Below are 72,089 nucleotides of genomic sequence, written 5' to 3'. Positions count from 1 at the left end.
CTAATGTCATAATAATCAATATCTAATTCTCCTAAATGACTTTCTCATGTTAAACTGATTATTTAATATGGGGAAGTGCCAAGGGAGAAAAAGCTAGAATATTGGTTAAGCTAGCAGACCGGCCACATTAGGGATCCAAAAGGGGGCCCATATATAAAATAGCCATGTGCAACAATGGGATTAAAAGACCCTAAGGTTCAGCCCATTAAGACTTCCAAAATGCTAAGGTTCCAAAATTCAAAGTTTGTGTCCAAAGGTCAAACATTGGGGGAATTGGATGCTTTGTGTGTGTCCCAAATGTCTTTGGCAATCCCTACATAGGAGGGGGCGAGCCTTGCAAGTAGGGGATGAGAGAGAAAATCTCTCTCTCACACACACACACACACAGAAGCTCCCTTTACATAAAGGGAATGAGGCACACATGTCATCTCCCTAGCCCAGATGCCCACAAGGTGTACCCAATTCCTATTGGATGGCCTTGAAGGTGGACCAATGAGAATTAGGCTAGAGTAAATCTAGTTTAATTAATTTAAAAACACTTAATAAAATAACCAATAAGAATTAATCTCTCTAGAAGACTATTGGACAGTCTCCCAAGGGGACCAATGAGCATTCAACAACCCAATGGCTTGCCTGATTCTTATTGGCCAAGAGGCAAAGGGGTCAAATGAGAGTTTCGTTCAATTAAATAATTACCTAAAGCTCTCACAAAAGGGGAAAGGGGGACACATGTCAGAAGGATATCACTTATGTTGCTTAATTACCATTGGCTAAGCCTGGGGAGGTCCAATAGGATGCTAGCAAGAGCAAATAGCAAGAGGGGTCCACCAAGAGAGAGAGGGGGCTGATTTTTTAAAGGTATTATCACCTACACACTCACACTAGCTCATGTGTGAAGTAAAGAAGACTCTGTCTCCTTCTCAAGATTTAATGGAAAGCTTATCACCTACTCTAAGCTTGTGAGAAGGGAGGCCTACACCAACAACTCTTGGCTTTGTGATGCAAATCCAACCAAGAGAGCCAAGCTTCAATGCATGGTCATCTCCTCTGCCATGCTAATTACTAAGCTAAGCTCACTATGCTAATATGAGTGATTATGTGAGGAGATGTACATCTTTCTCGTAAGAATACTCCTTCTTCCTCTCTATCTACTCTCATACCCCGCTAGCTCTGACCATCTTCAAAGGTGTGTGAGGTCTTGGGTCTGAGACCGTGAGGGAATTGATGTTTTGTTTGATAAGTGTTTTGTGTAGTGCATGAAGTTTCCATCTTCATTGCACTATCTAGTATTGAAGGAACACAAGAAATTGTACTGTAAAATGTCTCTCTTGATGGGAGAAACCATAATACAAAGCCTTTTGGAGGGGGGACCGGCTCCATGCAAATCCGGTCCTCAACTATTGTCAATTGCTTAATTTCTCTCTCTTTTGAAGTATTTTTCATTCTATCTAACTAGGTGTTATGCTTTTTGTTGCTCTCTCCACCCAAGTACTCTTGTTAATGGAATCTATTCTAATGAAATGCTCACTATGTTCATGCTATTTTCCGCTACACACAAGTTACTAGGCCATTAAATGTTACACACACACACACACACACACACACACACACACACACACACACACACACACACACACACACACGAGGGAGATAGAGATTATGTTTTTTGCTTTCGCCTACATGGGCTGCCGAACACAGGAAAAACGAGGGGGAGAGAGAGGGAGGCTTGGAGAGAGAGAGAGAGAGGGAGTGAGTGAGAGATGGGGAGAGAGAGGTTGAGAGAGGGTGTGAGAGTGTGTGTGTGTGTTTGTGTTGAGAGAGAGAGAGAGAGAGGTTGATAATGGAGGAGAGGGGAAGGGTGGTGCCAAGGGGGGGGCGGCCCCTCTGTTGATGACCGAGCATGGGGGAGTTGGCGGCGCATGCAAGGAAGAAAAACAAACATTTTTTTTATTATTGTTAAGCTCCCCCCTGAGTGGGGTTGATTCCCGCATCTAGGCTCTAAAAGCTGTCCGTCATTAGCCCTCCCTTCTAGCTCTGCTTCTAATTCTCTAGCAGCAGAGTTGGAGGGCTCTCCCTCCTCTGGAATATCTAGCATGAACTTCGGATAAAACCTTAAGAAGTACCTTTTGAGCCTCCATCCATTGACTCTAGTCTTGTGAATTTGATCATCTACTTCCATCAATTTTTAGCTACCATTGGCGTATTGCTTTTTGATGGATGAATGGCCCTTCCCATCTGGGCTAAAACTTCTTATCAATCTAAGTGTCGAATATGTTGTCGTATCTCAATACTAACATGCCTTTCTTCAGACCATTTTCCTTAAGCCCTTGATTGAATGTGAGTCGGCGCCATTCTGCTTGTGTTGCATAGTAGTTGATTGCATCTTCCCTGTCTAACTGAAGCCTTTCTAGATCCAAGGTGTGGTTGCGAAGATGGGCAATTGGACGCTATAACTGACTAGTCATGACTCGCAAGTTGGCTATCTGTACATCAATGGGTAGAATGGCCTCCTTTCCATATACCAGATGGAAAGGGGTGAAACCTAGTGATGTTTAGAATGTTGTGCGGTACGCTCAAAGAGCGGCCATGAGACGCTTATCCCAGTCACTTGTGTGGTTATTTACGTGCTTTGTGATGATCTTACAGATCATTTCGTTTACCTTTTCCACTAGACCATTGCACTGTGGATAGTATGGAGTGGAGTGTCGGCGTCTGATGCCTAGCTTTTTCATCAGTTCTCCCACCAAGTCACCTCTGAAACCTGGCCCTCTATCATATATAATCTCCAGAGGTGTACCAAAGTGTCAACAGATGTGCTCGAATATGAACTTTGCCACTTCTTGGGTCATTAGGAGAAAGTTGGACTCACTTTTGGGCCCTGTAAGAAGTGCCACGTTGGCTTAGAGAGAGAAAATGAAAATGTTAACTTGTGCATTTTATGTGATACTTTTCTGCGCAACAAAAAGCCAAAATGACATTCTTTGGTAGGTAGCCTCCGTCTTTATCATTCTTATCCTTCGTTCTCTTGTCAGGAATCCAACTAACCGTATGACTAATGATTTGAAATGCCAACTTACAAGCGTTCCCTCCAGAAACATAAGCCACACGAACTCTATCAACTCTAAACTTGAGAATATGGCTTTCCCTCCCAAAACTTGAGATATTTCTCCGTCCTCTTCTCTATCAACTCTAGGAATGGAGAACGCATCTTTTCCTGATGAAAACACTAATTTGAACTTACAATCCTCGGCCCCTTCATCTTTAACACTTACCCAAAGAAAGAACACACATCATCTGGAAATGAACATACACCGAACATTTGGAAATGAGAGGATTGAATGTTGAAAGGCAAAGAAACTTCCTGGCAATGGAGAACATGCAGCTGAAGAAACTTAATGAAGCATGCTGTCAAAAGATTTCATCAAACAAAGAGACAATCCAAGGCCTTGAGAAGAAGATTACAAGTTTGCGAGAGAAAGACACCATGCTTGGTAGTCAGAAAAGAAAACGAGATCTGTGCAACCTTGAGAACATGAAGGTTGGTAGTGGTGGCCTGAAAAATTGAATACCATCTTTAAGGTAACTCAAAGTTTGTTTCTTCAATGTGCTTCATTAAGAAGTGGATACACTTACTTTCCTATACATGATCATAACGCATTGTTCTTTTTTGGCAGGTCTTTACTGCATCCAAACTCGAACGGTGCAGGCTTCAATGCCGGAGTGCATTACAGCCGTCTAGTTCCAAAAGAAGTAGTTGAAGAGATGATAACTCAGAAAAAATTTCGTAAGTTGAAAGGGAGGCTACTTACCTCCTTCATGAACGAGAATCAACTGGAACCAATGGAAGTGCAAGCAATACTTGATGAGAGTAGCATCTCGGAGATGGGATACAGGGCACTCTTCAAAGCATTAGCTAAAAAATCTCAAAATAAACTACAAAGAGGATCATTACTGCCAAAGCCATCACATGTAAAGGCTGCTCGCCGGCTCGTAAACAATGAGGTGTTTGAGAAACTTGGGTCACCATTCCATATTGAAGCAATGTTCTTAGGCAAGGGCGGCAAAGAGGTACAGTTTAACGAGCACAACAACCTCTTCGTTGATCTTGAAGCATTGCAAAGGTATGCAGTTCACTTCTTTGACATCAGTCGAGACGAGTGCGGTGGGGTTCTCAAGTTTGTTTTGAAGCTCGACAAGTGCGAGGTCCTGAAGAACAAGAAGTTGGAGAGAGTCACCATTACCCTCATGAACAGAGCTCTCGATCGATCAATAACGAAAGAGGATCCACGATATTCAGCGTGCAATCAGAAAACAACATTCTATCTCTAGGATCATTTCAGGTATACTTCGATCAATCTCTGATAACAAAAATATTGATTATTTGGTTGTTGATTTTGTGTTTTCATTTATCACTACAAGTTGATAAGGAAAATTTTGAATCCTCAATTGGGTTTTTAGTCAAACCCAAATTCCTTCTATCATCAGTGAACAAAGAAACGGAGCCGTTCTTTCAGTGGAAGGATTTGGCGACTACACAGTGGAATGGCACATGGCAGGTGACTTAAAGACTCTTAAGTGTATGTACAACATAACACATGGAGCAGCTATGGAAAATCCATGCTTATATTGCATGGCTGATGCACAATCACTTGAGAGTGTGCAATGGATTAGAGCTCCCAACAGACATCTTCAAGATAAAACTTTTAAACCAGTACTTGATATTCCTCTGAGTAGAGTTCACGTCTGTGCACTTCATGCACTCTGTCAAAAAATTGAAAAGGTGGTTCATTTGTACAAATGTTTTGCATGGACATTAAAGCCAGAGAGTGAGTCTAAAAGAGTGATCAAAGCATTAGAGGGAGTGCTCTCATACATTGGTTTGCATGGAGGCAATGTCAAAATCGAAGAGGACCCTAAGATGTATCAAAGTCGGTACAAGGTACCAAGGAAAGCATCGATAGGCGGAGTGAAGGCAAGAAGGTTTCTTGGGTTTAGCCTCAAAGATTCAGATAGAGAAGAAAGGAGAATCCTGTTCAACAAATGGAAACAGTTACATAAAGTGGTTAAAGACAATGTTGGTGGTAGGGAAATCCAGAATCACAAAGCAAACGTGTGGAAATCACTAGATAAAATTTTCCACTACCTTGAGCAATATTCTTGGGAGCAAAGTAAGCTCACATCATTTCAAGATGCCTTGCTGGATTGGAAAAAGGCTTACCTTACAGGGTGGGGTGGGCAACATATCACACATTACATGGAAGGTTGGCATTCTACGTATACAAAAAAAAAAATAAAATTGTACTCAACTGACCATTTTGTTTTATTTCAATGTAGCACATACTGTTCAACCATGGTCCATATTTTGCCAAGACATACGGCTCACTATCAATATGGTCCACACAAGGCATGGAAAAAACCCACTACATGGAAAGAACAGGTTATTTTAAGCACACTCGGCATGGGGGAGGAAAAGAAAAGGCCAATAGCCTATTAGAGTTACACCAATGGACTTATAGACGACTAATTCATAGAGCAAGGCAGAAGGAACTTCTTAAGAGTTCAGAAATTACACGGTCTTTACAACACATCCACAAAGAGAAGAAACAGATGGCTTGGGGAGCTTCAAATGCGGCCGAGCGCCATGTGAGGTGGCGCCGGTCACGAGTCAGGAGTGGGAGAAGATGGAATTGAGGCCGTCGTTTTTATCCTCTTCGATGCACCTCCTTCCTCCTCACTTTGTACCTCTTCGATGTGCAATCTCTGTAGACGAGCTCGTTCCTTTGTTGATGGCAGCATCCCTACGGGCATCATGTGGCTTCTTTCCCTCAGAAACAGCCGCTTATTGTATGGATCTAAGATTTCCGGGTCTTCAACCCCTGCAACCAGAGCCTGAGCTGTGTAGGACATGAAATATGGGGCTCTGAGTGCCTGGCACCCATACCCAATGCCAAATACACGTAGAGAAAACTGTTTTTCAATCAGAATTACTCTTTCTGCGTTTAGTGGGAGGGAGTGCCCACCACACAATCTTGTAATAGCTTTCATTGCAAACAGAGGGAACTTTGCATTGTCATCGGAATATTCCTTGTGGTATATTATGATCTACATAATAATTGCAATCAATTTATTAGTCGTAAGTGAGATGAGTACAATTGTCAAGTACTTGAATTGTTTCTACAAACCTTTTTGTGGTTGAAACGCCCGATGTAGTTAGACAACGCTGCATCCTTGCCTTGGACTCCAATGACAAGCCCTTGGCGTGAGCCTCCCGCTCTTCTAAGGAAACTATCGTCATACACTAGCACCTGGAAGCAAAAAAAAATGTTCATGATATTTTATCACTCGGCCATCTCTAATACTATATAAATGCTCGACAAAAGTTACCATCTGATTCTCGTCCATTTCCAGCATCGACCTTCCCCATAAGTGAATAGACTGACTATTCATTACATGATCTTCTGGTTCCACGTGTCTACCCATGTTTTCCAAGCCGAGTTGTTTTGTTGTCAATTCAAACTGCTCATCTGTTGGTAAATCAGCCTCTCCAGACTTTGCCTCATTGAACGTATCTTTAACCAGTTGCGACCCTGAAGTGAACTGTGAGTCACGGACAGCTGTGTCAGCAATAAGATAACTATCCACTGCATCATCGTCCACAAACCCCATGTTTGCCTCACAAAAATTTGCAATTGCCGCTAGGCAGTAGTCCTCTTGTATATTGAGCTCATGCATGATATCTGTGAGCAGAATATAGTGGGTGTCGCCCGCCATAGCAAAGCTGGGAGCACAATTGAGAGGCAAAGTCACTTTCATACTTGGACTTTCTTGCCTGCACCCTATTGCTGCATCCGCAAGAGAAACAAGAGTTAATCCCGCATCAAAGGTTTCTTTTAGTACCTCTTCCCGCTCTTCTTCTGGATTGAATTGCACCTCAACATCCTCTACGTCTTCCTCCGGCGCTAATGGACAACTACCGAAAGTTGTTGACTGCGAAGTCTCTGAGTCTCCATCCGTCTGCAAGTATAAGTAACGGACAAACCCATGGTAGAATTCGAATAAGTGACATTTTTTTAAGTGCTTCATACACCTGTCTTGTACAAGCAGTGCATTGGAGGGACACTTTTCAAGACAGCGATTCAGTCTCCTTGAAGCACTCTTGTCAGGGTCAAGGTCGGCAGGGTGCACATATCTCATGCCATCAACTGTCATGGAATTGTCACAAGTGACTGCCTCATACTGTTGCAAATGGTTTTGTAGGTACTCAAAGGAGCCATCTATAATCCTCTGTATAGAAAACTCTGCATTGAACATTCCTGATAGTTCTGGTGCACGGTGATGAGCTCGGGCGTTATATAAGAATGTGAATAGTTTTTCTTCACATGTATCCTCGCTGACATCTGTCTCCAGGACTATGATCCCCATGACTGAAAGAAAAAGCAAGCCAAAACTATTTGGTGTCATAACAAAGCGAATGTTGGGCCTCAAGTACCCCTCAATGTCCTATTTTGCCTGGTTCGACCCCGTGCGCTCATGTCATAAGAGGTGACATTAGTTGAGTCAGAACCAAGCGAGTAGGGTCCCCAAGAATTTCCGAAGGACCCTCTTCGCTTGGTTCTGTCCCGTGTTCTAAAGTCATAAGAGTTGACGTTAGTTGAGTCAGAACCAAGCGAGTAGGGCTCCCAAGAATTTCCGAAGAACTCTATTCGCTTGGTTATGTCCCGTGCGCTAATGTCATATCGACAGGTTATGTCCCGTGCGTTAATGTCATAAGTGGTGACGTTAGTTGAGTCAGAACCAAGCGAGTAGGGCTCCCAAGAATTTTCGAAGAACTCTATTCGCTTGGTTATGTCCCGTGCGCTAATGTCATATCAACGGGTTATGTCCCGTGCGTTAATGTCATAAGCGGTGACGTTAGTTGAGTCAGAACCAAGCGAGTAGGGCTCCCAAGAATTTCCAAAGAACTCTATTCGCTTGGTTATGTCCCGTGTGTTAATGTCATATCGACGGGTTATGTCCCGTGCGTTAATGTCATAAATGGTGACATTAGTTGAGTCAGTACCAAGCGAGTAGGGCCCCCAAGAATCTCCGATGGGTCCTATTCGCTTGGTTCTGTCCTGTTGCATCCGGAACAGGTGGATAAGAATAGAGCATATTATGTTTTTTTTAAAACCATAAGCGCGAGTGAATAAATTAGAAGAGCAAAAAATAATTTACAAGAGGGGCAGCTACACACGACTGCTACATGACAGTGATAGATTTATAGTTCACATAAGGAGTAATTATTCCAACCATGAATGCGATACAGTCACCACATAAGGAGTAATTATTCCAACCATGCATGCGTTTTTACCCTAACGCAGTGGCTTCGGTGCGCACACAATTAACAACACACAAGAATGGGATAGGCAGGGAGAAAGAACCTGTCTCTGCAATATCCAATGGCGCCGAGTTGGATGGTGATGTCGCAAGCCACCGACAGCAAGAACCAGTAGGGAGGCGATGGCGATGGCGACACGGCAGCAAAGGACTCGACCCAGTGGAGGTCACTCAACGGAGGATCACGAGAGCTGGGCAAGGGGAAGAGCGCAAAAAATGCAAAGGCGATGGAGAATGCAAGGGCGATCGGCGTCTGAATCTAAACGCAAGATCACGAGAGCTGGCCAAGGGGAAAGGCGCAGAAAAAGCAAAGGCGATGGCGAATACAAGGGCGATCGGCGTCTGACTCTAAACGCAGGATTACGAGAGCTGGCCAAGGGGAAGGGCGCAGAAAAGGCAGAGGCATGAGAGCTGGCCAGGCAGAAGTGCGAGATGGAGATGGAGATGGCGACTGCAAGGGCGATTGGCTTCTGTCTTTGACCCTTAACGGTCACTCAAAAAGGCACGTGGGCTGCGCTCTCAAGGACAACCAGTATTAAATGGTCTCAGATTCCCATGCAGTACGATTTACCAACCGCAATCTCGCGCATAAGTGAAGTTGTCACCCTCCCCAAGGTAAGAATTCTAAGTTGAGGCATTACCCCCGCCAAACATCTCAAGTTTCAACTATTCTGCCTCTTTTCGCGTCCTCTACTGCGCATCATTCTAATTAACTCTACCCCCATCGACGCTACGCGGTAAGCAAACTCCATCACCTCTTACTCTCGCGCATCATCCTTCTCTTACTCTTGTTCTGAAGTGCTTCAGCGACGCGGAACTCTACACACAGTGAAGAGGTATGCTACTTACTACCCTTCTACGCACTTGTATTTTGTGTAGTTGGTTAGTACCAAGCGAATAAGGTAAGGTCACTTAGTCCGAAGAGCCCTATTTGCTTGGTACTGACCAAAAGAAAATTTAAGTGATGTTTGCTAGTATAGAGATCAATACTAAGAAACTAAGGGGAAGGTAACCCCTGCTTGTTGCGGATTTAGGGTTTTCCTTGCCAAATACGCCTTCTGATTTCGGTCCCGTGCGCTTTAATTTGTTGTAGTTGGTCAGTACCAAGCGAATAAGGTAAGGTCACTTAGTCCGAATTAGTGCCCTATTCGCTTGGTCATGACCAAAAGAAAAGTTAAGTGATGTCTGCAAGTACAGAGGTCAATACTAAGCAAATAAGGGGAAGGTAACCCCTGCTTGTTGCAGATTTAGGGTTTTCCTTGCCAAATACGCCTTTTGATTTAAGTACCATGCCCTTTAATTTGTTGTGGTCAGTACCAAGCGAAAAAGGTAAGGTCACCTGGTCCGAAGTGCCCTATTCACTTGGTACTGACCAAAAGAAAAGTTAAGTGATGTCTGCTAGTACAGAGGTCAATACTAAGCAAATAAGGGAAGGTAACCCCTGCTTGTTTCGGATTTAGGGCTTTCTTTTGCAAAATACGCCTTTTGATTTTATAAGAAAGAAACAAAATTACAACTGAACACCGGGTTTGAGTTAGAAAACACTTCAGACTTTACAAAGAGTGGCCTATTAATTTCCGAGGGGTTCAGGGTTTAGGGGTTTAGGGTTCACAGCCAGCTTATCTCTTCGCAAAGCATGTTTGCAAAGTTAATGGCCTCCTCATATTTAGTGGCTAGCGCAAGTACTTCATCCTTCATTTCCTGAAGCCAATTAATGATTGCCTCCATAGAGCAATTCTCGGCGAGCAATCGCTACATGTCTTCAGGCCTTCTTGCTTCCAGAGAGTTTTTAAGGATTGAGACCCTCTGCCTGACGATCAGCATTTGCTGCAGTTTTAGGCTAGCATCCTGCACATAGCATTTAGCAAGTAAGCTCTTCAAACTAGGAGCAGAAAGCAAAGAATTACCAGCAACTTACCTCGAGAATAGACTCCCGTGTTGATAGCAGCCACTCCCGAGCTGTGTCGATCGAGAACACTAAAGGTAACATCGGGGGAGGGCCAAGAGGGGACCTCATGAGGAGGGCCCGGATGCGGTGTTGCTAGCGCTGCGGGAGTAAACCTTGGAAAGGCATCGCCACTATCCTAAGCTTCTTTTAGTTGTTCTGCGAAACCCTAAGGGAGGTTCTGAAACAACTGCTTCTAAACTAGACTTTCAGACAAGCCTAAAAAGCAGAGCCTGGGCATGAGGTTTCATGAGAGGTGGACGTGGGAGAGAGAATCAATGGTATCATCCCCCCGATATTAGGGGAGGTGATCAGAGGGAGCGACATGACAGTTAGAACCGCATGGATTTAAGATCTCCTTCACATTGATATTTTGTATAAGAGGATGCAAACCTGCTCGCTTGCTTGTAAACTTTTCTGAGGTCACCACCCAGCGAATAAGGTATTTTTTTGCAGGGGCTGCAAACCTGTTCGCCTGGTAGTGATCTCATAAAATGTAAGTGATATCTGCTATTACTATTTTTGAAGTCACTACCGAGTGAATAAGGCAAGGAAAACTCTTTTCTATGCACCTATTCGCTTGGTAGTGACCTCAGAACATATAAGTCATGTCTACCATTACTATTTTCTGAGGTCACTACCGAGTGAATAAGGCAAGGCAACTCTTTCCTATCCATCTTTTATCTTGGTACTGACCTTTCCTTAAATCTGAAGTCCCTTGTGCTGACAAATTAATTGTCTTTTGGTGTTATTGTATTTGTAGAGATGCCTCGTGTTAAGGCCTGCGCTAGGAGGGCAACAGGTGAATCTTTGAATGCTCAAGCAAGAAGACGCCAATATGAGGCGCACAGAGGTGTACTGCAAGAGCTGCGCAGGATAGAACGACACGTTCAACCTGCTATTCCACGTCTCCCTTTCCAGCGAGTAGTGCGGGAGATTTGCGAGCAGTGGAGAGTCGGCATGCGATGGGCCAGTAGTGCACTCCTTTGCCTTCAAGAAATTGCTGAGGACTACCTCGTGGAATTCTTTAGCGATGGATATATCCTGGCTGCCCATGCACACCGGGTCACTATCATGCCGCGAGATTTTGATACTCTCGTAGGCTTCATTTCCGCTACGATGAGCTGCTTCAGCAAGTACCAATCCGGGATAATAGAACCATGGATATTCTCAACATCCCCCCTCTCCATCCTCGTGCACGACAGACAGAGCCATCTAGGGTTGAAAAAAATAGCAAAAGGACCCGATCACGGGTCGAGAGAAACGAAACAGATGGGCAGGCTGAGATAGCCGCAGAGGGCCAAGAGCAAGCCAGAGTGGACCCCGAGGCAGTCATGGAAGAAACAGAGACAGTTATCGAGGATCCAACAAGACACCAAAATGAGCAAGTCATGGAGGATCCGCAACCCACCGTGGATGATGAGGGACAAGAGCAGGTCAGGGTGGATCCTGAGGCATCTATGGAGCAACCAATATTGAAGGAAAATGATCCGGAGCCTGAGGCAGCCAGGGAGCCAGCTCAAGAAAGGGAAGCGCAAGGCTCTGCATCAGAAGGGCCATCCAACGTATCGGATGAGTCAATTATTTTAGAGCAAATCAACGAGGAGAATGAAGAGGAGTTGAGAATTTTGTTGAGCTCAGCGCCTCTGCATGCGCACATACAGCTGCCTGCAAGGTCAGAGGAGGCCTGCATTACCAACCTCGATAGAGTAGACCTCATGTGTATGCACAATTTCATCGACTCGCTCGCAACAAATGAGGTCGTCAATGTTGCTTTGTGGTAATTCTCATTCTCTTTAATTATTATGCTCATTAAATGGGTCTCTACCGAGACATGGGTCAATACCAAGCGAGACAGTGGGTAATGAAATTGAATTTTGGTACTACTTGCTCGGTATCGACCCATGTCTTTGTGGCCGGTGCCAAGTTTTTCTTTATAATGATTCACTACCTTAAAGACATGAGTCAATACCAAGCGGGTCATTTGTTTATGGAATTGGAATCCGCCGCTGACTCGCTCGGTATTGAACCATGTCTTTACCACTAGAATGGTAACAGGACACTTTTATGTCCTTGGACACTTTTGTGTCCTGTTAAGTGACCATTTTGCTTGAATTATTTGAAGAGTATGAAAATGAATTTCTAGGTGCTATATATCCACAAAGTTGCCTTATGAGCTGAAAAAAACTTAGCATTTCTTTATGAGTATCGATCTCACCATTAACCTTACTCTTGCACAACATTTTTGAACTTAAACTGTGTGAAAAAACGGGTCCTGTTTTGGCTTTTTTTCAATTTTTGGCAACTATTCCACTCTTAACTTCATGTTTGTGAGGTTTAGATGGCTAGAGGTTAGGCCTTCATAGTTCTCAATATGTTTTGATGCTTGTAGGGAGAGCTAAGTATTAAAATTGAAAGTTATGACCAATTTACAAGAATTGCATAATCCTGTTTTTTGGCCAAAATTAGCACTTTTATGATTTTTTTGGTGGCTTTCTTGATATCCAAATTCAATTTTGATTGTGTAAGTGTAATGTATAACATAAAGCTAATCTTCCTTGAGTTTTGGGGGACCTAATATGCTATATAGCATAGTATATGATGATGGTTGAGTTTTTTGATTGCTGAAGAATACGATACATTTTAGAGTAGCAAGTATAACTTTCTCAATATTGCTAGTTTCTTAGGCCAATTGTGTATATTTTGTAGGTAGTGACCATATCTAATCATAGACTACAAAAATGACTAGATATTGAGTAGTTTCTATGGGTTTCTACAGGTCATAATGCTAAACCCAGTTTTTTCATGTTTGCTGTATTTAGCACTTTATCATTGCCCCCAAGGTTCCAATTGTAAGAGATCCATTATTCTTTTGACATGCTTCATGGCTCCTTTTGAATCCAAAGGCCCGAAGGGAACTAAGAAAACATGTATATAGTATCTGTATTGAGCGTGACTATAGAAACTTTGATGATAGGTCCGCAGAATGGCAAAAATGCAACTTTTTTGTACCTATTTTTTTTGCCCAAAAAAAATTAGTGACGTTAAAGCAACCATATGTTTTGGTCACCAACCCATTGAATTTAACAAGGCATTTTATCTCATATCCTACAAAAATATCCACTCTTATATATATGCAATCAACCGTAAGAAATTGCTGTTTTGGGCAAAATGCACTGGTCCATCAACTTTGGAGGTTTGTAGTGACCAAGGGATGAGAAAAATTACAAGTTTCTCATTTTTTCCATATATAGTAGTTATTGAACTATAAGCTCATGAAAGGATTTTTCAAAATAAGTAGATCTACTATGGTTTTGGAATTTTTTCCCAAAACCCTGAAAGGACACTTTTATGTCCTGTTAGGTTACCATTCTAGTGTTAAGGTTGTCGTCAAGTTCTTCATTTCATCCAAGACAATGGTCAATACCAAGCAAATCAGTGGCGTATGGAATTCGATAGCTGCCCCACTAGCTCGGTATTGACTCACTTGGTGTTCAAGTCTAATTTTTGCCTTTTGTTCATGTTAGCCACGCTGTCTCGCTTCTGCCCCCTGAGGTTCAAGAGAAAGTATACATAATAGATCCGCTGATATCGCCTTATCTGCAGAACAACTCAGTTTCCTTTTTGAGTCTGATGAACTGGTTTAGCAGAGTCAACTTTGATCTAGTGCGCTTTCTGGTCACTGCGTACAATCAATCGTGAGTATTTTCTTGCCTTGTAAAAAACATCTTGCATTGCGAATCTCTCCTCATCTTTGATGGTGTCTTTGTAGTGATCATTGGAGTCTGATGTTATTTGACATGGAAGCTAAGATTGTTTACTACGCAAACTCTGGGAAAAGCAGGGCGTTTCACGGTCGTGTAAAAACGTAAGGTCCATTTGGGTACATTTGGAAAGCAGTGTAGTGTCTCTTTGGAATGTGTTGCTGACTCAAGTGGTTATGTATGTAGTGCGGCGAAAAAACTTGTATGTTGTGTAGAGCATCTTTTGTTAGAACATGATCTAGGAAATGTAGTCAAGCACGAATGGGTAACCGTGCCCACGCAGAGTGATGACTATAGTTGTGGCTGGCGAACCTGTTTAAATGCCGTGTTGCTCATCAGTCAAATTATGGATATACCGAACGTAAGTAATCTGCTGTTTTATTGTTTGCTGCAACGTATGCATGAAGCAACAGATGTCTGTATCACGCTTCTACAGGAACTTCGATTACATAACTACACCAACAACGATGTGCGACATTTTTCTGTAATGGCCATCCAGCATATTATAATCTCGGTAAACAGACGCACAAGAGAGGAAGCGGCGAGAGCTGACGAGTTCGAAGAGGCTCGCATTAACGAAATGACCCAACGCCACAATCAGACTCAAGAAGAAGTTAGAAATATATAAGAAGCAATACACCAATATTATGCGGATGCCGCAGAAGTAGAGGAATGGGCTACATGTCAACGGCAAGAGCAAGAACAGTGGGAAGCTTCACAAGTGGAAGAAGCATGGGAAGCCATGGAAGAGGCCCATGATTTCGAGCGACGCGAAAGGATGCCCGAGACCAGCGTCCCCAGAGGCAAAGGTAGCAGCAACCGGAGTAGAGGGCAAGGGACGAGTGGCACAAACCGGGGGAGAGGATAGTAGCTGGGAAAGGGAGCAAATTACTCTTGACAGATACAACACAATATGTAAAGTTTTGAAACATTGAAAATGTACATTTTTGAAACATTGTTTGACCGCCAAAAAATATCTCTGCATTAGTCATTTTGAAGAGTACATCATGGTTTGCATGGCATCAAAGCTCTTTGCGTGCACAAGGTATGTGACCTAGCTTCCGGTGGAGGCAATTAAGTGAAGTGTATTTGTTATGGACTCCTTGCACAATGTTGTTTTCTCCTTGCGCCTTGGAATCTGAAAACAAGAAAAAGTTAGATTCAGTCATAGTGTATTAAAGACAATCAAAATTTATCGATTTAGTAAGCACCTTTCTATTGTTGAGACTGAATGCATACAATTCCGGCAAAAGTGGAAGTTCTTCACATGTAAGATCTATCCTAAGCTGTGCCAGAGTTGTGCTTGACATTGTCTCCATCACAGTAAGTAGGCTGTCTCGAAAGTAGAGCTCCATTTATAAAGGTTTGTTCTCGAGGTTGTTCTCTGTATCTTGGTCGAGTGGAATAAGCTGCCCACTAAGAAGATGATATCTAATATAGTAAAACAATACTAAGAAATTTTGAGAGCTTATAATGAACTTGCAAATTATGGACTTCTTTTGCAAAATATAGATTTTGTTCTGTGATTGTTTCCTATCCCAGTTATCATCTAAAAAGTCCAAACAGCTCTCAGACTTGCAAATGAGCATTGTTGCGGTAGTTCTAATTTGCTCATTGAAGAAAAAATCTGCAAACACTTCAAGAGGCATAAATAGTGCGAGCCGAACTATTTTTATGGCAATTGAATACTTGAGGGACTTTTGTATATCGTGAAACAACTTATTCCTGAAGCTTTCACTAGTTTGCGAAGTAGGCAGGGACCAATCCTTGCTGTCAAAGGATGGAAGTGACAAAGGAGCTACACGACCCCAACCAATGGAAGTTCTCGGTTCCACATATGACATATCATAAAAGAAAATTCCATTATCTGCAAGTTCCTTGTGTTGTCTTCCTCGGTACATTTTCTCACCAATAAATGCATGGAAAGCATAAAAAATCCCAACTATACTCTCAACTGGCTGCCAATCTGTCCTATTCGATGGATAAATATCTGAAACATACCAAAGATGATATCCACCACTTAATATTTGAATATAATCTTGCACTAAGCGAGATGCTAAAATAACTTACAGTTGGGTCGATGCCTTGGAAAACTTGGAGGAGATGTTTGCAACCTTAAGTCTGCATGCTGGAAAGCATGTTGTATGAGGACCTCTTTCACCCGCTTGCTTTGTGCACACACTTTAAACTCTTTAACTTGACCCTTGAAAGCCTCCATGAAATCATTGCGTTGCCTCCTCTTCCTCCTCCTAGTTTGCAGTAGAACCCAACTTCCGATAGTTATACGAGATGGAATCCATGCTTGATCATCTGTAGTATAACTGTTAAAAATGCTAACAGAGTCAATGGTAGTGCTAGGCCTTCGAGAAGTAGACATGGTTTGTAGTAGAATGAATACACAGATAGGTTAGCTCAAATATAAAAAAGGGAAGAAGTTTTGAGAGGGAAGTAGAGCTACTCAAAGTCATATTTGGGCGGGAACAAAGTACTAGATAGAGTCTTCAATGAAAGTTCTGAAATTCCTCGGTACATAGTTAGTACGACTTACGGAATTTATGCCTTGAAAGCATGAAATTGTGAAATTTGATGAACCAAAATAAAATTTCCTCCCTTTTTTTAAAAAGAGCTTGACTCCAAAATGTCGATTTTCAACGTAATGTTAGCCTCTTCCTCATTGGTCGAGCGCCACTCTCTCTCTAGAACTGAAAGGCCCAAAAGTGAGTCCAAATTTCTCCTAATGTGTAATGCGTGTGGTGGCTGCTGCTTCCACCCATCGGCTCATGTAGTCTACACCAACAAGAATGTACAGTTTACCTGATTGGGCCCTTGGTAAAGGACCAATTGTATCTGTTACCCACTTCTCAAATGGGCCATATGAGATGATAGGAGTCTGTGACTCATAGGTTAGTGTTCGATCACTGGATACTTGACAAGCTCTGCATGTTTTACACCAATGATGCCCATCCCTGTTTAGACTAGGCCAAGAGAATCCTGCCTGTAGAATTTTCCTACTAGTAACATCTAGAGCAAAGTGGCTGCCGCCAACACCATCATGGAAACTTGAGATCACCTCCGTGATTTCACTTGAGATTGGCACTCGCTTGAGAATCTAGGCTTTGCCCTTGCAGTACAACGTGCTGTTTATAAGGTGGTATCTTGTTGCCTTCCAGACAAGCCATTATTTTTGGCCCTTGGTATACCCTTTAGGACATTCTTGTGTATCTAAGAATCTAATGATATAAGGCATACCATCGCTAATGTGAAAGAGGTGTAGCTTCAGTTTAATTGCTCCGACGGGAACATCTTGTATTCTTTCCTTAGCTAGAGCATCTGCTTCTTGATTTTTTGCCCTAGGGACATGAAATAGCTACACCGCTTCAAACTTTCTTAAAAGATCCTTAACTTGGCCTAATTGGCCAAGAAAAACCTGATTTTTACAAATCCAAGTGCCATTTATCTGCTTAATCAAGAGCATGGCATCACCAAACACATTTAGGTGTTGACCCCTTGCAAAACACATTGTTCTAAACCAAAAATTACGGCGGCGTACTCTGCTTCGTTGTTGGAGTGGGAGTGTAGCAACTTCCCAATAGAGAAGACCTTTTCCTTTCGCTCATTGAAAATGATGATGCCAGTGACAGCTTAGTCCACTGTCCTTTTGTAAGCTCCATCGAAGAAAAGAGAATGATCTCCTTCTAGCTTAGAAATTTCCACCATTGGTGTCACTCCTTTGCCTTCTGTGTTGACCTTTAGCTTCCTCTCATAGTGACGATGAGTAAGAATACATACTAGACTAGCTATGGTGGAGTTCTCCACTTGCATAGTGTAATCAAACTCTTGTAATCTAACGAGCCACTTAGAGATTCTAGATGAGACATCCATGTGTTGCATTACATATGGAAAGACTTCTTCCATTGTTAGAATTACAAAGGGCCTAGGCAATAAATAGGAGCGGAACTTCGTAGTGGCAAACATCAATGCAAGCACCATATGCTCTACCACTGTGAATCCTTTTCCTGATGGGGTCATGACACGAGTAGAGAATTAGATAGGACACATGAAAGAGGTTTGGGGGTCCTTTTGCATTAGTACGACTCCAAGTGTTCACTTTCTACACTGGGGTTCATATAAAATGGCTCGTCCCATCTAGGGGGTGCAATGGTGGGAAGTGTAGCCAGGATCTGTTTCACTTCGCTAAATAGTTGCTCATTTTCTTCACTCCATAAGCAGACATCTCCCTGGATGACTTGTTGTAAAGGGAGAACCACTTGAGATTGCAAGTGAATGAACTTGCTCAAGTACCTTACCTTCTGAAGGAAAGAGACCAATTACTTAGCTATGGTGGGTGATGACAAAGATACTAAAGCTTGAACCTTTCTTGGGTCAGCCTCAATTCATTTGGCTAAAATTACATGGCCGAGAAGAGTGACCTTGTTTTCACCAATCTGACACTTATCTACGTTAAGCTGGCCACCCAAGGTTTGCATCTTGGCCATGCCACCATAGACCTTGCTCAAATGGAGGGAGTGAGAGCTGTAGATGAAAAAATCATCTATAAAAACCCATATTGACTTACCAAAGTATGACTAGAAGACAAAAGTTACATAGCGTTGGAATGTGGCTGGAGCGTTGGTGAGGCCAAAAGGTAGAACTCTGTAAGAAAAATATCCCCATAGTGTTATGAAGGTTGTCTTCTTTTGCAATGCTAATCTGGCAGTAGCCTGAGTAGCCATCACATAATGTGTAGCACTCATGACTTGCTACCTCGTTGAGAATCTCGTCTTGGAATGGGAGGGGAAAATGATCCCTCTTTGTTGCTGCATTGAGAGGTTTGTAGTCTACACAAACCCTCCACTTACCGTTCTTTTTTGGCGTGACCACCATTGGAGAGATCCACTCCGAGTCTTTGACGACGTAAATGAGACCTACTTGTAGCAAATTCCTTACCTCTTTGACCAGTACCTCTTGCTGAACTACCCCAAGCCTTCTAAGATTTTGCACTACAGGCTTACTTCCTTCCTTGAGTCTTATGCAGTTTTGCACCACTGTGATGCCTCTGATCTTTTCATAACCATCAATGAAAAGTGTGGTGAAGTTACCTAGCATAGAGATGTATTCTTCTCTCTCTTAACTAGCTAAATCATTGGAGAGCATCGATACGCACTAGGTCAATCACTATCTAAGGATCATATCCCCGGCAATGGCGCCAATGTTTGCGGGTTGCTGCGATGGAAGTCTGCAGCATAGCTTTTTGGTACTAACATAATGTCAATACTCAGGGAAGTGACTCAAATGGGGCACGGAGATTCTTTGAGATCGTCAATCTCAAGAAGTGAACCTTAACAAGCAAACACAATAACTCTACAAGCAAACCAACACTCAAAGATCAGGGAAATCTGTCTATGTCCTTTCTCACAGCTCTAGGTCATCACGCCATTTCGGCCCTCGAACGGACTCAAAATGTAGCAAAACTTTAGGAGGAGGTCTAGGACACCTAGGAGCACCATCCTACCAACTCTGGTCGCAATCCAACAAGGTACCAAAATCACAATCCATCATGAAAAAGGTCCTGAAAACTGCAACAATCTATTAGAAAGGTCTCCCTATGGTCTAACAACACTCTCCTATGGTCAAAACGACTAAAAACAATGATTTAAGCACTCAAGTTTGAAGATTAGGCTCACTAACACGTAGTCGCGAACCTCAACAAAACTGACAATGCTTACAATTGAATGAAAGAGCAAAGGGAGAGGAACGCAATGCAAGTTTTGAAATTGAAATCTGTCATGGATTCATTGTTTCTAATGAATCTCACGTTCAGTTTGTTTCTCAGAGGATGCCTCTCCTCTAGGTATTCTCCCAATCCCACTGTTGTCGATATTGTAGTGCTTTTCATGTCTCTGAGTGGAGTAGAAAACCCTGGTGGTGGATGATTTTTAATGGTCAAGACTCACTCAAAACTCTCAAGATAGTCCTTGACAAGATCACTTGGCTTAGTGCAACTTATCCCTTTTTGCCCCTAGTAAGGTTTCTCAAAAGTTAGGAATTTGTGACTTCTTGGTCTCTGGAAAACTAGTTCTGGGTATCCTAAAATTTTGGAATTAGGAAACCTAGACAAATTCAGCTATCTTCCTAGCTATACCTTGTTGAGCTATATATAGTATCTCTATATATAGCACCCTGGTCCCCTCTATATAAACGCATCTTGTGTGATCAATAGACACACTTTGGGGTTTGCATATGATGGTGTCGTCTCTCACTCTTCTCGTTTACCTACGCTCTCTCCGTGCAGTTTCTCTTCTCTAGTTCAACATGGTATCAGAGCTCACCGCATGCGTTCTCTATCGAGCTATGGCTATGGAAAATCCCTGTGCTTCAAGCACGAAGATAAGTTTTACGTATTTCTTCTTGACTATCTTTCTTGTATTTTATTGTAGTTGCTTTGTTCTTGTGTTCTTTGTAGACGAGAATAGTTAGGTTACAATCTCTCGATTTTGGGTTTGAAATTTATGAGCAAGAAGGAGAAACATAGGCAGATGGCTATGTGTGCACGGAGCATATGTCCCTAAGGTCTCTATTGGTGTTTTGTCTTCTAACTGAACCAATGAAATACAAGCAGGTTCTCTTTTGTACGCAAGCTCCGCAACCTTTGTAACCTGATCGCCCTCATTTGTGTGGCATGTATCACTCCCTACAGAGCAATAGGCTCGTATCTGCACAAGTGACTACTTGAGAACATAAATCAATTGCAGCAGTACTTCCTCACAAAGAAACTGTGTTATAATTAGTGTTTTACTTGCAGGCTAATTTAAGAAAATACCAAGTTTTTTTAATAGCAATAAGAATGTACGGAATTAAAGTGATTTATCAAGTTGCTGCTTGGCTTGTGTGTGTTACTCTGCCTATGCTGTATTTTTCCTAAGTTTAGCACAACTCGATGGTGTGTGCATATCGCTGGTGGTGGCAGATAGTAACAAGCAGTCCAAATATGCCCACCCTCGCTCGTGGCTTGTCTGTGTAACTCTAGTGGATGGCAGCTAATGGCAGCATATGACGATCAGGAGCCGCTCAAAAATTCCCCAGCAAAGCAATATATACCTCGTAGCATAAGCACAAACACGCCGTGTGCGAGATTCGCTCTCTAGTAATCTTCATATTTAGTAATCATCATGTTTATTTAAGCTAATACAAGCCAAGGGTCTGTTAAGTATAGAACTGCCAAGGGTGATTGATGCAATCTCTGCGAACTGTTTTACTGACCAACGCGAAGGTTGCTTTTGGCTTCAATCAGAGTAGCACCAACATGTTATCTTTATGAATATCTTTTTTGAGGCACAAATATTTTTGGCCACCTTGACCTTGCCATATTGAGTTTGTATGTTTGGACATCGGCTCTTGTGATTTGTTCGTATTGATCTCGTTGTAATTTTTCATAAATACTTCACGTAATTTTATGATTGTCTTATGGGATCGTATACTAACGTATGTGATGGTTTTCATGTGAATCATTAATCAAGAGATTACAAAATTTACCAAGCTATTATCTATTGACTCATTATTGTCTTGAGATTTTGCACAAAACTAACGTCTCTGATGCCATGGTAATGGTACGTAAAGCCATGATTGCTATTTCAAAAGAATTTTGAGCGTCTCTAATGTCATGGTGAATACCGTGATACTATGGTATGTAAAGCCATGATGATGATTACTATTTTATAGTTTTTATTTAAATTTGAAGAAAAACGTCTCTGATGCCATGGTACGTAAAACCATGATGATTTCTATTTCAAAACAATTCTGAGCGTCTCTAATGCCATGGTGAATATTGTGATGCCATGGTGAATACCGTGATGCCATGGTACATAAATCCATGATGATGATTACTATTTTACAGTCTTTAACCATGATGATTGATATTTCAAAGCTTTTTTGAGCATCTCTTATGCCATGGTGAATATCGTGATGTCATGGCACGTAAATCCATGATGATAACAACTGTGAGTTGTTGAGATCTTGGGGGCCCCAATATTTTCATTATATCTTGGATTTGTATATATGTGTGCACATGTGATGACATTGATATTATGTTTGTTTCAATGTTGTCTGCATTTGTGATTCTATCGTCGTTACGTTTATTTCTGTGTCCTCTCTAGAACGGCATCGGGAACCGTCTCTAAGGACAATGTGATGTCGTTATTTCTAACCTTCACGTCTTGATATGTTTCTTGAGTTTATACAGTTTACAGGATGAAAGTCACATCAAGCAGTGTGTATAGAGGTGCAAAGATATTCAAGTTGTTCAAAGATATTGAAGGTTTTGAAAGATATTGAAGAATTTGCATCAATTCAACTGTATATAGGGTTGTTAAAGACCCTTGAAAGGGCACATTGTAAAATAGGAGTGATGTAACTCCTTTGAACATTGTAAATGTATATTTAAAATATTTTAATAAAATGGTGAGTATATATAGAGATGTGGGTTTTTCCCTTGAGCCCCCAAGGGTTTTTCATCCACAGTTAGGGACCTTCTTTTGAGTGGGGGTGTTGAGCTATATATAGTATGTCTATATATAGCACCCTGGTCCCCTCTATATAAACACATCTTGTGTGATCAATAGACACACTTTGGGGTTTGCATATAATGGTCTCGTCTCTCACTCGTCTTGTCTACATACGCTCTCTCTATGCGGTTTCTCGTCTCCGGTTCAACATACCTGACTCAACTTGGAGTTTTCTATCAAAAGTTACAAAAATTTTGGTGAACTGCACTTGAAACAACACTCAAAACAGTTCTAGGACTAGAACATAGGAACTTTGGCTTGTACCTTGGTCTCTAAAAGGTATTTTTAGCTCAAACTTGAGATTTGGGATGTTCTTAAGTATGTCTACAAGATCACCAATTCAAATACCCCCACTATGCTGAGGTACATAGATCGCGATCGATGTTCCCCTGTCAAATTGTTTTCTCCAAATTTTCCCAATTTTTGACTGTGTGTAGACAAGTCGTATGTAGGCTATATACCAATTTTCATCAAATTCTGAGGTTGAGGTACATGGATCGCGATCCATGTTCAACCACATCTAGACTTGTCCTCTCAGGAGTTTCTTCCTGACTATGTCCACAAGCTAAATCTCAAATCTTGTTGGATTTAATCTTTTTTTGACAGGTCAAATGTCCAATACTAGGTCTGTACAATGGTTTTCAGTCTATCACCTGTTTTGCTCCCTTTGGACCCAATCTTGCTCAATTTTTCCCAAAACTGGACTTGGGAATATGTATTCTTGTGTATATACTACTGATCTAGAAAGTTTTAGGTTAAGATTCACTATGGGTACATGGATCAGGATCCATGTTTGCAGCCCAAATTGACTTTTTCTGGTGCCATCACAATCAGCATGATTAGTAGGTCCTATGGTATCAATTTTTTTGAAAATGGACCTTTGGATTGGAAGTTAGGTCAATTCTGGCAATTTGTGAGAGTACTTGGTAGTTCTGAGCTTTTGGTTTGGTTTTTGATATCCAAATTTAGTTTTGAGAAGACCACTAGACTCCTTGTGATGGGCTCTAGCTATGGTGCAAATATGGTATCAGTCTGTGACAAAGGAACATGGATCGCGATCCATGTACCTATGTGTCAAAAGGTAATGAAACCTGGCACACAACTTCCCCTTGGTCTCCTGATGCTAGCAATGTGGTTTTTGTGTGATTTGGACTTGTTTAGGCCAGGCAAAAGTCAATCCCTAAGTCTCTTTTAGGGTCTTCCTCTTTGAACAGTTTTTGGCTCTTTTCACCCAATTTTTTAACTTTTCTGACAATGCTTCTTTGGGGACTTTTGTTCACAATGGTCTCACCTACAAGCTGGAAAAGTCTATGTCCAAAATCTCTCAAGGGTACATGGATCATGATCCATGTTCCACCACTTTTGGCTGATGAAGCTAAAATGCATGTTTTGCTGTTTTTGTCCTAACAACCAATTCTTATGTGATTTTTGAGTTTTTCTTTCAAGAAAACTTGATGAGAGAAATATCCCACTGATACACACTATAACTAGTCACTTTCTTGCAAAATTGATTTCTGGGGTACATGGATTGCGATCCATGTTCCTCCACAGATTATAGCCAGACTTTCCAGATTGCTTTCAAAGAGTATGTTGATGCCTTTGATCCACAAGTTTTTGAATTTGGATCGCTTTTGAGGTCTCTACCATCAAATTTTTAGAATCTCAAAGTTATGGTCATTTTTGCCAAAATATGGTTTTCACCCTTTTTCCCTCAATCTTTTAGCCTAAATTTGATGGTAGTAGTTTCTACTTATCCTACTCCTAAGTACTGAAATGAAACAAGAAACAAAAACAAACTGAACGGTACAAAATAAAGTCAAAACAGAAAATGATATAGCACTTTGAAAGCATAGAGAAAATTGGAGAATGAAATGCTTTTGGCTATCTCACTCATAACCCTCTTTACCTCTCGAGAATAGACCTAGCAATTCCTCGACTTCGCTGCTTCACTACTAAGGTGTAAATGGAATGGAGAGACAAATCCTTGAAAAGGAACGCTCTAAATACGCATTAGGTCACTCACCATCTAAGGATCATATCCCCGACAGTGGCGCCAATGTTTACGAGTCACCGTGGCGGACGTCTGCAGTATAGCTTTTTCGCACTAACATAATGCCAATACTCAGGGAAGTGACTTGGATGGGGCATGGAGACTCTTTGAGATCTTCAATCTCAAGAAGTGAACCTTAACAAGCAAACACAATAACTCTACAAACAAACCAACACTCAAAGATCACAGAAATCTGCCTTTGTACTTTCTCACAACTCTAGGTCATCACGTCATTTTGACACTCGAATGGACTCAAAATGCAACAAAACTTTAGGAGGAGGTCTAGGACACCTAGGGACACTATCCTACCAACTCTGGTTGCAATTCGACAAGGTACCAAAATCATGATTCATCATGAAAAAGGTTTGGAAAATTGCAACAGATCTATCTAGAAAGGTCGTCCTATGGTCTAAGAACACTCTCATATGGTCAAAATGATTAAAGACAGTGATTTAAGCACTCAAATATGAAGATTAGGCTCACTAATGCGTAGTCGCAAACCTCAACAAAACTGACAATGCTTACACGTAATTGAAAGAGAAAAGAGAGAGGAACATAATGCATGTTTCAAAACTGAAAATGGATTACCTAATCATTAGCTGCGATGATTACAAGTTGGAGCAGCTAGTAGCTTAAGGTACGTTTTCAGAGCTCCTTTTCTTCTTCTAGAGATAAGCCTTCCTTTACATTAAAAATATTGACCTTTATACCTAGGGCATTCTAAACGGCCAGTGGTGGCCAGCTCACATGTATCTTTACAATGGTCATGATAGAATTACAACTCAGGGGATTGATCCACTACTCTGTAATCAGGATTCACACAGAGTATTACTACACTAGCTTGGCAAAATAATAGACTACAAATGTGGTGTCTGGCTACGTGTTCGGCCAGGTGGGCACCCGTTTGGTTTGTCCTCAAACAATTACCTAGCATAGAGATGTATTCTTCTCTCTCTGCACTAGCTAACTCATTGGAGTGCATCTGATGTAGCTTACTTGTATCCACCAAGAGTTGCGTACCTGATGTTACCTCTTGGTTCTCCAGTGGTGTTTCAGATTGCATCAATCTCTTTGGATCTCTAAGGATGACTCCCATCACTTCGATGCTATTGTTTCTCTCCTCAGTTGTTGTCATATCTTCTCATGAGGTGGTCGAAGAGTTACTAGTGAACTCATCTTTCGATGCCTCCAAGATCATGTTGTGTTGCTTCCTAGTCTTCATGTCATAGAATATGGGCTTCCCTTTAGCATCCTTCATTTAGATCATTCCGGTACTCCAGTCTTGTTTAGCCTCCATAGCCATGAGCATGACAAAAATGTCTACTTCCACTTCTATGTTGAATTCCTTCACCTTGATTGCATTCACAATGCCTACACACTTCACTTTGACGTTATTTGCCATTTTAGCTCGGCAGGGTGCCGGTCTACTTACCTCTAGGCCTAGATGGTGCATCATTTTCTCACTCATGACGCATATATGTGCACCACCATCTATGTAGATGTTTGAAATATGTTGCCCCTTAATGTGGGCATCCATGATAGGTAGGGTGTCGTTTAGCTTCCTCCTAGAGATAGCCCCAGCTATCCCTGGTCTTGAATTTCTCGTACTTACCATCTTTGTCCATTGCCTCCTCATCCTTGGTGCAAGATGAAGTAATTGGGGCTAGTTTATCTTGGGATCCTGCATCAAAAAATCTTGAACTAGGTCATATGATTTAGCATACTCACCCAACAAAAAATCGAGGGTGTCGATCTTCCCCCAAGGCTTAGACGCATGCTTGCTAGACTCTCTTTTTCCCTTCATCTTATCCTCCATTTGAGAGGCCTGTTTGTGCCTAGCACGCTTCACTCCCATGGCATCCACTTCTTCCACTTTTCCTTTCCCTTTTTCCTTCTCTTTGACATGCTCTTCTATCTTTGACTTTCCTTTACCTTCAAGGATGACTAATACAACACACCATAGAGAGAGAGAGAGAGATGGACAGAGAGACATAGATGTAGATGATGAAAATCTCGGGATGTGATGGAAATCTTGATTCAAAGTGGTATTTATAGAAAACTTAGTTTCGACGAGATGAAGACGGTGGTGTGTGTGTGTGTGTGTGTGTGTGTGTGAGAGAGAGAGAGAGAGAGAGAGAGAGAGAGAGAGAGAGAGAGAGAGAGAGAGAGAGAGAGAGAGACTATAGTGTGTTCTCTAGGAAAAATTCCATATGCACGGAGATCCTACTCTTGTGTGTGGTGACCCTTGCAGTGAGTATGTGTGCATGGCTTCCTTCTCAAGTGCTGACTCCCCAAGTGTTGTCCCTAACAGTGACCTCTCAGTGTTCTTTTATAGGTGCAAGATACATTAGTATAAGATAATCTGATTAGGCTTGGGCCCTAATCAAGAGAGACAAAGCAAGGAGCCAGGTCCCAGATGGTTGACCCTTGCTTTGTTTTAGGAGAATTTTAAAATGATATCTCCTAGGTGGGCCTTTGTGACCATCACCTAGAGACAGGTGGCAATATACAATTGGTTTTTTATACAAGGTTTTGGCTTGAAAATGGATAGATTACCCTACGAATGTGTACTGCAGAGATGCGTCGTGGACAAAATGCCGATGAATGGCGGGCTTTGCTCGAGCATCGATGTACCACGTTTGTCACTTTTGGGGCATGCCTTCGGCTTCATTTCTCGATTTGTCATCGCCATCGCGTGATTTGATCGTCCTTTTTTGTTGTCTTGGGCGTCGATTGTCAAACTCCTCTGGTGTTTCTTCTTGTACGTGCATATGGTGTACGTGTGTTTGTTTGAATGTGTGCGTGAGCTCATTCGTGCAATGTTTGTATGTGTGTGTATGTGCATGTACTCGTGAGTGTGTGTATATGTGTGGGTGTATGTAACTTTGTGTATGTGCTTGTAAGTGGGTGAGTGTGCATGTGCATGGTAAGAGAGAGAGAGAGAGAGTTTTTAACACAGAAGGAGAGAGAGAGAGAGACTATGGGAGGGATAGAGATAGAGAGAGAGAGTGTGTGTGTGTGTGTATGTGAGTGTGAGTGTATGGAGAGTGTGGGAACAAGAGAGAGATATTTTGGGCTGGCCGAGGCAGGCCGAGGCAGAGAGAGAGAGAGAGAGAGAGGAGGTATGAGGCTGAGGGAGTGTGTGTGTGTGTGGGTGATTGTGAGTTTTTGTGGGTGCATGTATGTGTGTAAGTAAGTGTGTGTGTGCGTTTGCGTGTGTGTGTGTAAATAACGAGAGATAGATAGTTAGAGAGAGAGAGAGGAACGTTTTCTTTGATACACAAAGAACAAGAGAGAGAGAGAGGGACTTTTTCTTTGCTACACAAAGAACAAGAGAGAGAGGATGGTGAGAGTGAGAGATGGGAAGTGTGTGTGTGTGTGTGTAAATAACGAGAGAGATAGAGAGCAACTTTTCTGATGCTGCCGACAGGAAGATAGAGAAAGAGAGAGAGGTTGAGAGAGCGGGTGAGGGTGTGTGTGTGAGTATGTGTGTGTGTGAGTGTGTGTGTGTGTGTGTGTGTGTGTGTGTGTGTGTGTGTGTGTGTGTGTGTGTGTGTGTGTGTGTGTGTGTGTGTGTGCGCGCGCGCGCTTGTAGGTGTGAGTGTGTGTGGGCATGGGTGGCGAACGAGAGAGAGAGAGAGAGAGAGAGAGAGAGAGAGAGAGAGAGAGATGAATACTGCACCAACTTGGGTTGGTAACGAATAAGAGAGAGAGAGAGAACTTGGCTACTTGTGGTGATCATGGAGGAGAGAGAGAGGGAGGTTGATAATGGAGGAGAGGGGAAGGGGGGGGCGGTCCCTCTCTTGATGAACGAGCATGGGGGAGTTGGCGGCGCATGTAGGGAAGAATTTTATTATTATTATTATTATTATTGTTAAGCCCCCCCCTGAGTGGGGTTGATTCTCGCGCCCAGACTCCAAAAGTCAGTTGTCACCTTCATGATAGCATGAGAACTTTCTGATGGGGATCCTTTCTACGTTCTCATCTGTTGGAGTGAGTGATTGCAGGATATGGTCAACCTGGTGGTGGCAAGGAAGCTCTCAGCTATAGCTTGTCCCCAAATGCAATCACCTATGCATGCATCTTGAAGGCATGTGGCTCTACACAAGATGCTGACACGGGAACGAAAATGCGCAACAAAGATGCTGATGTTGAAAAACAATGTCGTGCTTGGAACTACCTTGGTTGATATGTATGCCAAATGTGGTGCACTTGAGAAAGCACAAAAGCGCTTAAGGAGCTTCATTTCTAGAATGTCGTCTCTTGGAATGTAGTGATTGCGGGATGCATGTGACAAGAGCAGGGCCAGAAAGCTCAAGGCTGTTTTCTCGGATACATCTCTTCAAATTTAGCATGAATGCATATGTTTGCACCTTGAAGGTGAGTGGCCGTATGCAATTCGTTGACATGGGTGAGAGTATTAATGGGAAGATACTTAGTCCAATGCTCTTGGTGAAGGAAATCATGCTTGGCGGTGTTTTGGTTGATATATATGCCAAATGTGGTACTGTCATGACAGCATGAAAAGTTCTTGATGGGCATTCTCTTTGAAATGTCATCACCTTCATAGTGTTGGTTGCAAGATATGACCAATATGACTATCACAAGGGTATCAAAAATCACGATTGACGCTAGTCGGGGGCTATTGGGAGTATGATGTCATGCTTGGTGGTGGCATGATCAATATGTATGCCAAATGTGGTGTCCTCATGATAGCACAAAAAATTCTTGAAGGGAATCCTCTCTGGATGTCGTCTCTTGCAATGGGTTATGTGTAGGAGATGCCCAACATCATTGATGCAAGGAAGCTCTAGGCTGTTTTAACTAGATGCAAAGTGAGGTTTCTCGATAAGTGAAGTCTCTTGGATTGCTCTTATAAGAGGATATGACCAAGAAGGGTAGGCTGATGAAGCTGTGAACCATTTTTGTTGGGATACAACACAAGGGAAACTCCCATACTACAATCTTCTTTCTTAGTGTGCTCATTGCATGGATTGCTACTCAAAAGGCTGCTCGAAACATGTTGTGCTTTTGCTAATTATTTGGCTCATATGTATAATGTTACAAAACATAATGCTTGGCACTATTTTGTTGACATTTATGCCAAATGTGGTAGGTCCATAAAGCCCTGGGTTGTTTCCAACCGATGCAAAGAGAGGGCATCTCTCCAAATGCAATCACCCATGATTTTATTTTGACGGCATGTGGCACTTGCCTTTGTACTCAAGTTGTGGGAGTCTAGAGGATGCTCACATGCTATTGCAACGGTTGCCAATAAGAAATGTTGTTACCTGGAATGCAATAATTGTTGGTTGTGCTCTATAGAGAAACTTCTCCTTGACTTCTAGTTATTTAAGAGCATGCTTGATTCAAGACTCAATCCAAATGATGTGACTTTCATTAGTTTATCCTTTGCTTGCAGTCATGCAGCAAGGTTGAAGAGGCATATCGGCATTTCAAGTCCATACGGCATGACCATAACGTAGAACCTACCCTAGAACACTATAATTTTATGGTGGATGTCCTTGGTAGAGCAGGACTTTTAAAGGAGGTAGAGGATCTACTGAAAAGTAACCATTTTCTTTTATATTAGTAGATGGACCTCTTTGCTTTGCTCTTGTCATACACATAACGATGTGACATTAGCAGATTGCTTCTTCGATTGGGTGCATAACAGAAGGTACACAGAATACTCTAAATTTTATACTCATTACTAATGACGCAATAAATGAATGCATTGAAAAATTGCACGTTGTCCTGGGAATGCTTCCCTCATATTATAAAACTTGGGGAGGACTGTGCAAACTTCCCCATGCAAGTCTCCTTGCATGTTTTTTTCTCTTTCCAAACATAAAAAGGGAACAACATCTAAAAGTGAACATATTGCAAATGATCTATACCATCACTTTATATAAATTCTTACCCTTCTTATGGTTCTTTTGCAAGGTACACGACTCAAAATTTCTTTATCATGACTATAACATAATAGAGGCTGTACCAATTAAGAAACAACAAAACTTGCTTTGGTGAAAGATATCAAGATCTTGATCTCTCTCTCTCTCTCTCTCTCTCTCTCTCTCTCTCTCTCTCTCTTCATTTTCTTATCTAGGGATATATACTTTTGTTGAATCATCAAATGACACAACCACACTTACATTAATGACAGGAATGCACACAATAGAGTGAGATTGAATCAAAGAATTAATACAATTTAAAAGCTAAGGAAATAGTCAGACGTTTCAAAATTGGGATCTGAACATCATGGAGTTGTAAACACAGAACCATGTCAACTTGAGGTAATAGGATTTGTGGAAAACAAAGCACAAGCTCTCTCTCTCTCTCTCTCTCTCTCTCTCTCTCTCTCTCTCTCTCTCTCTCTCTCTCTCTCTCTCCCCTAAGCTTTTTCTCTTCTAGGTTCTTGTTTTCTCTTACTCTTGGAGTCACTTCAATTTGATACGAATGCGGCTAACGAAGCACTCTAATTACATTTCTATAGTCAAAATGCACACCCATTGGGTAGCTTCAATTTCAAGCGCTCATATGTCTATGATACCTCTTGGAATCCCACCAGAAAGATGCAAAGAGAGTTTCAAAAAAATTAGCCAAATGCAACTTATTTTTTACGAAAAGAAAATTGTTAAATCAATTGTTGTGTTCACATTATTAATTTGATCCTTGACATCATCATCACTTTTAACGAAACATCCACGAATAGTTTTGATGTTTGCAGGAAGAAAATTGAATATTTTCAAAAAATCATAGAAATACAACCCCTTGTGCTCTCACAAGGAAAAGATTGCAAAGGAAAAAGTCCTACAACTACTAAAAACACTAATAAGGCACCTCAACATGCACTTCCTTCTAAAGAGAACGCAAATCTTAGCCTAGCACCTTATGTGTTGAAGTGCAATTCCAATTGGGTGCTTCACTTATTTGCGTCTGTCACCCAGATTCCAAAGGAGACATGCCCCATCATTAGAAAACACACACCCCATCATATCACACCCCTTTGAATTTATTTAAATGTAATCAATAAAAAAGAAATTAGAAAATTATCTATAGCGTCATCTTTGTCTCTCTCTCCTTTATCTTTGTGCAAAACTCTATCTGTGTGTGTGTAGCCAACAATGGCATCCTCTCTCTAAACATTCAACATGGCATCAAAACCTCCCTCATGGTAGCCTGATGGACCTTCCAATTTCTTCCTTCGTCAAACCTCTCCCACCCTTCCCAGCCCACAAATATGGTAGCCTTGGAACCACATTGGGGGTTGCTCATTTCCCTGATTTTCACCATTAGCGCTAGGTGCGTCCTCCCTTGACCTACTACCACCAAACCATGTTCTAATGTTGCATCTAATTCTTCATAGGACCAAGGAATGAAGAAGATAGCATGCAGACAAGCATATGGAAAGGTGGAAACACCCACAAAAGTACGTGGAAAAATGTTGTTAGCAGGTTGCTATGATTGGACGTCTACAACATAGCTGTCTGGCACCCAAGAGTTCACTAAAGTATATATAACATAGCACATGTGTTCAACAGAGGGGATTTTATATTCTTGTGAATTTACAAAAACATTTGTACATAAGGCCTATAAGGGGTACTTTTGATCCATTTTGGTGAACACACATGATATAAGTAAATTTTACATAGTGAACGCCCTGGGGTCTGGCACTAACATAATGTCAATACTCAGAGTAGCAACTGTGATGGGGCACAAAGATTATTTGAGGGTGTCAATCTCAAGAAGTGAACCTACGAAACTTAGCTATGATCAACAATAGAAAATCTCACTCTCTACTCTGGAAAATCTACATATGTCCTATCTCATAGCTCTTGGTCATCACACCATTTTGTTGACCAAACGAGCTCAAAATGCAACAAAACTTTAGGAGGAGGTATAATAGGCCTAGATGCACTATCCTACAAAGTCTGGAGGTCATCCGACATGGTACCAAAATCATGATCCATCATGGTCCACGTCCTGAAAACTGTAACAAAACTATCTAGAAAGGTTGCCCTATGGTCTATGACACTCTCCTATGGTCAAAATGTCAAATAACAACCATTTTTACACTTAAAGCTGCAGATTTAGGTCACAAAAAGGTAATCATAAACCACACAAAAATTGAGAATGATTACTTTTAAGTAAAATAAAAAGAGACAAGGAACACAATGACTTTTTAGAATTGAATTCTAATTACTAGAGATTGAGAAAAACTGTGCCGCTCTCAGTCGTACGTATAGAGCTCTTCAAAATCTTTAGATAATGTTGCAATATTGTGTTCAAACTAGAAAATTTGAACCTTATACGTAGGGCTTGTTGGAATTTGGCCAATGGTTGACTTACAAGGCTTTTAGGTTCATAACAAAAGAATTACAACACATAGTCTACAAAATGCAGCTCAACAATCATGATGTCTCTTTTATACAAATTTTTTCCAAAAAATAATGTGGATACATCAAAATCATGGGATTTGTGGTAGTGTAGCTGACTAGGAGGACACCCGTTCGGTAACTTTGCCAATATTTTCCCCTTCCTAATCATTGCACATCCTTGTGCAAGCCTTGTCTTTGGCTTCAGTTGTCAAATTGCATTTTTTCAAGTGACTTTGTGATTTGTGTGAACTTGGAAGCCCAAGCTACGATGTCCGCTCGAATGGATAAGTCCTTCAATGGGTTGTTTAGGACTGCACTCTGATATGCAATGTGACACACTCGTAGATCTTTTGTGAGGGGGTTGAAAATGGTAGATTCCATTTCAAAAAACCCTTTCTCGAACGCCTTCTCAAATTTTTTCATGTGATGTGAAGGCAGAAACATGATTGTGCATACATGCCCATAAGGATGTTTCTATTTGGGACTTTAGTTTCTAGATTCTAGAAGATGCCCTCTGTGCCTCTAGGGATATGTGCCATGGGTGCTCTATAGCTTCAATGTCCTCAAATGCTTGAATGCATGTGATAATCATCTTTATAATCTTTGTGAGAATTTGACAAGTCAAATCAGGGATATCTCACATTTGAGTAATCACTGTTTGCATTGTATGCACCATGTAGGATTCAATTAGTTGTAGTTGTTCATGGGCTTTGAAATCATTGGGTAATTAAGCACCAATGGAATTTGAAATCATTGGGTAATTAAGCACCAATGGACGATGACTCTTCCATGTATGGTAGCTATCACAACATTGCCATCAAGGAATAGGGCAATAAGCCGCATCGATCCCGAGATATTGTGGTTCATTCTTGTAAGTGGTTTCATCCTATGGTCGCTTTTCAAACCACTTTTCCTCCAGAGGGGCTGGATTTCTAGGATTAAGATCACTTCATCTGTTGTGATGGGTATATATCCAATAAATCATCATAATCTCCATTAGCAGTTGTCTCCAGAGAGGGTAGGAGCTTCCTCTTCCAGAGGAGGACCTCTTGCTTCATCAACGGCAAGTGAACCATTTTGTGGCCAAATTTCTTGACCACTTTATCTGGTTTTATCATCAAGAGGGCCATTGACTCTAGCACCTTGAGCTCATAGTGCATAAACTCTTTGTGCTAGTGGTCAGGGATGTCCTCAATACACTTCTTGAGCTCCTCTCGGGCATCTAGCTGCTCTCTATTTTCCTCTGGATCATGTAGCCCACCCCCTATAGATGTGCTTGTTAGGTCCAAGGGGTAAGTATATTCTTTTAAATTTGATCGCCGATTGTACGAGTTTTGGGGAGACTTGTTGCTATTCTTTCTCCATTTTTGTCTCGTGTTGTTCCTTTGGAAATTCTTCATGTGTGGACTATTGGCTTCCTGGTGAATCCAATAGGGATTCCAAATCATGAGTCTTTTGTTGTTTGGCATCTTGTTCTTCCCTTTAACCTATTTTTGCTTTTTGATGCCGTGTATGTGCTGCTGGAAAGACCCAACTAGCTCTACTTCTTCCTCTTCCTTCTTACATCAATGTCTCTTTATCTTTTCTAGTTTCTGAGCTTTGATCTTTTCAATATTTTTTTCTATCTCGATGTCATCTTCCTCATCATTCTTCGAGTAAAATTATTACATTTTCTTCTTTTCGGCTATCTGCTAGCTTTGCTAGCCATTCTTCCCGTGACCACTGAGCTTCATCCATAGATCTTTGGACTTGTGTCTTTGGGATTTTCTCAACCGGTTGGGCTTTCTTGTGTACCAAGGGAACTATGATGTCCTCTTCCTCTTTTGTCAATTGACACTCCGAGGGAGTATCATAATTTTTGGGCTTTATCTCTCCACACTAATTTTGTTGCCTCACCGTCAGGTATCTTGGCCTTTGAGCTTTGTCCTCTAGTTCATCTCTATAGTGATGGGATGACATGATTGGCTTTGTGGAGTAAATCAAACTATGATTCCACTACCTAGAGCTTGGTAGGCTATCCACGTGATGACTAGGCTTGCATTCATGTATGTTTTGTTCCTTTCACTACCCTTGAGATTAGCTTCTACTAAATTTTTCAGGATATAGTTCCCCAAATCACATCTGATTACTCTTCTTTCAGCTAATCCCATAGCCATAACCACCACTTCGTGTAAATTGGGCTCGATATAGCCTTGTGGTTTTTGAGGTGTTGGGAGATCAATCATAGTGTCAATGCCATCTGTGATTGATTAGATTAAACCTCGTAGGTGAACTTGTGGTCTTCAGCTGTTGCTTGATAAAGGCTTTCATTATCAATTGCCTTGGTGTTGTGAGGCAAGTTGTGATTTTTGGCGGGGAGATGAAGTTCTTGATTATTTAGCTCATCAATGATCAGCACTTTGATTGTGCCTCCATCTTTATCTGTTAGTGTTGCCCCCGGTTGTATTGTATGGAGTTCATAAGATCATGTGCCCTCTGAAAGTCCATTCCCCATGGTGGTCATTGGTATTCTGAAGAGTTGTCAAGTTGTAGGCACCTTGACCCTTCTATCACTTCTCTTTGTTGGTGCAGTGTCCACAACTCTCTTGGGTATATGGTTTTTTTCACTTTGGTTCCATCTGTTGCTTAGAACTTTTTGATGAAAACATTAGCTAGAGTTTTTACCAGTTCTTCATCCATAATGTGAGCCTTTTCATTGGAATATATGTCTACAACTTCATAAGGAGCAGCTTCCCACTCCTTCTGAGCTTTCTGTGGAGGCCTTCTGGTATCAAAAAATCAAACGTTTAGCTCTAGAAACTGGTCAAGAAAGTCGAAAAAAACACAAAACCATAAAATGAAAAATGAGAAAACCTTGATCAAAACAACTCCACACTTAACCAAACTTCACCAGTGCAACTAAGACAACTAAGGGCACCAAGTCGTGGATTTACAAGTCAATTATGGGTCTAAGATACATGGATCGCAATCCATGTTGGGACACCTTTGGGAAATTTGATTGCACCATCTCATAGAGTGTGTTATGGTGATGCTATAGTTCAAAACTTTTGTGATTTGGATCACTGGTTACCAGATGTTGAAAATTATTTGTAGACCTAGAGGATTTTGGCACCTTTGCTAGGGTTTTGGTGTTTAAATGACTTGATACTTTCGGGTTAGGATTTACTTGGCAAATATGAGCTAGTGGTTAGGTTTGTGCCTGGAAAGGTGAAAAAGGTACATGGGTCGAGATCCATATATGATCACATTTTGGGGTGAAACTTGACAGGCATGTCCCTATAGCCTATCCTACCACATTGGTGAAATCCTTTCAAATTTGGATATGTTTTTTGCTAGGTTTACCAATTTTCCAATATATGGCCCAGTTTGGTCCGGCTTTGCCAAATTGGATTTTTTATGCCAACTTTGATAGATCCTTGTGGCTATACTGATTTGATTTTTGTGGTTTTGATGATTGAAAGTTGAAATCCACTCTGAAAACTAGTTGTTTGTCAATTTTCAGAGTAGTTGGAGTTTGTTTGACCACCCTGGCCCTATTAGAAAATTCTGTCCATTTGGAAAGCACTTTTGCGCTACATTGTGATGTAATCGAGCATACAAACTTTTCCTTCCATTAGCTTTGCAACAAAAATTGACATTAACATTTGGTAGTATGAAATTGTCACTACTACAATTTTAACCAATTTGTGTATAAAACCTTGAGAAATTGGTATATTCTTCCATAATAAGCTTGTACAAGAACTGTTTGCTCAATTTCTAACAAATTTTCTCTTGAGGTATGTGGATCGCGATCTATGTTTTGTGGCCAAATGTTACCAAATTTGGTGGGATTCCTGATATTTCTCTAACCTATTGGTCACAATTATTTTTGACTTTGGATCATTTAAACCTCCTTTGGGTCCAAATGAACATTTGTAGATTGATTATCCAATTTTCTAAGGTTTCAGGGGGATTTTGTGTCCATTTTGTCTCAAATTTTCATGGTGATACCTCCTAGATGATGTCTACTATTGTGGCTCCAAATTTTGCATCCTCATTAGGAAAATATGAACTTTGCATGGGCCTTGTAAGGATCCCTAATTTTAAGGAATCAAAGCTAATTTTGTGTAGATTTTGGGGGACACATGTATTTAATAGGCTACTTTTGAGTAGGATTCTCTAGCCTTTTTTTAGGGCCATCTAGGTTGTTGTCCTCCTAGAGGCCTTTCTCTCTCTAGCTCTTAAAAAGTGAGGGAAAAAAGGTGTTGTGGCATTAACTACCTCCTCTCATCCCTTTCCCATGCCACATCAACAAAAACGTATATAACCCTAAGCTTAAAAACGATTTTCTTTTTCAAAAAAATCCATTTTCACTTATTTGTTTTTCAAAAGTTCATCTCAACCTATATACATATCAAGAGAAGCATTTTTTTCACCTTTTTTAGGACGTGTAAAGAAAGAGGATGCAAGAGAGCTACACAAGACAAGCACAAAGCACACAGAGATGGAAATCTTCTTCTTCTTCTCACATAAAAGAGAGTACAAAATGACTAAGTGCTAAAACTGAAAAGTAGCACATATGTACATGCGGTCACTAAGTGTGAACTCACTAGAAGCGTACTAAGCTGGCACTATAAGTGTAGTCCAGTTGTAGAATCACTGGCAGAGATCCTCCCTGTCGGTCACCTAATGCGCCAGTGAGTAAATTCCGTAAGCAGCCAAGACCCATAGTGGATGCTAGCTCAAGATGTAGAGCTCGACATCTTAACACTCCCCCTCGAGCTCTGCATGTCGTAGAGTCCAAGCATAGTCCGGAAACGTCGAAGCTTCTCAGCTCTGAGGGCCTTGGTAAAGATATCCGCTATCTGATACTCTGTGCTGACGTAGACCAAGTCGATGTCGCCCGCCAACACTCGCTCTCGAACGTAGTGGTAATGGACCTCTATGTGCTTGATCCTGGCATGGAACACTGGGTTCCTAGCCAACTGCATGCTGCTGAGGTTGTCACAATGGATGATAATCTGCTGGTCCACCTGCACTCCCAAGTCCTCAAGTAATGTGCGTAGCCAAGCTACCTCGCATGCCGCAACTGCTGCACCTCTGTACTCGGCCTCTGTGCTTGATAAAGCAACCGTAGGCTGCTTTTTGCTGCGTCAAGTAACACCAGCACTCCCAAAAGAGAACATGAATCCACTCGTAGATCTCCTATCAACAATGCTACCTGCCCAATCTGCATCTGTATACCCATACAATGCTAATGGCGCATCTGCTGCATAGAACAATGCGTAGTCAAGAGTCCCTTGCACATACCGAAGTGTGCGTCGTACTCCATCCAAATGTGGCTTTCTCGGAAGCTGCATGAACTGACTCTCCAAGCCTACTGTGTAGCTCAAGTCTGGCCTCGTGATAGTCAAGTAGATTGGACTACCCACAATCTTCCTGTATATCTTGACATCCTCAACAACATCACCCTTCTCTGCACTCAGCTTTGCATTCACATCCAAGGGAATAGAAATTGTCTTACAATCAGCCATACCATACTTTGACAACATGTCCAAAGCATATTGTCTCTGTGACAGCCATACACCCTCTGGAGTCCTGATCACCTCAATGCCAAGAAAGTAGCGCAACTCGTCCAAATCTTTCATTTCAAACTCCTGTTTGAGAAGACCCTTCACATGGTCAATCTCCATAGCATTGTCACAAGGTCATCTACATATATGGTAATGACCACAATCCCCACATCACTCTCACGTACATAGAGTGAATGATCAGCATGAGCTCTCCTAAACCCAATACTGACAATATACTTGGCAATCCTGTCATACCATGCTCTAGAGCCCTGCTTCAAACCATACAAAGCTTTGAGAAGTCTGCATACATAATCTGGGTAACCTGGATCGACATAACCAGGTGGCTGATCCATATACACTTCCTCTTGCAACTCACCATTCAAGAAGGCGTTCTTTACATCCATTTGATGCATAATTCATCCTCTAGATGCAGCCACTGCTATGACAGCTCTCACAGTCGTCATCTTTGCCACTGGAGCAAAGGTCTCCTCATAGTCTATGCCATACGTCTGTGCATAACCCTTTGCGACCAGCCTTGCCTTGTGACGCTCAATGTTACCATCACCCTTATGCTTGGTGCTAGATACCCATCATAAGTCAATTTTTGAACTGGATTTAGGACTCTGTTAGATCTGCGCGGTCCTGGGTCACTCCTTTGCCCTCTAGAATCTTCTTGTACTTTCCTTACACCAGATGTCCTGACAGCCGGAATTCCAAATTCCTCATCAAGACTTTGTTCAGAACCATCTGAATCCATGTCTACATGTGAAAACCCTGATGATGCATCAGCCATAAAGGGAGGTTCATCAACCTTTTTCTTTCCTTTTCGTGATACATTCCCTGTACCTGCTGGTGGAGTAACCTGCGTACGTAGTCTACCATTCCATGGCTTCTCAACAGAGCCACGAGAAGACGACTCTTGTGGTCCACTCAAAACCTGTGACTGTGGCCTCACATTTTGTACAACCACATCATCTTTTACATCAGCCCCAATAGTTCCATGTGCATTACTATACCAGCTGCTCATCTCATCAAAGACTACATCTCTGCTCACTCGTAATTCTCGTGTAGTAGGATTGTAGCACTTGTACCCCTTTTGATCCAATTTCCTACGCAACTCATCTAGTACATGCACGTAAGTTATGCAGCCAAACACTTTCAAGTGTGCCAAATCAGGCTTTGTACCTGTATACTTTTCCTCAGGCGTTACATCATGCACCGCAGCTGTAGGTGTCCTGTTCATAATGTACACAGCTGTATTTACAGCTTCAGCCCAGAAATGATGAGGTATGTTCTTCTCATTCATCAATGCACGTGCAACCTCTGCAATGTTCCTGTTTTTCCTTTCTGCGACCCCATTCTGCTGTGGAGTATATGTGCATGTAAACTGCCTGCGTATACCATGCATTCGCAGAAAATCTAAAAAATCATTGGAGAAGTACTCTCCCCCTCCATCTGACCTCAATGTCTTGATTTGCATATCTGTCTCCTTCTCAATCATGACTTTGAAGTCCTGAAAGTGACCAAAGACTTCACTTTTGTTACACATGAAGTAGACCCGTACTTTCCTTGTGTGGTCATCAATGAAAGAGACATAATACCTGCAACCATGTATACTTGCAGTATCGGTTGGACCCCAAACATCTGTATGCACCACCTCAAGTGGCTTTTTACATACATTGTGCTCATGTGGAAATGAGCCCTTTGACTGTTTTCCAAACTGGCATGCTCCACACACTTTATGCATACCATCGACCTTGAATTTGGGCAAACCTTTTACAATCTGTTTTGATTGCATGCTGCGCAATCTCTGCTCATTGACATGGCCAATGCGTTTGTGCCAAATGTCAACATCAGCCACCTGTGCCCTGTGCAAATAATGCATCTTTTACCTCAGGTCTACATTCAGCGTAAACATTCTGCCCACACATTTTCCCTCTGTGATCAGCTTACAGCCATTCTGGAAATCTTCTACATAACAGCCATTCGGATTGAAGCGAACCTGCAAACCCTGCTCAACCATTTGTCCAACAGAAACAAGATTCTTTGTAATGTTTGGGACATGAAGTACATTTGCTAAGTACTTTGATTTTCCACTCTTTGTATTTAGAGGTATGTCCCCTACATGAGCAATGGGGTGAGCTATGTCATCTCCTGTCTGCACATAGCGTGACACATCTGGTTTGTGCATATCTCTAAACCACTCTCCACGATACGTCATGTGATTAGAGGCACCTGAATCCACATACCAAACATCATCTTGGGTGGAATTCTCTGCAGTCATTGTATTCATTACATGCTGCATAACAAACATGCGCTCATTTTTGCTGTCATCTGCATCTCTGCTAGTAGATGCATAATTGCCCTATTCTCTCTTTCCACTTGCTTTTCCCTTTGGATAGTCACGTGACATGTGACCTCTTTCACCACAAGTCCAACATTCTCTGCTATCTGCAGTATGTTGATGCCTGCTTGATCCTGCACCACAACCTCTTTGACTCCCCCTGCCTTGAGACTTGTTTCCCTTGCCACCTGTATTGTTTTGATTTGATTGACCTTCTTGAAATTGGCCCCTGCAACCCCTTGGGCCTCGACCACGACCTCTACCTCTACCTCTGTTGGAGTTAGAATAGAAGACCTGTTAAGAATTATTTCTGCCATGAGAAGAAGATGTGTCAAGGTTCTTCTCCTCAAGAATGAGCATAGAAATCAAATCTTGGAACACGGGGATGTCGTCTCTTGTATTCATGGAAGACCTGAAATGTACATACTCATCTCCTAGACCATCCAAGCATGCACGGACAATGTCATCGTCTTCCACAGAGACTTTAATAGATCCAAGAGCCTCAATGATACTCTTGATCTTCAAAGCATAATCATTGATGGAGAGGTTGTTCCTCTTAACCTGATTTAGCTCCGACTTTAGTTGAAGCTTCCTGGCCTTGGTGTTCACCTCGAACACTCTGCCTAAGTTTTTCCATGCAATGGCGGGGGTTTCAGCATCCTGTAGATAGCCCATCATGCCATCTGTGACACTCATAGAAAGCCAATACATCACTTTGCTCTGGCCTTGTTGCCAGTCCCTCAAAGATTTCCTTAGTTCTGCTGTAGCATTTGCCTCGGGAATCTCTGGTTCCTTTTCATTGTGATGCAAACGAAGGGATTGTGATGCTCTTGCTCTCTTAGCCTCTCTTGCCTACACCAAGCTCTGATATCATGTAAAGAAAGAGGATGCAAGAGAGCTACACAAGACAAGCACAAAGCACACAGAGATGGAAAGATTCTTCTTCTTCTCATAGAAAAGAGAGTACAAAATGACTAAGTGCTAAAACTGAAAAGTAGCACATATGTACATGCGGTCACTAAGTGTGAACTCATTAGAAGCGTACTAGGCTGGCACTATAAGTGTAGTCCACAACTGTAGAATCACTGGCAGAGATCCTCCCTGTCGGTCACCTAACGCGCCAGTCAGTAAATGCTGTAAGCGGCCAAGACCCGTAGTGGATTCCAGCTCAAGATGTAGAGCTCAACATCTCAACAGGACGTACACTCACAAGAAGGCCAATTTTTGAATTTTTGTTTTCCCTCCAAAAACATAACTCTCACCCTCTCCCTTGCATCTCTTCTACCTCTCCCTCTCCTCTCCCTCCTCTCCCCTCCCTCCCTCCCTCTTCTCCCTTCCATTGCCTTCCTCCTTTGCATCCTTAGGTTTAGAATCCGTATTGCTCAACAATATCACAAACCATGCATGTCTCTCTCTCCCCTTTGCACATATGGTAATGCCCTCTAGTTGGGCTTCTCAAATGACCATGTATGGGTTGAAGCATGTATAGGTGATACCACTTTTTGCACCTTTTGGTGGTACCACCAATAGCTTGTAGAAGGAGAGAACTTTATTGTTTTTCAAATGTGGGAAAGGGAGCTAGAGGGAACTATCATGTTGCACGCAAAGGTATTTTGAAAAGCATGCAAAATCTAAGTGTGTATGTATACGGGTTATTATGGCATGGCGTGGAGTTCTCGCTTTTCAAAAACTCTTTTCCTCTTCTCCATCCTTCTCACAAAATCTATCCTGCTCTCCTCTTCTCCACCCTTCTCACAAAATAAGCCATGCTCTCCTCTTCTCCACCCTTCTCTCATAGAAGCTACCCTCTTTTCCATCACTCAATATAGAGATGAGAACTCCCACCCACAAGGAGACCACACCCCCCAAGAAGTGCAAGGACCCATTTTAAGATTCAGTGTTTGTTTAGCAAATCCCATCATACACGCCAGAGCTGGAGCCTGTTGAAGGTTCTCGATCTAAATGCGGCCCCCCAACAACAAAGTCTCCTTTGAAAGGTTCTATGGTAGTCTTTTCTTGTCTGAGAAATGCATGCATCTCACTATTGCCATCAAAACTAACTTCTCTTGATATTATTGGCAGCATTGTGAGAGTATTCAAAACTATCCCAATTTTGCTACTCAACATTAGAGTCACATCAAGAGTATGGGTTGAGCATGGAGGGCAAGCTACCCAAGGAGCTCACCGATGAGGACTTGCCACCTAATCAATGGCTCATTGTCTTCACGGTTCTTGAGATGAAAAAGACCAAGGTCTTCCTCCACATGGTGCAAGACCACCTCTATGACACTTGTCGCCTCCTTTATCAGAAGGTATACCAGGTTGCCCCCTCCAACAGTGAATCATAACCAAGTTTCCAGGGGGCTCTGCCTATGAAAATTGTGCAACAGCCAAAGTAGAACACAAAAGCCACAGAATTTCATGGGTAGTGTTCGGTGGCATGGTCTTGGAGAATATCAAGTCACAGAAGGAGGGTTTAAATAAGAAAGTGGTGAAGTTCATGACGGATTATGGTGTGCGCAGTTTACTTGGACATAAGGATTTTGTTGTGCACTCCTACGACCCTACTACATCCAATGTCTCTTTGAAACAAGCTAAGACTGCAACCTAGCCCTTGACACAAAGTGGGCGGATCAAATTGCAGATGAACTTGATTGTCACACGCATAAATTTGAAGAGAAGGTTTCTTATGCTAAATCTATCTTAGTAGCAAAGCGTGATTTATGACTATGCACAATGAACGCATCTACTTAGCTTGTGCTTGAATTATTGCAAAGATGGAGAGGCTAAGAGAAAAATTGCAGGTATTGAAAGCATCTCCATCAAACAATGAAGGTCTTATTGTCTAAAGGAAGTTGACATTGGAGTGCTGACGAGGGTACTTTTAATTAGTGGTAATGTTGCGAATATGAAGGAGGAGGTGTCTATAATGTAGGTACTAAACTCTTACAATTCTAAATTGTTGTGAACTTTGAGGTGACTCAAAGTACCTAGACATCACTTGAGAGATCAGAGCGCTTGAAAGTAATTAGAGTACTTTAAAGTGCTAGGACCACTACCAAGTGCATGAGAAGTGTAACGCTTATAAAATTTTGAGACACTTTATACCACTTAAAAGTGCTTAATAGTACTTGGTAGCTCTTAAAAGTGATTGTAAGTACTTGGTAGTTCTTAAAAGTGCTCCAGAATGCTCCAAATTGCTTCAAAGTACTTGGAGTGCTTCATAGCATCAAAGTGTAATAAAGTACTACAATGTGCTTCAATGTACTTGAAAGTAATTAGAGTACTTTAAAGTGCTAGGACCACTACCAAGTGCATGAGAAGTGTAACGCTTATAAAATTTTGAGACACTTTACACCACTTAAAAGTGCTTAAAAGTACTTGGTAGTTCTTAAAAGTGATGGTAAGTACTTGGTAGTTCTTAAAAGTGCTCCAGAATGCTCCAAAGTGCTTCAAAGTACTTGCAGTGCTTCATAGCATCAAAGTGTAATAAAGTACTACAATGTGCGTCAATGTACTTGAGAGTGCATCCAAGTGCTTGAGATTTCTTGTTACTACTTCACCTTATGGGCATTACCAGGATCTCTACACTACTTTGAAGTCCTGAAGGTACTCTAAAGTTCTTCAAAATGCTTCCAAGTGCTTAAGATTACTTGAAAAATCTCCTTCTTCAAAGCATCTTCAAGCACTTGAAACCACTTTCAAGTATTGGAAAGCATTCCCTAGCACTTCAAAACACTCTAAAGATCTTGAAAGTGCTTCATTGTGCTTCCTAGTGCTCTAGATAGTGTTTGAAAGTGTTAATACATGATAAACTTTCAAGCTTCAAGGTTGGTTGTGCAATTTTTAATTTTCTTTTGTTTTTCATTTTGTATAGACAATAGTTCAAGATATGCAAAGGGTGCTACGTGAGGTTAGAAGGCAAGCCTTCTTCATGAAGGAGTCCTGCAAATTCCTAAAGAGAGAGGGTAGGGCCCTTCTAGTGCCATGTCCACCTTCCAAGTCTGCCTCAAGTGTTGAACTATTATAATTGGTGGACACTATGTGGCTTGTGAACAAGTGATGTAGGCAAATATGCAGCCGAGGTTTTTTATTGTCCATGTTTCCACAAGTACAATCCCTTTTTCTTTTTTGTTGTTTGTGCGACTGAGCCCAAGTGCATTGTACCAGACTATCAATAGGAGATACCTGTTATAGAAAGATGTCGGACCCTTGAAAATGTGTATGGGGAGCCTATAGGTAAGCTAACAATTTCATAGAATAGGAATCATGATACTTTGTTATGTATATTAAATGTGTGCTATGTTTTAGGTGAGCTAGTGGCTAACAAAGGATGTGACCCCAAAGGATGTGACCCAAATGCTTCCACATCGTTCATGGACAATGAGGACGAGCTCTTCAACCTGGACGCCATGGTGAGGAAGTACAAGAAGTTGATGGAGATATTCTTGAGGAGATACCTTTTTCTGCAAACAACAAAGGTAATGTTGGTTTTGTCTACTTGTTATCCTCATATCTCTAGTTCATGGTCACAATGTTCATTACCTTACTATTGCAAACTTACATTACATTACCTTACCTGCTATCCTCATAACTTGCCTTACTATTGCAAACCTAGGTACTGATATTGGCTAGGATGACCAAGACACCGAGTTACTAGATCTAGAAATGGATGCAGCCCTACAATTTGTTGCAGGGGAACTGCGGAAGAAAAGAAAAAAGCAAGTGGAGGATGGGCCGTCAGAGCAAAAACCATTAGTGAGTGTCCATTTGGTGCCAGGAAGGAGCAATCATTGTTCACTTCAATAATATACTTGTGTACGTGCACGATAAGCGCATAACACTGCCCCTAGATGCATCAATGATGTACTTGGACAAAATAACAAGGGATGAGAACATTATCTGTTACTTATGACAGGACAGATAGATTTTTTTATTTGCATTGAATCAGGTAGCAAAGGTGTTTTTGTGGACCTCTTGCACTCAGCAAAAGTTGAAACATGCTATTAACAAGTACCTAACTCAGGCCAAGTGTTTCTTGAGTGGCTGACCCTACCAAAACAGCTTCCATGTTATCAGTTGGTTTTTTTGAGAACCCTCCAAAACCAATGCTCTTCAAGAAGCTAAAAACTTTTTGGTATCTATGACTCCTTGTATAAGATGTACTTCAACAATCCTTCTTGCTATGTGATTCTTCCTAGGTTGGTGCAGCAAAACAAGAGGTAGTGGGAACATTTCCTGAAACAGGATATAGCCAAATTTGTGTAACAATGGGCTGAGAGTTCCATCAGAGAAAAAACCGTTAGTGAGTGTCCATTTGATGCCAAGAAGGATTCTCTTGCACAATGGAACTAGGATATTGTGCATTATAAGGTATGGTCCCTCCATGTGCTCTTTGTTTGTGCATCTCCTCCATTGACCTTTGATGCACACATGTTAAAAGTAAGACAATAGGCTATTCCTTAGCCTTGTGCATATTTGCTTGACTGAAGCCATTAACACAGTAAAAGGATCGAGACCCTTTGATGCGCATGCAATCCCACACTGTGTCTCTTTCAACGTCACCGAGCTTGACCTCCCAAAATAAATGATCGACTTCCTTTCTTGTCTGTGGACATTCTTTTCTGAGGGTTGCATTAAGGAATGCAAAAATGCTTGAAGCATTATGAAGCACCTATCCGTCAGATTTCAACTGCTCATGTGTGAGAGCTCTTTTGAGCGATGCACTAGCCCCATCGTGTTCAACCTTGCCATGGCTAGAAGCAAAGAAATTGTGCATCATCTCGATACCAGTCATATTGAATAATCGGGCTACAGAATAGAATGGACGCCTTGCTTTGAATTCTGAAGCAGCACTAGCAGAACACACCCTGTGTTGCTTCACATTATAGCCTTGACTTGTCAGCCACTCATTGTGCAAAAGGAAATAGTGCTGCACAAATGAAGTGTCATGTGTTTTGTCATCAGATATGTAGAAGTGACTCGTCTTTTGAATGGCACCAAGCGCATAACGTAAGTATAAAATGTGAACCAATATTGTGACCTGAGTTGAATACCAATGCATTGACTGAATCTCATTCTACACCTTGAAGGAGTAGTTCTCTACAAAATCTATTAAAAACACCACTACATTGTTAGGAAATTTATCCAAACATTCCTTGAATTATTGGGGGTGGCTACGGAGCGATCTTTGGCACGAGCTTTTTTTCTTCATCCCACCACCACTACTACCCATTGCCTCCCCTTAGCACCCATCACCACCACCACCACCCTATCCAACAATTGGTTGTTGGTGGTTCTAGTTTGCTGCCACCACGTACTGCCCCTATTCCTACCACCACACTCCATTGCCACCTCTCCCTCTCCAGTAGAGTAGCCCCTCCCACCTCACCCCCCCCCCCCCCCCCCCCCCCCTAAATCTCTCTCTCTATCTCCAAGCCCCTCCCCTCCCCTCTCTCTCTCTCTCTCTCTCTCTCTCTCTCTCTCTCTCTCTCTCTCTCTCTCTCTCTCTCTCTCTCTCTCTCCCCCCCCCCCCCCCCCCCCCCCTAGCGCAGCCATTTTTTGACCTAGTAGACAACAATTCACTCTTTTGATCATAACTTCTTTATTTGAAATCCAATTTGGGTGATCTATAGCCTCAATCAAAGAGCACGACGCCCTCTTAGCATTGATGTCAAGGTAGAAATTTTCAGAGTTATGAAAGTTCTTTTTGTAGTATCATTTCTAAAGTGAATAGGTTCAGGAAAGTTGACATCTCTTATTTTACATACAATGTCCTCTGGCACTCGCAAGGGTTCTTCTTCTTCAACAAGGTCCACAACCATTGTGGAAAATTCTCCAAAATATCCTAAGCGTATAGATAGCAACACAACCACTCAACCAACGACATCGAAAAGCATGATTATGACATACTTAATATCACTGCAAAGAGACCATAAACAAACAAGGCGAAGACTTATGGACACTTGCAATGGAGAATGGCACGCTAAGGGTACTTGTGGTTGAGAATGAGAATCTCAAGAGGACAATTAAAATGCAAACAACATGTTTTATGGAGATTGAAGAGGACGTCAAGGAATGTAAACTCTCTCTTGTGGGCTTGAATGCTTTGAAGGAGCATATCAAAGTAGAGCATGACCATGTAGTGAAAGAGGAGAAATTTGACACCATGAACGAGGATCTCTTTGCAAAAAATTGATCTCTACAGGACAATTGGACGATGAAGATCACAACATTGCATTCAGAAGCAAACGGTGGAAGATCTCAAAGGGATCTTTGGTGGTTGCCAAGGGAGAAAAGGTCGCTACACTTTACTTTTGTACTGTTAGCACGCAACCTTTATCTTGTGCAACAACTACAGAAGTCGACAGTATGGTGTGGCACTACCGGCTTGGGTACTACCAGCTTGGGTATATGAGTGCCAAAGGAATGCAAATCCTTCAAACAAAGAAGCTTCTACCAGGTTTGAAAGAAGTCGACTTAGAGTTCTGTGAAGATCGTGTTTATGGTAAACAAAAGAGGGTAAAATTTCAAAAATCAAGAAATGAAAGAAAAAATAAAAAACTTGAGTGGGTTCATTCTGATGTTTGGGGTCCAAGTACACCATCACTTGGTGACTCATTGTACTATGTAACATTCATAGACGATGCGACTAGAAAAACATGGGTTTATATCATGAAGAATAAGTCCGATGTATTTTCCATATTTCAAAGGTGGAAAGCCTTTTTGGACAATGAAACAGGTACCAAGGTTAAATGCCTCAGATCCGACAATGGAGGTGAATATTGCAGCCAAGCTTTTGAAAGATTTTGTGCTAGTAATGGAATTCGATGGCAAAGGAGAACCCCAAGCACACCTCAACAAAATGGAATTTTGGAAAGCATGAACAGGACAATCATGGAGCAAGCATGAAGCATGCGGCTACATGCAGGCCTACCGCTTGAGCTTTGGGCGGAAGTTGTAAGTACGTCTCTGTACTTAATCAACCGATCACCCTCAACGGCATTGGATGAGGGAGTTCTAGAAGAGGCATGGGCAGGTAAATTGGTGAATTATGCATTTCTCAAAGTGTTTGTGTGTGAGGCTTTCATGTACATAGATAGAAGCCTAAGATCAAAGATAGATACAAAGTCCAAAAAGTGTTTCTTCATTGGCTATGGAGAAGGTGACTTTGGGTATCGCCTATGGAATCTTGAAGATGGTAATATCTTAAGGAGTAGGGATGTAATTTTTAACGAACAAAATATGTACAAAGATTACGTGGAAAGAAAAAAAAAAAGGTGATGAAGACTCAAGGACTGCAATGATGACAATGTGCAACAACGTCAACCAAATGAGGAGCCTCAACCTATTCCCGGAAGATCTACAAGAGCAAGTAGACCTCTAGAAAGGTTTGTTCCTTCCTTCAACCATCTCTTGATCTCAGATTCTGGAGAGCTGGAATCATACAAATAAGCAATGCAACACGAATCCAAAGAAGAATGGCCGAAGAGCATGCAAGTGGAGATGGAATCACTACATCGCAACCAAACATGGGAGTTGGTTAAGTTGCCTAAAGGTAAGCGGGCACTTCAAAACAAATGGGTGTACAAGCTGAAGGAACAAGAAGGTGGGAAGAAAAGGTACAAGTCTAGGCTTGTGGTCAAAGGGTTTTCTCAAAAGAAAAGTATTGACTTCAATAAAATATTTTCTCCTATTGTAAAAATGAACTCAATTAGGCTTGTCTTAAGCCTTGTGGCTTCTCATGATCTAAATCTTGAGCAAATGGATGTAAATACAGCATTCCCTCACTGTGACTTAGAGGAGGAAATTTACATGCTTCAACCAAAGGGGTATCAAGTAAAAGGTAAGGAGAAAACGGTTTGCAGATTAAAATAGTTTAAAGCAAGCATCAAGAGAATGGTACTTGAAGTTCGATCGATGGATGTTAGATCATGGATTCAAAAAATGCAACTCAGATCATGGCGTCTACACAACGAATTTGGGAGATGGGAAGTTCATCATCCTAATGTTGTATGTTGATGACATGCTAATTGCAAGTGCTAACATGCAGGACATCAAAGATCTAAAAGAGGAGCTGTCTAAATCTTTTTCATTGAAAGATTTAGGTGTTGCAAAGAGGATACTTGGTATGAAGATATCAAGGGAAAGGACGAAGAATACAATAAATCTATTGCAAGAGGATTACATCAAGAAGGTACTAGAAAGGTTTGCAATGCAAAATGCAAAAACGGTTTCTACACCTTTGGCTGGTCACTTTAAACTAACCAAGGATATGTGTGCAAAGACACAAGAGGAGATAGCCTATATGTCTAAAGTTCCATATGTTGCAGCAGTGGGTTCTCTTATGTATGCTATGGTCTGGACAAGGCCAAACATTGCACATGCAGTGGAAGTTGTAAGTAGGTTCATGGACAACCCAGGTAAGGAGCATTGGAAAGTTGTGAAGTGGATACTTAGGTATCTAAAAGGGACAACAACGGATGCTTTGTATTTTGGAGGAACTGATAGCTTTCTAGAAGGGTATACTGATGTAGATATGGCAGGTGACAAAGATACTCGAAGGAGCACTACTGGCTATGTCTTCACGATTGGAGGCACAGTAGTAAGCTAGGCTTCAAAGCTGCAGAAAGTGTTCTCACTTTCTACCACGAAAGCAGAGTATGTAGCAAAGAAATTATGTGGCTTCACAGATTCTTAGAAGAGCTTGGATTCAAACAAGACAATTGTGTCTTATACAGTGATATCCAAAGCACTATCCATCTTGTGAAGAACTCAGCCTTTCATTCAAGGAAAAATCACATTGAGGTGAGATATCACTTCATACGCACTCTTTTGGAAGAGGGACTGCTAAAGCTAGGAAAGGTGCATACAAGTGAAAATCCTGCAGACATGTTTAGAAAGGTGGTCAACAAGGAGAAGTTGAGCTTTTGCTCATCTTCAATTGGCATTCAAGAATAAGAATCCAAGATGGAAAGCAGTCATAGGTTTGGTTTGGACATCAGTCTCCAAGTGGGAGATTGTTAAGTATGGAGCCTGATTTACCCCTTGTAATTTTCTATGTTAAAAACGCACATGTGTAAGGCTCCCATTATGAGGAGAAGCCATCGTGTGTGAAGAAAAATAACTGGCCGGAAACCAAAATTTCAACTCCCAGTCTCAAGCCTAAGCTCGAGACTGGCTTCATCGGAATATTCCTTTTTGCCAAAATATTATGGCCGGACAGCGGACGAGAAGTGGTCGGAAAACGACCAGTTGGTTAGCCGGTTGGCTAGTGGCCGATGGTCGGAAGTCGATGGCCAGTGGACGAATTACGAAGCGGACTTGTCTTCTCAAGGGTGGCCACACATGGGCGGATTGGAGGGTCCGATTTGGGCTTATCTACACAAGGGAGGCTACACATGGCTGCCTCTCATGAGAGAGGGCAGCACTGAGAGGCAGCCTTTTGGCCTATAAAAGGAGGCCATTTCTATACACATTTTATAGTGTAAAGTTGATGCAACAAGGTGGGTGTGAGGTGGTGAAAGTGAAACAAGGCGGGAGCTCCAAAAGGGTATAATCCCTTTGTAACCTACTTCTTGTTTTGAAGTAATAAATCCATTGAGTGGCTGCTTTCCCGTGGATGTAGCCCACATTGGGTGAACCACGTATATCATGTGTACTCTCTCTCTCTCTCTCTCTCTCTCTCTCTCTCTCTCTCTCTCTCTCTCTCTCTCTCCTGTTCATGCTCACAAGCACGACACAGACAACATACTTATCATCCGATGACACGACTAACCCGTAGGTGCACAGAGGCAATCTCGTTAGCTTGTCAAGCTGAGACCAATCTACACATACACACTTCTATGATGCATTAATGATTATCCCTTGTTGAATGCAACCCACTCTATCCCTAAATGCTCACAACACAATTTACACATCAAATGAACTCGGAATTGTATCAAACTTACTAGGCACCATCCTCTCAATAGGATATACTTACCTATCAGTCTAATCTCACCAGATTTTAACCCTAGTTATCTCGAATACAATCGCGATAGACTCACAAGTCATAATCTAAAAGTGTGGGAAACCTGAGTCTATGAGTATCTATGTGTAGCTAATCTCTCTCTCATTCCATAAAGTACTTGATTGTTGAAAACAGAAACTGTTTGTGCTACTTACAAGCAAAACAAGCTCGAGGAAGGATCGCTTGTGAACAGCTTGAAAATGTGAACGCGTGGCGTGGGCGCGTAGCTCTCGGAGAGGCTACCGTGATGGTGTGGTCACGTCATGAATCCGGTGAGGGAGAAGTGCGTAGCGAAGAGGATAAGACACTCACTCTCTCTCTCTCTCTCTCTCTCTCTCTCTCTCTCTCTCTCTCTCTCTCTCTCTCTCTCTCTCTCTCTCTCTCTCTCTCTCTCTCTCTCTCTCTCAGACTCGTACGACACAGGATTAATATTCAAATGTTGTTTTAAAAAATGGTTCTAAGGTGACTTTTATACTTCAGTCACCTTAGCTCAAAAATGTACATGGGGTTCTCTTCATCCTAATCAAAAAGTGGAAACACATCTGGGTTCTGACTGAGTGATTAATCTTTATATAACCCAGACAAGTGGATCAAAATGATAAGAGGTTTTTGACATAAAAATGGGAATTTGGTAGGCTTTACAAGGTGGGCTCATTACAACAGTTGGACAAGTTGGGCTCCAACACTCCCCCCCTCCTAGTTCATGTCTACCACGACATGATTGTCTTTGTCTTCAATGTCGTTGTCTTCCTTCCTGGTTGATTTGATGTAGAAACGCATCATATCGCATAGACTCGCTCGCAATTAATGGGCCAAAAATTTTTGATTTGTACATGAAGAAGCCGGCGTAAAATGCTTCTTCGAATGTTTGGAGATGGTAGCTGGGCAAAAACATTAGCCGTATGAAGTAGGCATACAAAACTGGCTCTGTAGGTGGCCCACTTAGATTATATCACAGCTGTGATATGCTTCTTTCTGTGTTCATGTACTCTGAAGTCCAAATTTCTGAGAACACTGTGAGACAGGCCAAAAAAGTCCGAGCTATTTTTCATAGCATCTTGTAGGATAGGTCGGGAGAGCCTCCGAATTCTGTGATGGCGCCCTGAAAGGTTTTCACCATGTAAGAACCGAATATTCTATCTCCTTCGGCAGGCCCTGGCAATACTAGATAGTTCAGCCATGTAGGATTTCTGCTTTGTAAGGCTTTATGTTGGCTATAAGTATAATTTCGGGGCGTTGGGCAAAAAGTCATATCATTCCTCAGCTCATGCGGTGCATTGACTAAGTGGATCAGGTTGTTAGGGTGATCCAAAAGCCATTGACGCCTCCACTTTGGCTGGCTATCTACTATCCTGTTTTGATGTTCCCGATCTTGTAATTCTCCTTCAAATACTGGCACTTGTTCTTCCTTAGCGAGCTGCGGTTGATGTGTCAGAGTTTCATATTTCAGCAGAGCATAGGGTAACATCGGGGCATTCCATTCTTCCCGTACCTCTGCTGCTATCTTGCCTGATCTGGAGAGCCCTTGTAGCATCTCCTTCTCTAGTTGCATGGCCTTGTACCACATCATCTCTGATTGCTTTTCCATTTGTTTGGCCAGCTTCTGCTCTTCAAATTTTGTGACTGAATCTTCGTATTCTCCTTGGTTTTTGGATCCAGTTTGATCAGTCTGCGTATCTGGGGCCCCATGGTCATCTGATTCTTCCTCATAGTCATCATCACCCCCATATAGTTCTGCCAGTCCAGCCAAATCTGTGGCTACTTGCTCTAAGTGCACCCGTACCTGCCCTTGGTGTTGCCTTGCAATTTGGAGACTTGCAATTTGTGCAGCCATTGTTCGGGAGTGTTTGAAATTCCATCTCTTTTTGGGCTGCAGACTCTTCTAACTCTTTTACCCTGATGTGCAAATTTTCATTTTCTTCCCTGAGGGACTTGGAAACAATGCTTTCTATTTCACTGTCATGAGCTGGTCCTTGTTGTTTTTCACTTTGTAAGTCCGAGATTTGCCTTTGCAATTGATCCTCTGCTCTAAGTGCACTTTCGGCTATCATTAATCATTGTTTTCTTTCCAATTCCAGATCTCTCTTCAGTGCCGCCACTTCTTCTTGCGGTTGGACCACCGGTGTTGCTGGTAGCAATGTTTTTTGTTTCTTTGCTCTTTCTATCTCCCTTGCCTGTATATCTGTTACTGCTCTCAAATCCTTCACTTCAATTTGTAAGTCATCGATTACGACTTGCAAACTTTTGACTGTCTCCAGGGTATCTTGCTTTTCTGTCTCCAACCTTTGGATTTGTTCATCTCTGTCATTGACGTCTTCAAGAAATACATTGATTGTATCTTCACAAATGGCATTGAAGTTTTCTGAGTCCTATAAATTTTCCTTGAGGAGGTTTACTCTGCTTTTGATCCCCAAGATCTCAGCATCTCTAATGCTGATCAGTTTAAGGGTGTCATCTCTTTGCTCCTACAACTTCAAAACTTCTTGATGGGTTGTTTCTAACTTCATTTTGTTTGCCCTGTTCTGATCGGCTAACCACCGACTGTGCAATCTTGTTCGGTTTAGTGGGGTCTCTATTGACTGTAAATCCAGGTCTATAGTAGCTTCCAACTCTATTTCTTGAGAGGAGGAAGCTTTTTCTCTTGTCAGATCCACCTCTTTTTGTTGCTTGCCTTTATCAATGTGTGATAATGTTCCAGTGTTTGGGTGACCACCTGTCCTTTCTTCTTCTTCTTCATTGGGTGGTGTATGAACCCTCTCATTACCATGTGAGCTCTCTGAATGCAGAGGAGAGTTAGCAGGTGGGGTTGATTGCCTTTCACTTGTCTCTGGCCTTGGAGATGGAGGTGGTGTTTCCTAATCTCCTGAAGTTGGCCTCAACTGATCTCTCAAGGTTTGGAGATCCTCCTCTTCAAGTAGCAGTTCTAGTTCATCCATAGCATTCCTCTCTTGGATGTACCTCTCAAACCAGTCCAACTCAAAAGCTGGGTTGTGTTTATTCTTTGATCTCAATGTGTAAGTGCTACTAGAGGGTCTCCAAGTGGCGTCTGCATCGCCTCATAGAGATCTCTCGAGTACAAAGCCTTCTAGCATTCTTTCCATTTTTGTTACCTTCTGCAATCTGGTGTTTTTATCCATTTCCGCTTTCCGCTTCTTTAGTCTCAAATCTTCTTCTTCAGTTTTTCTTTCTTCTTCCATCTTTTCCTGTGTACTTATGGTGACTCTTTCCAGCCTGGGTCCTCCAATGGTGTTAGTAGAGGCCGGTACTCGCCTTTGTGATCTATCTTCAATATTCTCTCTTAACACCAGCCAATCGTTTTGATGAGGAGAAGGTGGTAGCTGATCTGTTGCGCCTATGACCTGGTATATTATTCTGGTGAGGACTTCTCCTCCTGCAATGTAATTTGGCTTGTCCTGCCGTAGCTTTGTCACTTCCTCAAACAGATATGATGCATGATCTATATAGAACTCATGTGTCATTCCCATAGCCCAGGTCATTGTTGTTGAGATGACCCCGTGTGGTGTAGTGTATCTAGGCGGTCTCCTGCTGTAGCTCAACAAACATTGACTGTATACCTGTGTCAGTTCTCTTACTTCCGGGTTTGCTATGAGTTCGAAAGAAGGCAGTTTGGATCTTTGCAGGTAGACTGTGAGATTCTTTCTTCTTTCTCTCATGTTGGCTCCCTGATCAGACAATTTTAATGCTTCTTTGATGATTGCCTTGGTGATCTGAATCTCCATCACCTCATTATCCATGCCTGCAACCCTGCAAGTTCCGTCTTCTTGGATAGTCTCAATTAGTTGTTGTACCCTCTTGAAGTCTATCCCCACTGGTGGTAGTGAAACAAAGTTCCACAAGCCAACTTTTTTCAGCCATGACCTTTGCGGTGATCTTTTCAGGTAATTTTATGCCTCGTTGGGGATCATTACTGTATCCACTAAATTTTCTTTGTCATCCACATAAGAGCCTTGGTAGATTTCGAAGGCTGTTGTTGTTGCACGTCTACAGGTATCCATGTGGCTGCTGGCTTTAATGAATTGGGTAGAAGTGCATAGGGTATTGCACCTTTCATTGCCAGGTTCTTGCCTTTTTTTTTTCCCGGAGAAGCGTCCATGGATCCTACATTCACAATTAACGGTTAATGTACAAACATATTACTTCTTTTCTAAATTGAATACTACTTAATCATGCATCTAGGTGAGCCTTCTTAATCCCAAGATGAGTTAAGGTAAAATGTTAGCAGATAGACAAGCTCTTTCATTGTCCGACTCTGACGGCTTCAAATTAATGTTGTTGATGAAGGAGAACAAGTTCAAATGCCTTGAAATTTTTTGTGGTGTATTTGCATAGGGCATGTAAGGTCACCCTATAGTCACAGACTGAAAATCAGCTCATTTGCAACTTCTGCCCAATCTATCGCGATAGACTGGCTATCTTTTGACAAGAGATATATTTTCCACATGTGACTCCACCAGTTGGTTCCTCATGTCTTGTACATGATCTGATCCCATTTCCATCTCAAATGGATGTGAAGTGACCCCTTTTTGGATCAACTTCCATTTTTTCAGATTCCCTCCAAGGAGATGTTGGTCTATCTCCCTCATTTTGTGTTGTTTTAGGCTCAAACTTAGTGGGTAGTCCTCTTGCATCATGCTGAAGCCAACAGTTGATTCCAATTTTTGATCAAATGCCCCTTTGTCATTCTGCTTAGTCTATCGCGATAGACTAAGACTTAGTGTTATTTTGTTATATTTTGGCTCTGTAGTCATCTGTCTGCCTTCTCCTAGTTGATGTAAGGTTTCTTGACCTCTCCCATGTAAATTTTAACTGTCTGCCATTGAGATGCCCTGTACTGACTTTGAGTTTCTTTCAAGTCTATCTCGGCTTGCTATATGAGTCCATCTTGTCTCAAAATTTGGTGTACTGCCTCCATATGCTTCCCCAAGTCTATCCTTGTGAAAATTTTGAAAAGCCTCCCCCCAAAGATAAAAATAGTTTGTCTATCGCGATAGACTCAGTTACTTGGTCAAGAGAGAGCAATTTTGCACTTTGGTTTGATATTTGTGGTCATTATTCCTTGTTAGTACCCGTTATGAAGTCACAATCAAAATTTTACTTGTCTAAGTGTATGAGCCAGTCTATCACGATAGACTCAGCATCTAGTCATTTTTACAAGTTTTTTGATGTTAGTTGACCACAATGGTGTTAGTAGGCTCTCCTAGACACACACATTAAGTTTTAATCAATTTGGAAAACTATACTCCCTGTTTGCAGCACTTAGCTGTTTCTGGAGTCAGAGTAGACCACTTAGGTGATGGTCGCCGTTCTTTTTGGTCATATGACTCAAGCTGACTTTCATTTCCTTTTGACCTTCTGTCAAAGCAGTCAGTTGTTCTTTTGGTGTTTACATCACCAAGAACGACCATTTGGACGTCTTTCTGGCCTGTTGCTGGCGTTTGCCCTAGTGGAAGATATTTTTTCTTGAGTGGACACATTCCAACTCGTAGTTGACCTCTTTTGGATGTACCCTGTCAAATTTGGTGTCATTTGGTCACTTGGTCGGCCCGTTAGAGTATCGTGAGGCTTTGCGCAGTTTCCGTCAAATAGGGACTTTAGGCTTCGTTTTGAAGAAATTTTTCATGGTCTAACCATTCACTTGGTTTGTTGAGGTTATTGGCTTGCTGCCTATGAGTTTTGGCTCATTTCCGATCACTTTGGTTCAGCTACCCTTCTGTAGGTTCTATGAAATTAGGGTTTTCTGGGCGACTTCCTTCACTCTTTTCGAGGTCATAGGCTTGATCCCTAAGCTATAGGTATTGTGCCTTTCAACTTTAATTGTTATGTGTGCACAGGTTGTTATGGTGGTGCTAGCGAGGTTTTGCGACTAACTGAAGTAAACAACACTTAGAGTCAGTGTTGACGAGAATACCTCTCATATCTGATGTCGATCTGGTGACCGTGCGCGATGGATGAGCTCTTGGAAGTCTCAACTGTTGTAGGGAGCTCTCTCTCTCTCTCTCACAATGGAAAATGACTCAAATGAGATATTTCTAGCCTAGCCCCTCTATATGTAATCGAGACTCCGACACAAAATTTTCCCATCTTTTACCTGTGGCCATAACTTTTTGTGAGATGCAGTTTAGGCTCGCAAATTTCCTGATTTGGACCTCGTTTGCTCCAGTTCTACAATTTTTGCAGATTTCTCCTTTTGGAGGTCCCGTCATGACGGTGGTCATTCTTGTCCTGTCACCTTTGCAGTCCCTATTTTTTATGTGTCTTCTTTACCTTGCTCTGATCAGGCGTCCCTTCTGTTGTGTTTCCATCTGGATTATGGATTTTTTTCTTTATTTTTTGCTAGAAAATGGCTAAAATAAAGCAAATAAATCCCAAAATAACCCAGAATAGCAATTCTAACCTATAAAAATACCAATGAAAAGAAAAAAACTTTGTAGCTCACTTTTCTCTCGTCTATGTACATTCTCACTCTTAATCGTCAACCTTGGCCTATTTTTTGCTATTTTTCGACGGTTTTTGGCCAGTTTTGACTCTCTTTATAGTATATACACATCCCTAGGGGCTCATATATGATCATTTGGTCCCCAATTATGATTAATTACGAGGATATATTCTTTTCCCAAAAATCACACAATAAAACGCAATAATGGTTGAAAAATTAATCACAAACATTGCCCTCTAATATATGATGTGAGTCTGCATTTGGAATGCCTCCCCCCCTCCTAGTTGGAGTCCTCCTAGACGACAGGGTATTGTCAAGGGTATGTGCTATGCATGGGCGTGAACGCATGCTAATGCAGGCCTTGTAATGTAGCCCTATATGCATTCACAGTCAATGTATTTAGAAAAAAATTATGCGGTGTAAGAGGAAGGTATAAGCGATTCGCTTATTGGCATTTGTCGTTGAGGTTTCCTGTGGGGTAGCCTGAGTTGGCTGGCACATTTTCTTTGCAAGAAGAAGTTGTAAATCTTCTGCCCTTTGTTTGATGGTTTTCTAAGGTTTTTGAACTTGTGTTTGTGGCTCCGTTGAAGTCGATATTGTTGTACACGGACTGGGTGTCGCCGATAGTGGTGGTACCTAAGAAAAACGGGAAATTACGAGTGTGTGTGAATCTCAAGAAGGTAAACGCAACAAAAATAAGGGACAACTATCCTCTTCCTATCACGGAACACGTCCTTGAACGAGTAGCAGGAAAGCAGGCCTATAGCTTTATGGACGGATTCTCTGGTTATAACCAATTGGGGGTCAAACTAAAAGATCAATACAAAATAGCGTTTGCAAAAGAATGGGGCATATATGCGTTTAGGGTAATGCCATTTGGCTTGACCAATGCTCCAACCACATTTCAGAGATTAATGACACATGCTTTTAAAGAATACTTGCGAATATTCTTGGATATTTACATGGATGAATTGTGTGTCTATTCTCTATTGAGAGAAGACCATATAGATCATCTTAGAAAGGTATTCGAAAAATGCAGAACGTATAGGATTTGCCTCAACCCAGAAAAATGTGTATTCATGGTACGATAGGGTAAGATCCTAGGCCACATAGGATCGGCTAATGGAATTACCACTGATGAAGACAAGGTAAAGGTGATCATAGAATTGCCAAGACCAAACATTGTACAAGAGGTACAATCATTTATGGGACATTGTGGATACTACCGACGTTTTATCTACATGTACGCTGTAATAGCAAAACCCTTGTATAGTCTAATAACGATCTTCATATGGACCAACAAATGTGAGGAGTCATTCCAGAAACTAAAAGATGCACTGGTATTTGCACCAATTCTAAAAGCACCAGATTGGTCAAAGATCTTCCATGTACATGTAGATGATTTGGCATTTGCAATAGGCTATATATTAGCACAACCGGGGGAGGGTAATATAGATTTTCCCATCAGTTATGCTAGTAGACAACTCAACAGTGCAGAGAAGAATTATACCACCATTGAAAGAGAAGGATTGGGTATGATATATGCGGTAAAGAAATTTCGGCATTACTTACTTGCGAAAAAATTCACATTTTTTGTGGATCATCAAGCACTCTTGTACTTAGTAAACAAACCTTGTAACACGGGACGAATTGTAAGATGGTTCATTGTGTTGTTGGAGTTTGATTTTATGGTAGTAGTTAAGAAAGGAAAAACTCATTAAAGAGTAGACCACCTTTCTCGATTACTACATGGCGAAAAAGCTACTGGGGTAGATGATGATCTCCCAAACGCATACCTGTTTAATATAGAGATGGTACCGAAATGGTCAGAGAAAATTATTCCGTTGCTGACATATGGAATGAATTTTGACAACAAACACACGGTGGAAGACGTTAGACAAGCATGAAATTACACAATGCTTGCAGGAAGAATGTACCATCATGGACACGATGGGATTCTAAGGTCGTGTATAGGCCCAGAGGAGTACTAAACGTATCTAGAGGAAGCCCATACAGAAACAGGGGGATTCCATCAAGGAAATCAAATGACCTATGAACAATTAAGAAGACTTGGAGTGTATTGGCTAGGAATGGCAGGCGATGTAGCTAATTACATCAAGAAATGCAAGTTTTTCACATCCAATACCACTGTGGATTATGCCACATTATATCAAGTGACAGTAGCACCCGCATGGAGTCATGCTATTGTGGAATATTTGACTAATAAGGAGTTGCCAGGAGATTGGTCTAAAGCCAGGCAAAAGGCTTTACAAATGGAAGCGAATAGCTATACCCTTATTAGTGACCAGTTGTATAAAAGAGGAACTGACGACCAGCTGAGGTTAGTTCCTCATGAAAATGACTACTTTCCATTATTGGAACAAGCTCATGCAGGCATAGCAGGATGTCATTTTTCAGCAGAGAGAACCGTAAAAATCATTATGGTTGTAGGTATATGTTGGCCGACCATGATTCAAGATGCAACAGAATTTGTGAAAAGATGTGATGAATGTCAACGCACTAAGGTACCAGTTAAAAGAGACGAAATGCCTTTAAAACCAATGATGAGTGCTCGAGCATTCGCTAAATGGGGATTGGACTTTGTTGGTCCTATTACTCCACCAACGTATCGTTCACAAGTACAATATATCATAGTGGTCACGGATTACATGACCAAATGGGTGGAAGCAAAAGCCACAACGAAAGTAGACGCTAGAACCACGGCACAATTCTTATATGAATATGTGTTTACACGTTATGGCCTTCCCATTGAGCTGGTGAGTGATAGAGGGACACACTTTGTAAATGAAGTTATCCAACATCTCTTAAATGAGTTTATGGTAATTCATCGCAAATCTGCACCCTACCATCCACAAGCCAATGGTCAAGCAGAAGCGACAAACAAAATATTGTGCACAGTTCTTACAAAACTGGTTAGTGAAACAAGAACGGACTGGGATCAAATGCTATATTCGACATTGTGGGCATATCGAGTTGCATATAAAACAACACTCAATACTACGCCATTTAATATGGTATATGGGTTAAATGCAATATTGCCTATTGAATTTTTGATTCCCACACTAAGGGTAGCCACACAATTGGACTGGACGGGGCATGAGCTTTCAGAACGGTTAGAGGACCTTGAAAAATTAGATGAGTTACGACTCAATGCTGTAGCAGCCATATATGCAAAAAAGACAACAGAAAGAGTTTTTTGACAAACATGTCAAGAACAAGGACTTTAAAACGGGTGACTATGTCTTAGTATACACCCTTAAACAGCATGCCAAAAAGCTAAAGAAAAGGGGAATGGGGCCTTATTTGGTCCAAGAAATATTGTCCAGCGGAGCAGTAAAACTGTCGACTCTAGATGGAAAAGAAATGCCGAACTGGATTAGTGGATGTCGTTTAAAAAAATATCATCTACCTTTAACACCGAAAATGTTGTTTCAATTGCATTATGGAAAATCCTATAGACAGGAACAACAAAGAATTCACGACCAGGCACAACAAGAAGCCAAGGAACGCATTGCTAACCGAAATCAGTTTCTCAGGACAATAAACATGGTCACCCCAATGATGACTGATGAATATCCTTTTTCGACATTCCGAACAATCGAAGCGGATATACAAAGCGAAGAATTAGAAAAGACCATAATAGACTTTAGGGCTCAGGACGATAGCACCATTGACAACTTGGAAGATACGTGGTGTAGTCCTTACATAAAAGCTTATGCAGGCATAGAACAAGTTGAAATCTATGCATTGCTTGACACTGGAGCAAAAATGAGTGTCATAAGCTTTGAGCTCTTTCAGAAACTTAGACCAATGAGGACGATCCCAGAGACACACCGGTTGAAAGTAGCATCGGGTGATGAGGTGACCACGTTGTGGTCTATTATATTACCAATCACAGTGCAGGCACACGTGTACACTACAAAGTTGCATGTACTGCCACCAAGTAGATCAGCAACGCCGTGTATCTTAGTAGTGTCATGGATGAAAGCTAACAAGGTATTCATTGATTTGGATACTAATGAAGCACTGTTCCGAAATGAAAACTTTTCAGAACCCTTCTTATCATATGACCAATATATATCAAGGAGGAGACAGGAGTCAATACATCCGCAAGGCATTGACCAACAACAAACAAAGTTTACATGTCAAAAAACGTATTATCAAAAATCAAGAACCATGCAGGGAACCAGGCAAGTTTGGGTACGGCGTACAGATCTAGCCGAGGCACAATTCCATCAAAAGCGGAAATATAAAGTTTGGATAAGGCAAGACAACCTAATTCCTATAAAAAAGGGGGCAGAAGAACAGACAAAACACCAACAGCCAGCAAAGCTTCAAAGAACCATAGTCAATCAGTCGAATACGCAACGGACTATATTGGTATGGCGGCCAAAATTACCAATTCAGAACGTGCCAACAACACAAGTATGGAGGCCAAAGATGACCACCGAACAGTTATCTACAACTGTCAATGCCAAGCAAAATCATGCAATCAACATGAGGAAACAAGCAGAATCCACAACAATAACTACAAGGATCTATAAGACCCAAGTCATCCAATGGAAAAGAAAGAATGTTCCACCAGAACATGCAACAAAATATACAACAATATCGACTTCAAAGGATCCACATACGCCAATTCAAAAACAGTTGAAAACAATTAAACAAAGAGCGGCAGATTTACAACTTCTTCTTGCAAAGAAAATCTGCCAGCCAACTCAGGCTACCACAGGAATCCTCAACGACAAATGCCAATAAGCGAATCGCTTATACCTTCCTCTTACACCGCATAAATTCTTTCTACATGCATTGACTGTACATGCATATAGGGCTACATTACAAAGACTGCATTAGCACGAGTTCACACCCATGCACAGCACATACCCTTGATGATACCCTGTCGTCCGGGAGGACTCCAACTAGGAGGGGGGGAGGCATTCTAAATGCGGACTCACGTCATATATTAGAGGGCAATGTTTGTGATTAATTTTTCAACCATTTTTGCATTTTATTGTGTGATTTTGGGAAAAAGAATATGTCCTCGTAATTAATCAAAATTGGGGACCAAATGATCATATATGAGCCCCTAGGGATGTGTATATACTATAAAGAGAGTCAAATCTGGCCAAAAAACGTCGAAAAACAGCAAAAAATAGGCCAAGGTTGACGATTATGAGTGAGAATGTACATAGACGAGAGAAAAGTGAGCTACAAAGTCTTTTTATTTTCATTGGTATTTTTGTAGGTTAGAATTGCTATTTTTGGGTTGTTTTGGGATTTATTTGCTTTATTTTAGCCATTTTCTAGCAAAAAATATAGAAAAAAATCCGTAATCCAGATGGAAACACAACAGAAGAGACGCCTGATCAGAGCAAGGTAAAGAAGACACAGAAAAAATAGGGACTGCAAAGGTGACAGGGCAAAAATGACCACCGTCATGACGGGACCTCCAGTAGGAGAAATCTGCAAAAATTGTAGAACTGGAGCAATCGAGGTCCAAATCAGGAAATTTGCGAGCCTAAACCGCATCTCGCAAAAAGTTATGGCCACAGGTAAAAGATGGGAAAATTTCGTGTCGGAGTCTCGATTACATATAAAGAGGCTAGGCTAGAAATCTCTCATTTGAGTCATTTTCCATTGTGAGAGAGAGAGAGCTCCCTACAGCAGTTGAGACTTCCAAGAGCTCATCCATCACGCATGGCAACGAGATCGACATCAGATATGAGACGTATGATCGTCAACACTGACTCTAAGTGTTGTTTACTTCAGTTGGTCGCAAAACCTCGCCAGCACCACAATCACAACCTGTGCACACATACTGTAGACCGGTTGTTAGGAAGACCTAGAGGCCACCAAATGGAACCAAAATTGAAAGGCGCAATGCCTATAGCTTAGGGATCAAGCCTATGACCTCAGAAAGCGTGAAGGAAGCCGCCCAGAAAACCCTAATTTCACAAGACCTGCAAAAGGGCATCTGAACCAAAGTGATCGGAAATGAGCCAAAACTCATAGGCAGCAAGCCGATAACCTCGACAAACCAACTGAATGGTTAGACCATGAAAAAGTTCGTCAAAATGGAGCCTAAAGTCCCTATCTGACGGAAACTGTGCAAAGCGTCACGATACTCTAACAGGCCAACCAAGTGACCAAATGACACCAAATTTAACAAGGTACATCCAAAAGAGGTCAACTACGAGTTGGAATGTGTCGACTCAAGAAAAAGCTCTTCCACTAGGGAAAATGCCAGCAACAGGCCAGAAAGATGTCCAAATGGTCGTTCTTGGTGATGTAAACACCAAAACAACAACTGATTGCTTTGACGGAAGGTCAAAAGGAAATAAAAGACAGCCGGAGTCATACAATGACCAAAAGGAACGGCGACCATCACCTAAGTGGTCTACTTTGACTCCAGAACCAGCTAAGTGCTGCAAACAGGGAGTACACTCTTCTAAATTGATTAAAACTTGATGTGTGTGTCTAGGAGAGCCTATTAACACCATTGTGGTCAACTAACATCAAAAAACTTGTAAAAATGACTAGGTACTCAGTCTATCGCGATAGACTTGCTATTACAATTAGACAAGTAAAAGTTTGATTTGACTTCATGAGGGGTGCTAACAAAGAATAATGACCACAATTATCAAATCAAAGTGCAAAATTGATCTCTCTTAGCCAAGTAACCTAGTCTATCGTGATAGACTTGATAGACTTGGGGAAGCATATGGAGGGAGTACACCAAATTTGGTGATAAGATGGACTCATATGGCAAGCCGAGATAGACATGACAGCAACTCAGAGTCAGAACAGGACATCTCACGGGCAAACAGTTAAAATTCACATATGAGAGGTCAGGCAACCTTACATCAACTAGGAGAAGGTAGACAGATGATCACAGAGCCAAAATATGACAAAATGACACTAAGTTCCAGTCTATCGTGATAGACTAAGCAGAGTGATACTAGGCCATCTTGTCAAAAATTGGAATTAACAGTTGGCTTCAGCATGATGCAAGAGGACTACCCACTAAGTTTGAGCCCAAAACAACACAAAATGAAGGAGATAGACCAACATCTCCTTGGAAGGAATCTGGAAAAATGGGAGTTGATCCAAAAAGGGGTCACTTGACATTCATTTGAGGTGAAATTGGGATCAGATCATGTGCAAGGTAGGAGAAACCAACTGGTGGAGTCACAACTGCAAAATAGGACCCTTGTCAAAAGATGGCCAGTCTATCACGATAGACTAAACAAAAATTGCAAATGAACTGATTTTCAGTCTGGGACTATAGGGTGACCTTACATGCCCTGTGAACATACACCACACAAAATTTCAAGGCATTTGGACTTGTTCTCCTTCACCAACAACATTAATTTGAAGCCATCAGAGTCGGACAATGGAAGAGCTTGTCTATCTGCTAACATTTTACCTTAACTCATCTTGGGATTAAAAAGGCTCATTTAGATGCATGATTAAGTGGTAATCAATTTAGAAGAGAAGTACTATGTTTGTACATTAACTGTTATTTGTGAATACAGGATCCATGGATGCTTCCCCGGGAAAAAGAAAAGGCAAGAACCTGGCAACGGAAGGTGCAATACCCTATGCACTTCTACCCAATTCACTAAAGCCAACAGCCACCTGGATACCTGCAGACGTGCAATAGGCAACAGCCTTTCAAATCTATCAAGGTTCATATGTGGATTACAAAGGAAATTTAGTGGATACAGTGATGATCCCCAAGGAGGCAGAAAATTACCTGAAAAGATCATGGCTCAAAAAAGTTGGCTTGTGGAACTTTGTCTCACTACCACCAGTGGGGATAGATTTCAAGAGGGTACAACACCTAATTGAGACTATCCAAGAAGATGGAACTTGCAGAGTGGCAGGCATGGATAATGAAGTGATGGAGATCCAGATCACCATGGAGATCATCAAAGAGGCATTGAAATTGTCTAATCAAGGAGCCAACATGAGAGAAAGAAGGAAAAACCTCACAGTCTACTTGCAAAAGTCCAAACTGCCTTCTTTCGAACTCATAGCAAACCCGGAAGTAAGAGAACTGACACAGATATACAGTCAGTATTTGTTGAGCTACAACAAAAGACCGCCAAGATACACTACACCACATGGGAGCATCTCAACAACACTGACGTGGGCTATGGGAATGACACATGAGTTCTATATAGATCACGCATCATATCTGTTTGAAGAAGTGACAAAGCTACGGCAGGACATACCAAATTACATTGCAGGAGGAGAAGTCCTCACCAGAGTAATATACCAGGCCATAGGCGTGGCAGATCAGTTGCCGCCTGCTCCTCATCAGAACGACTGGCTGGTATTAAGAGAGAATATCGAAGACAGATCACAAAGGCGACTACCAGACTCTATTAGCACCATTGGAGGACGCAGGCTGGAAAGAGTAACCAGAAGTACACAAGAAAAGATGGAAGAAGAAAGAAGAACTGAAGAGGAAGATGTTCGACTAAAGAAGCGGAAAGCTGAAATGGAAAACAACACTAGATTGCAGAAGGTAGCAAAAACGGAAAGAATGCTAGAAGGATTTTTTCTCGAGAGATCTCTACGAGGCGATGTAGGCGCCACTTGGAAACCTTCTAGTAGCACTTACACATTGAGAACGAAGAATTAAAACAACCCAGCTTTTGAGTTGGACTGGTTTGAGAGGTACGTCCAAGAAAGAAATGCTAGGGACGAACTAGAATTGCTACTAGAAGAGGAGGATCTCCAAACTTTGAGAGATCAGTTAAGGACAACTTCACGAGATCTGGAAACACCACCTCCATCTCCAAGGCCAGCGACAAGTGAGAGGCAATCAACCCCACCTACTGACTCTCCTTCGCATTCAGAGAGCTCACATCGTGATGAGAGAGTTCATACACCACCCAGTGAAGAAGAAGAAGAAAGAATAGATGGCCACCCAAACACTGGAACCATATCACAAATTCATGAAGGCAAGAAAAAAGAGGTGGATCAGACAAAAGAAAAAGCTTCCTCCTCTCAAGAAATTGAGCTGGAAGCTACTATAGATGAATATTTACAGTCAATGGAGACCCTACTGAACCGAACAACACTGCACAGTCAATGGTTAGCTGATCAGAACAGGTCCAACAAAACGAAGTTAGAAAAAACCCATCAAGAAGTTCTGAGACTGCAGGAGCAAAGAGATGACACTCTAAAACTGATCAGCATCAGAGATGCTGAGATCTTGGGGCTCAAAAGCACAGTAAATCTCCTCAAGGAAAATTTACAGGAGTCTGAAGATTTCAATGCCATTTGTGAAGATACAATCAATGTATTTCTTGAAGCTGTCAGTGACAGAGATGAACACATCCAAAGGGTGGAAAGAGAAAAGCAAGATGCGCTGGAGACAGTCAAAAGTTTGCAAGTCGTCATCGATGACTTACAAATTGAAGTCAAAGATTTGAGAGCAGTAATAGATATACAAGCAAGGGAAATAGAACGAGCAAAGAAACAAAAAACATCGCTACCAACAAAACCGGTAGTCCACCCGCAAGAAGAAGTGGCTGCATTGAAGAGAGAGCTGGAGTTGGAAAGAAAACAACGCTTAATGATAGCCGAAAGTGCGCTTAGAGCAGAGGATCAATTACAAAGGCAAATTTCGGACTTACAAAGTGAACAACAACAAGGACCAGCTCATGACAGTGAAATAGAAAGCATTGTTTCCAAATCCCTTAGGGAGGAAAATGAAAATTTGCACATCAGGGTAAAAGAGTAAGAGGAGTCTGCAGCTCAAAAAGAGATGGAATTTCAAGCTCTCCAAATCAATAGTAGAACAATGGCGGCGCAAATCGCAAGTCTTCAAATTGCAAGGCAACACCAAGGACAGGTACGAGTGCACCTGGAGCAAGCAGCCACGGATTTGGCTGGACTCGCAGAAATATATGGGGGTGAAGATGACTATGAGGAAGAATCAGATGATCAGGAGGCCCTAGATACACAGACTGATCAACCTGGCTCCAAAGACCAAGAAATAGACGAAGATTCAGTCACGAGTTTTGAAGAGCAGAAGCTGGCCGAGCAAATGGAAAAGCAATCAGAGATGATGTGGCACAAGGCCATGCAACTAGAAAAGGAGATGCTACAAGGGCTCTCCAGATCAGGCAAGACGGTAGCAGAGCTACGGGAGGAATGGAATGCCCCTATGTTACCCTATGCTCTGCTGAAATACGAAACTCTGACACATCAACGGCAGCTCGCAAAAGAAGAACAAGTGCCAGTGTTTGAAGGAGAATTACAGGATCGGGAACAACAAAACAGGATAGTAGATAGCCAGCCAAAGTGGAGGCTTCAATGGCTTTTGGATCACCCTAATAACCTGATCCACTTAGTCAACGCACTGCCTGAGCTGAGGAATGATAGAACTTTTTGCCCAACGCCCCGAACATACACTTACAACCAACATAAAGCACTACAAAGCAGAAATCCTACATGGCTGAATTATCCAGTATTGCCAGGGCCTGCAGAGGGAGAGAGAAGATCCGGTTCTTACATGGTGAAAAACCTTCACGGCACCATCGCAGAATTCACAGGCTCTCCCGACCTATCCTGCAAGATGCTATGTAAAATAGCTCGAACCTTTTTGGCTTGTCTCATAGTGTTCTTAGAAAGCTGGACTTCAGAGTATATGAATACAGAAAGAAGCATCTCAGAGCTGTCATCTGATCTAAGTGGGCCGCCTACAGAGCCAGTGTTGTATGCCTACTTCAGACGGCTGATGTTTCTGCCAAGCTACCATCTCCAAGCATTCCAAGAAGCATTTTACACAGGCTTCTTCATGTACAAATCCAAAAATTTTGGCCCATTAATGGCAAGCGAGTCTATGCGATATGATGCGTTTCTACATCAAATCAACCAAGAAGGAGGACAACCACACTGAAGACAAAGACGATCATGTCGTGGTAGACATGAATTAGGAGGGGGGGATTGTGGAAGCCCAACTTGTCCAACTGTTGTAATGACCCCACCTTGTAAAGCCTATCAAATTCCCATTTTTATGTCAAAGACGTCTTATCATTTTCATCCACTTGTCTGGGTTATGTAAAGATTAATCAGTCAGTCAGGACCCATAATTGTTCCCACTTTGTAATTATGAGGAAGAGAACCCCATGTACATTTTTGAGCTAAGGTGACTAAAGTATAAAAGTCACCTTAGAACCATTTTTTGATATAACATTTTTGATTATTAATATTGTGTCGTACGAATCTGAGAGAGAGAGAGAGAGAGAGAGAGAGAGAGAGAGAGAGTGAGTGTCTTATCCTCTTTGCTACGCACTTCTCCCTCACCGGATTCACGACGTGACCACATCATCGTGGTAGTCTCTCCGAGAGCTACGCGCCCACGCCACGCATTCATATTTTCGAGTTGTTCGTAATCGATCCTTCCTCGAGCTTGTTTTGCTTGTAAGTAACACAAACAGTTTCTGTTTTCAACAATCAAGTGCTCTATGGAATGAGAAAGAGATTAGCTACACATAGATATTCATAGACTTAGGTTTCACCCACTTTTGGATTATGACCTGTGAGTCTATCGCGACTGTAATCGAGATAACTAGGGTTCAAATCTGGTGAGATTAAACTTATAGGTAAGTATATCCTATTGAGAGGATGGTGCCTAGTAAGTTTGATGTGATTCCGAGTTCATTGGAGGTGTAAACGGTGTTGTGAGCGTTTAGGGATAGAGTGGGTTGCATTCTACCAGAGTTAGTGTCCAACTGTTGTAACGAGCCCACCTTGTAAAGCCTATCAAATTCCCATTTTTATGTCAAAGACGTCTTATCATTTTGATCCACTTGTCTGAGTTATGTAAAGATTAATCAGTCAGTCAGGACCCATAATTGTTCCCACTTTGTAATTATGAGGAAGAGAACCCCATGTACATTTTTGAGCTAAGGTGACTAAAGTATAAAAGTCACCTTAGAACCATTTTTTGATATAACATTTTTGATTATTAATTCTGTGTCATACAAGTGTGTGTGTGTGTGTGTGTGTGTGTGTGTGAGAGAGAGAGAGAGAGAGAGTGAGTGAGTGTGTCTTATCCTCTTCGCTACGCGCTTCTCCCTCACCGGATTCACGAGGTGACCACATCATCGCGGTAGTCTCTCCGAGAGCTACGCGCCCACGCCACGCATTCATATTTTCGAGCTGTTCGCGATCGATCCTTTTTCGAGCTTGTTTTTCTTGTAAGTAACAAAAACAGTGTCTGTTTTCAACAATCAAGTGCTCTATGGAATGAGAAAGAGATAAGCTCCACATAGATATTCATAGACTTAGGTTTCGCCCACTTTTGGATTATGACCTGTGAGTCTATCGCGACTGTAATCGAAATAACTAGGATTCAAGTGTGGTGAGATTAGACTTATAGGTAAGTATATCCTATTGAGAGGATGGTGCCTAGTAAGTTTGATGCAATTTCGAGTTCATTGGAGGTGTAAACGGTGTTGTGAGCGTTTAGGGATAGAGTGGTTTGCATTCTACCATGGTTAGTGATTGATGCATCATAAAAGTGCGTATGTGTAGATTGGTCTCAGCCTGACAAGCTAACGAGACTGCCTACGTGCACCTACGGGCTAGTCGTGTCATCGGATGATAAGTATGTTGTCTGTGTCGTGCTTGCGAGCATGAACAGGGGAGTAGTTTTGCCATAAAACAATTATGAAAGCACGTGAGGTTTTAATGAGCTTTTGATTCAATAGACCAACTCTGTTGTGGGGAATGCGCAACATGTTAGTGGAAGGTGGTGTTGTTGATGACTTGGTCGATGAGCAATGCGGAGTGTGGTGATCATTGGGTGGTTAATTGGCCACCAAGAGACATTGAGAGCATGGCCGACCAAAGGGTGGCCACCCCCTTTGTAAAGGATATTCAAGAGCTTTTACAATGGGAAAACAAGAGGGATATGGCATCCACCAACGGGGAAGGCAGCGAAGGAAGACGCAAGAGAGCTTGTACTTGTCAATACTAGCCTTAGATGCCCTTGCAGCTGAAATGAGCGAGGCTCAGCACCTCATGGCGTCACTATTTGGCCTCACTCTTGCACGGATTGGAGATCTTCCACCGTTAACTGCCACATCATAGGCACGATTCCCATGCCATGTCAGTGATGACGACACTATTGAGGCGGGGGCTATTTTTAAGAAACGAGCTATTACATGGAGGAGAGACAAGGAGAATTAGTATTGTGTTGATTGAAGTGGGAATAAGAGGAAAGGAAGTCTCATGCTTGAAGAAGGAAGGGAGGACTCGCTCCGCATATGTTTTTTGGTCCATGTCTATTTTTGCACCTTACCCTGCCTGCAAGCTCCAACATAACCTCTTTGGGGATGTTTGTAACCTCCTAAAAAAGTCCTTGTAGCTCTCGAAGGGCCCCATCCTTGATTCAAGGAAGGATGAAGATACCCTTTGCATGGCTTCACCAATAGTTACCAATGATTTTTCTTTCAAAACTACTTGTATATTCATTTGTGAGGGGTTGAATTGAGTGTTTGAAAATGAAAGCTCAAAGCAAGGTCTTTCTCACACGTGCATCAATCACGCGCGCACACACACACACACACACTAGGAGTAGTGTTAGAAAAAAATCGGGGTCTAA

Source organism: Adiantum capillus-veneris, chromosome 21 (genome assembly GCF_014529385.1).
Source record: "Adiantum capillus-veneris isolate H3 chromosome 21, ASM1452938v2, whole genome shotgun sequence".
Lineage (NCBI taxonomy): Eukaryota > Viridiplantae > Streptophyta > Polypodiopsida > Polypodiales > Pteridaceae > Adiantum > Adiantum capillus-veneris.
Note: the sequence above shows the minus strand (reverse complement) of the source record.